The sequence below is a fragment of the Cherax quadricarinatus genome, chromosome 63 (genome assembly GCF_038502225.1).
Source record: "Cherax quadricarinatus isolate ZL_2023a chromosome 63, ASM3850222v1, whole genome shotgun sequence".
NCBI lineage: Eukaryota > Metazoa > Arthropoda > Malacostraca > Decapoda > Parastacidae > Cherax > Cherax quadricarinatus.
This window is the reverse complement of record NC_091354.1, coordinates 2,812,356-2,879,099: the sequence shown is the minus strand read 5'-3', so window position 1 is coordinate 2,879,099 and position 66,744 is coordinate 2,812,356. Positions and strand designations below refer to the sequence as shown.

Sequence of the window (66,744 nt, the reverse complement as noted above, 5' to 3'; positions counted from 1 at the left end):
ATTGCTGACCTAGAAAATGTACAGAGAACCTTCACGGCGCGCATAACTGAGATAAAACACCTCAATTACTGGGAACGCTTGAGGTACCTGAACCTGTATTCCCTGGAACGCAGGCGGGAGAGATACATGATTATATACACCTGGAAAATCCTAGAGGGACTAGTACCGAACTTGCACACGAAAATCACTCACAACGAAAGCAAAAGACTTGGCAGACGATGCAACATCCCCCCCAATGAAAAGCAGGGGTGTCACTAGCACGTTAAGAGACCATACAATAAGTGTCAGAGGCCCGAGACTGTTCAAGTATATAATCATGTATCTCTCCCTCCTGCGTTCCAGGGAATACAGGTTTAGAAACCTCAAGCGCTCCCAGTAATTGAGGTGTTTTATCTCCGTTATGCGCGCCGTGAAAGTTCTCTGTACATTTTCTAGGTCGGCAATTTCACCTGCCTTGAAAGGTGCTGTTAGAGTGCAGCAATATTCCAGCCTAGATAGAACAAGTGACCTGAAGAGTGTCATCATGGGCTTGGCCTCCCTAGTTTTGAAGGTTCTCATTATCCATCCTGTCATTTTTCTAGCAGATGCGATTGATACAATGTTATGGTCCTTGAAGGTGAGATCCTCCGACATAATCACTCCCAGGTCTTTGACGTTGGTGTTTCGCTCTATTTTGTGGCCAGAATTTGTTTTGTACTCTGATGAAGATTTAATTTCCTCATGTTTACCATATCTGAGTAATTGAAATTTCTCATCGTTGAACTTCATATTGTTTTCTGCAGCCCACTGAAAGATTTGGTTGATGTCCGCCTGGAGCCTTGCAGTGTCTGCAATGGAAGACACTGTCATGCAGATTCGGGTGTCATCTGCAAAGGAAGACACGGTGCTGTGGCTGACATCCTTGTCTATGTCGGATATGAGGATGAGGAACAAGATGGGAGCTAGTACTGTGCCTTGTGGAACAGAGCTTTTCACCGTAGCTGCCTCGGACTTTACTCTGTTGACGACTACTCTCTGTGTTCTGTTAGTGAGGAAATTATAGATCCATCGACCAACTTTTCCTGTTATTCCTTTAGCGCGCATTTTGTGCGCTATTACGCCATGGTCACACTTGTCGAAGGCTTTTGCAAAGTCTGTATATATTACATCTGCATTCTTTTTGTCTTCTAGTGCATTTAGGACCTTGTCGTAGTGATCCAGTAGTTGAGACAGACAGGAGCGACCTGTTCTAAACCCATGTTGCCCTGGGTTGTGTAACTGATGGGTTTCTAGATGGGTGGTGATCTTGCTTCTTAGGACCCTTTCAAAGATTTTTATGATATGGGATGTTAGTGCTATTGGTCTGTAGTTCTTTGCTGTTGCTTTACTGCCCCCTTTGTGGAGTGGGGCTATGTCTGTTGTTTTTAGTAACTGAGGGACGACCCCCGTGTCCATGCTCCCTCTCCATAGGATGGAAAAGGCTCGTGATAGGGGCTTCTTGCAGTTCTTGATGAACACAGAGTTCCATGAGTCTGGCCCTGGGGCAGAGTGCATGGGCATGTCATTTATCGCCTGTTCGAAGTCATTTGGCGTCAGGATAACATCGGATAGGCTTGTGTTAATCAAATTTTGTGGCTCTCTCATAAAAAATTCATTTTGATCTTCGACTCTCAGTCTGGTTAGCGGCTTGCTAAAAACTGAGTCATATTGGGACTTGAGTAGCTCACTCATTTCCTTGCTGTCATCTGTGTAGGACCCATCTTGTTTAAGTAGGGGCCCAATACTGGACGTTGTTCTCGATTTTGATTTGGCATAGGAGAAGAAATACTTTGGGTTTCTTTCGATTTCATTTATGGCTTTTAGTTCTTCCCGCGATTCCTGACTCCTAAAGGATTCTTTTAGCTTAAGTTCGATGCTTGCTATTTCTCTGACCAGTGTCTCCCTGCGCATTTCTGATATATTGACCTCTTTTAGCCGCTCTGTTATTCTTTTCCGTCGCCTGTAAAGGGAGCGCCTGTCTCTTTCTATTTTACATCTACTCCTCCTTTTTCTTAGAGGAATAAGCCTTGTGCATACATCGAGTGCCACCGAGTTAATCTGTTCTAGGCATAAGTTTGGGTCTGTGTTGCTTAGTATATCTTCCCAGCTTATATCGGTTAGGACTTGGTTTACTTGGTCCCACTTTATGTTTTTGTTATTGAAGTTGAATTTGGTGAATGCTCCCTCGTGACTAGTCTCATTTTGTCGGTCTGGGGCTCCACGCATACATGTCTGAACCTCAATTATGTTGTGATCTGAGTATATTGTTTTTGATATGGTGACATTTCTTATCAGATCATCATTGTTAGTGAAGATGAGGTCTAGTGTATTCTCCAGTCTAGTAGGCTCTATTATTTGCTGGTTTAAATTGAATTTTGTGCAGAGATTTAAAAGCTCGTGTGAGTGTGAGTTTTCATCAGAGCTGCCTCCTGGTGTTATTACTGCAACAATATTATTTGCTATATTCCTCCATTTTAGGTGCCTTAAGTTGAAATCCCCCAGGAGCAAGATGTTGGGTGCAGGAGCTGGAAGATTTTCCAGACAGTGGTCAATTTTTAACAGCTGTTCCTGGAATTGCTGGGATGTTGCATCCGGAGGCTTGTAGACTACCACAATGACTAGGTTTTGGTTCTCGACCTTTACTGCTAAAACTTCCACTACGTCATTTGAGGCATTAAGCAGTTCTGTGCAAACAAGTGACTCTGCAATGTACAGGCCAACCCCCCCCTTTTGCCTGTTCACTCTGTCACATCTGTATAGGTTGTAACCTGGGATCCATATTTCGTTGTCCAAGTGATCCTTTATGTGGGTCTCAGTGAAAGCCGCGAACATTGCCTTTGCCTCTGCAAGCAGTCCACGGATGAAAGGTATTTTGTTGTTTATTGCTGGCTTTAGACCCTGTATATTTGCAAAGAAGAATGTTATCGGACTGGTGGTATTGTTGGTACTGGGGGGGGATTTTTTTTCCGGCATTAGTATCTGTATCTGTTGGTTTGGAGTGGAGGCCATCGACTGTGGTTCCACTCCAGGAATGACTGGATTTGGTGTACGATTTCTGCCATTTCCTGCCAGTTTTTTTTCCTTCCTGGCACTAAAAAACCTCTCCCTCTTGAGTGGCTGTGGCTACCCAGGTTTTCCCATGGCCTGGATGTTTTGTATCTTTTTGTCCCCTTTAGATGGTATGCCTGGCAATTTAAGTTATAGCACAGTCTTTCCTGTACTGAAGAGGTACACATTTCAGGGTGAAAAAGCTTACAGGAAGGGAGTTTGCATTTTCCTGTTGTCATATGGGCATGACATTTTCTAGGGTGGTCATAGTTGCATGTCCCATCTGTTTTTCCAGATTTCCCATGCCAGCAGATACCAAGTGCATAGTATGTGCACAGGCTTGGTTTCCGTTTGCCTTGGGTTTCTGTGACTGTATTCCCTGTTGGTGCATGTTTCCCTGTCTTATTCCTATCCTCCTTAGCACCAACAATGGAGCTCCCACCAGTTGTTTTTGGTAATTTATCCTCACTATTGCTATTGGAGTCCTCTTGTTTGCTGTTTCCTGCGGTATTTCTGGTTTGCAATATTGGTTTTATCTTATCTTTGACTACACTTGTTTCCCTACTATGGCTCCTGTCCTCTATGAGGTCGTTTATATGTATTCCTTCCTGCGTATAATTCCCGACTACCTGGACAAAATCTCCAGCTTCACCATTACTGTCTCCCAGGACAATATCTCCAACTTCACCATTTCTGTCTCCCAGGACAGCACCTCCAGCTTCACCATTACTGTCTCCCAGGACAGCACTATCAGCCCCACATTTACTGACTACCAGGACATCACCTCCAGCCTTACAGTTTGTGACTACATGGCCAGTATCAAGGGCAGTACCATTCAGCCCGGACTTTTTATGTTCCCATCTGTTGTAGAAAGCTTCCAGGTTTTCTATGAAAGCAGCTTTGATGTTATCCTCTTTTAATACCCTTGTGATTTTAGTCCACAGATTTTCCTCATTTGGGCATACCCAAAAACACTTCTCTGTTTTAATACTGCTTGTAGCTAGTTCTGGGATATCTGCACAAGGAGCGTGACACCAATTTCCACAAAAATGACAATTTATCCATGTGGTAGCCCGTTTGTTTGACTGACCACAGACTACACACAGCTTCATAATGATTTGAATGGTTGATTTACTGCAAGTCTACTAGCAACCTCTTGAATATTATATTAATAACCTTAAATGAAGCTCTAGCTATTTGTATTTCTGTTTCTAACTCTTTTTGTATATTGGACAGCTTACCGTCACGTTCCTGATTTTTAATGTTTGTGTTTATAAGGGCGCCTACAAACCCATCCGTTTACAGTCTGCTTTATTGTCCAACGAAACTGTTTGAAACCAGTCAAGGGTTCGGACCAGTCAAGGGTTCGGACCAGTCGATCTGCTCTGATCAGTGGGTCACTTATTTAAAACATACTGGTCGGTGATTTGAGCTAACACATGAAGGATCTACTGGAAATTATCTACCCGAGTAATATGTGATTTGACTGATACAAAAGTATAACTTGCGTGTTGAAGAGCCGGTGATATCTGGCAGCTCCTACAATGACGTACAGTCGACCTCTTTGTTTATCAATCGCTGTATCTGGCTTTTCTATTTTTGTTTTTCCGTCTCCACCACAATAAATGCTATATTATCACTATAGTTGACTGGTGCAAATTTTGGAGGAAGGACGCTTTTTCTGTAGTAATAATTGCTTCTCGTTGTGTATATTGCGACCGCTGGTAACTACAGGTTATATGAAATTCACAGTAACGTCTCGTATTTCAAGAAAAAGAAACTAATGAAAGTCACTCCACTCCACTAAGTACCATTATAATACTGGTTAGTTGCTACTACAACACTGTATTCTGCTATTCACTGGTATCACTAGATTATATGCGAGTACACTAGCAGGCCAGGAAGATTATTAAAAACAGCTGACCTGTGGTAAGTTTCTGGCGACTTCTGGCACCTGCCTCTATAGGCTTATCATAAGGGGGATTACCAACATACCCCTGGCAGTCTTCAAGCTGGCACTGGACAAGCACCTAAAGTCGGTTCCTGACCAGCCGGGCTGTGGCTCGTACGTTGGTTTGCGTGCAGCCAACAGTAACAGCCTGGTTGATCAGGCTGATCCACCAGGCCTGGTCACAGACCGGGCCGCGGGGGCGTTGACCCCCGGAACTCTCTCCAGGTACCCCGCCGGGAATCGAACCCGGGCACTTCGTGTGTGAAGAGAGCTTTGCCAGCCAGGCCACGGGGTCACCCAACTTCAACTGATCCCAGTAATTTAGGTGCCTTTTTATACTTATACGTGCAGTGAAAGTTCTCTGTATATTCTCCAGGTCTGCAATTCGAATGCCTTGACAGGGACCATTAGTGTACAGCAATACTCCAGCCTAGTGAGAAAAAGCAATGAGTCATCATTAGCTTGGCATCCCTAAATTTGAAGGTTCTTATTATCCATCCTATCATTTTACTAGGTGTGGTAGGGGCATTGTTGTGATCTTTGAGATTCTTACATTACTACCAGGTACCTTGCATTAGCTTTTCGCTCTATTGTGTAGTTTGAATTTGTTCTATATTCCGATCCAGTTTTTATTTCCTCGAGTTTTCCATAGTGGAGTAATTGAAATTTGTCTTCATTGAACGTAACATTTTCCGAGGCCCATTTAAAGATTTGGTTAATGTCCACTTGGAAATTTGCAGTGTCCTTCAATGGATGACTTGTCAAATTCAGGCATCACCATAAAGGAGGACACGGTGCTATGGCTTACATCTCTTGTCAGATAAGTTTTATTATAGTGATAATAAAAAACTAAGCGCTAAACCCATAAGGGTCATACAGCTACGTCAGATACGAGATTGAGAAAAAGGATGGGAGAGAATACTGTACCCTGTGGAACAAAGCTTTTTCACTGTAGCCGCCTTTGACTATTCTGTTCTATTTGTTAGACAGTTTATATAGATCCATAGAAGCATTCACGCAATTGTAAATTAATGTTAAAGAACTGTATTATATACTTGAAATGTTAGATTAGGTAAGGTTAGTGCAAGACTCACAAACTTCATCTAAATTCGTGGAACTCCTTTAAACATCTTGCAAATTATGAATTGTAATTTATTAGATATTCATATCACATTCGTGACTTGCTAACTATTCGGCTCTGAATTATCTAATTATTTTTGCCAAGAGAGAGAATAATGTTGTAAAAGTTTCTGGCGATGAGAAAGTCAAGCCAGCTGGTGGGGAGAAGCTGGAAGAGAAGGAGCGATAGCCGTACCATCAGCGGTGCCGCAGAGTATGTGGCCCTGGGTCGAGTACTCATCATGGCACACCTGGGGGAGGATGAAAAATACTTTAAGGGCTTCGTACGGCGTAAACTGTCAGTGGTCCTATAAATGTCATGAAGAAAGACTAAGGGTTCATTATGGCGTAAGCTGTCAGTGGCCCTATAAACTCCAAGTAGTACATTAGGATTATTAACCATGGAGAGTTAGGTAAAAAAGAAAATTCATCATTGCATCTTTCGATTGGGGCTTTAGTCATCTTCTGCAAGATGATACTTCAACGTGTGATTAACTCCATGTACCTACTTACTGGTAGGTAAGCTAGGGTATTAGATGCAAGGAAATATACCCAATGCCTCCATTCGACCCAGGATCGAAGCTGGATCTTTCGGTTGAAAGCTACGGTATGTCACCTCACCGTGGCTGGAACAATTTTATATATTATGCTTATAACCAGACCTTATTCAGTAACAATCTTTTCGCCAGACAAGCCAACAAATAAATTTTTGCTTTAAATCTAAAAAAAAAAAAAAACAGCGAGCATTACAAAAATAAAAAATTATTAATAGTAAATAACTTTATTGCGACAATTTGCTCAGTGTATAGCTTTATCAAGTCGTTTATGAAATCATTTTCTCGAGAAAGCTCAACTTGAGACACTCATAACACAGGTCTACATCAATCAGTTTTGATGTGCCGATTTAAAAAATGATGCTCAAATTTACGTTCGCGGACAATTTTTGTCCCATCGCCTACAAAGTAGTTTTGCCACTGTTTTTCATATAACAGGACCTAGCATGAATGTGGGTAAAGGGACAGAGGTAGTGAGGGAGGCGTTACAAGATCCCAATGGAAATAAGTCACTGACTTTTGGGTTATCCTAGGTTCTCTACACATATGCTGCTATGTGTGATAATCTATGTAATTATTTGTGTATACCGAATAAACTTACTGGATTGAGTTGATGACAAAGCTCTCGCTTCACACACGGAGGGCCCGGGTTAGATTCCCGGTGGGGTAGAAACATTTCGACACGTTTCCTTACACCTCTTGTCCTGTTCACCTAGCAGCAAATAAGGTTCCTGGGTGTTAGTCGACAGGTATGGGTCGCATCCTGGGGGACAAGATTGAGGAGCTCAGTGGAAATAAGACAAGACGGTCCTCGATGACGCACTGACTTTCTTGGGTTATCCTGGGTGGCTAACCCTACGAGGTTAAAAATCCGAACGAAATCTGATCTTAAGACGTTCCTGACAGCTACCAGTTGACGTCATGTCTGCACTGAACGACGTGTATTACGTTTGTTTTGTGTTAACGTGGTGGTCGACCACAACTGGACGTTACAAAAAGACAGCGCAAAAATACAAGCGCAGTTTTTAAGGGAAAAGAAAGTCTGGAACTTATTAGTGGTACATTTTATAAATAGTTTAAATGGTATTGGATGTAACTTCAATACAGTTTTCTACACGTCTTAATTTGAAAGCACACCATTAAGTAAAGGTCTACATGGTGTTGTGAAGAAACCTTAGATGATAGACATAGTATATTTGGACTTTTAACGTGTAATATTGAATAGTCATGTGTCAGTCACAGATTGCTCTGTCTTTTCTTCAGTAAAACTAAAGTGGCAGTTTACTCTAATATCCCTAGAACAGAAAGTCTTCAATAAAATGTCAAACTGCACGTTTTATTCACATAGCGGTTTACTTGCCTGGTGAAAACCTGATAATTGTGGTTAAAGACAGGTAAGCAAACACCTAGGGCATTTTATTTTAGATATTTCTTTGTGTCTTTAAAGACTCATAAATAATCCGCACTTAGGAGAGGAAACTTACGAAGAGAGACTTCTTTCCCCGCTCTCCTTCCGACCTGTCCTATGGTCTTCACTCCTTTTTCTCGCTTAGTTGCGACTTTATAATGGTGGTCTGGATGGCACCGAAATCCTGCCATACCCCAATTTCCATAACTTTGCTTCTGCTAGGATACATTCTAAAATCCATTTGTCAGACCTATCCTTCAATATGCAAAGGTTCGCCTGTAGTTTTTTCTGGTCTTCTCCAGAGTGTATTCTCGTAATTAGTCTCAGGTCATCTCCAAGTTTCCGCTCCCAAGTGAAGTGTCGCAGCCACAGTATTGAGATTTATTCTTCACAGTTTACTTACCGGAAGCACTGAAGCAGATAGTCGTCGTGGAGGTCCTGCACCTCGGTTACACTCTCGAAAGCCTGTCTAAATGCTTCTTCTGTTTCCTTCATGGCCTTCCCGTATTCCTGTAGAGTTTGCTCTGTGGCCTCCTCTATCATCTCTCTCAGCTGTGCTGCGTTGTTACGTAAAATTCCTGTGCGGTTGGGAAGGTTACCTGTAAAAATTGTAAAATAGTAGAAACTCGGCAAAAATAGCACACTAAACGAGTAAAATTCTCAGTTATAAACAGGCTTATCACAGAACATTAATCCTACTATAATGCATTCATTTTAATGTTAGATTCAAATATTTTAGCGAAATGTGGTATAATTTTTGATAGTTTAATTAATGTGACTGATGAATATTGGTGGCTGCTGAGATAAAGCTGAAGTTAGCTAGTAAATAATTCTAGGTTACATGCCCTTAGAAGTAAAAGTAATTGTAACATGTCAACAGCAATTAGCATTAGTATTGTGCTTTCAGTGACATGGCATGTAGAAAGCGAGTAAATATGCTACTCACAGGGCCTGACCAGTACGACGGAGACTCCAGTGGGAGCTAATTCCCTGCGAAGTGCCTGGGTAAAGCCCTCCACACCCCACTTGGTGGCACAGTACACAGTCATGTTGGTGGTGGCTACCTGCCCTGCTGGTGATGATACCATCACCACACGACCTGCCAAACACATACACAGGAGCAGAGACTCGACCCTTAACCACATACGTGGTAACACACGGGGCCAGGACCTGTGATTACCCCTACAACCACATAGGTAAGCTTGCATACACTAACATTTTCTCTATCTTACGGCATTCTTAAGTGAAGTACAGTACCTAGCTAAGTGGTAACTGGTAGACTTAAGTAGATATATATCGGTCGCTGCACGATCTGAGAGGAGTATCCTCTTATTACATAACCCCAGTCCCCTGTACCTGAATGCATGCGAAAGCATAGTACGAAGTTTGGCACAAGTTAATGCAGGTAAATATTAGCACTGAAGGTTCCGAATGAAAGAAGACATTCACAAGTTATCCCAAGGAAACTAATATATCAGTTTCTTTAATAAAACCCGACAAATTAGGACATGCACAGCCCAAGAAAAGTCCACACCTTCCAGCAAGAAGGACCAGCTTTAAAAGTTAAAAACCAAACTGAAGAGGCATTCTGTAGTTATCTCCCACAGATCTATGTCCCATAATATTCTAACACTAAATTCGAAGCCGCCAGCAAGCTGCATTATCGAGTTGTATGTTTGAAGCAAATCTGACGAGGAACTCAAATTATCTTATTAAACCAGTATTTTAATTTCCCCAATTCCTTCAATAAAAATAGCAGTTTGGGACCTACACAGGCCAAAAATCAATCCAATGTTTTCTCTAAACAAAACTGGCCAACGATTAAGGTTTAGTAACCTATTTAGGCTTTGAATATATAAGCACGTTTTTTACATTATGTAGATTTAACCTAAGATAACCCAGTCAAGCCAAACTGACTTCTGATCCGGAGAGATTCTCCATTTACTTCATGGAACAATTTAATAAAATAATTGTGAAGCTTCCTTTGTGAAACATCACAAAGCTTCAAGCCAACAAGAAGCTGTGTTTTTAAGCTACTACACACAACCCAACAATTTCAAGTTTATTTATTAGGTTATAAAAATATGAAATTTGCACTCAAAGCCTAAACCCAGAAAAAAGTTTAATTCATTTCCTAAGACAAATTAACATTAAAGATTGAAGCCATTCAGAAGAATACTCCAGAGGAGTAATGTAAAATATTGCTGTATCATTTCGAAATTAAAACTAATGGCACCTATAAACTACAGGCTCTGATCCACCAGGAGGCCTGGTCACAGACCGGGCCGCGGGGGCGTTGACCCCCGGAACTCTCTCCAGGTAAACTCCAGGTAAACTGAAAAATGCCAACATTCTTTCAAGTTGGATACACAAGTATAACGTTTGAAGGCGACCAGTAGAGGCTTACTAAAGCAATGGCATGGAAACCAAAATCAGGAATGTCCCTAGTAAAATTGAGCAGAGGCGACATTCAGTGCCAACTGATTCATAAACTTTTCCATAATTATAGCTCACAGCGATTGAAAATATGAAGTATATAACTGGTTCAGAGAACCGACAAGTTGATGAATTAGACATGTACAACGCTTGGGTATCTTTAAGGAAACGTTTTGCCACACAGTGGCTTCATCAGTCCATACAAAGGAGAATGGTGAACAGAAGGAGTCTGAGGTAATCAGTCCCTCAGCCTAGAGTCGATGTGATCAGTCCATCAATCTTGAAAAGAACATCTAGGGACACCTGAGAGACTGATTACCTCAAACTCCTCCTGTTCTTCATCATTCTACTTTGCATGGACTGATGAAGCCACTGTGTGGCGAAACGTTTCCTCAATAAAGATACCAAAGTGTTAATCACTGAAGTTGATCGCCTAAGGCGTTCAGAAGTTAAAAAATGACAGCCTTGAAGATAGATAGTGTAAGACAAGAAAATTATGCTTACAGGAAATAAGTAATTAACACTAAACATGAAGAAAGGTTAAACTAAAGCATATAAGGAATGAAATTACTTGCGTAACATTCTCATCGCTGTACGATCCATACAGGTTTCGCACCTATCGGGAATTACCTTTGTTTGTTCTGAGGGCAGGCAGGAGGGCCCTGGTTACGACGATGGCGCCCATCAGGTTCACCTGTATCTGCCTGCAAACCATGGTGCTCGTCTGCCACTCACACGGGGCGTAGGTTAACAACCCTGCGTTGTTCACCACTCCCCACACCTCTGGTACCATAATAACCATTAGTTAACCATTCTCGACTTTCCCGGAAGTACATAGTAATGTGCTACCCTTAATTTGTTTCATAACATTGAGAGAATGATCTCTTACACAGTAAAAATTTCAAATTATTGTCCCCCCCATTCTCAACGAAATCTTGATTTCGTAAAATCTGAAATTTTGTGATTATAATATCTTAATTTCTACAAGTACATGTACAAGGTATACAGGCCTAGATGACATCTATAGAAAGCCGCTTGTTATGCAGAGCATTTCGGGCAAATTAGGTCAGTTTTGTCCCAGGATGCAACCCACACTAGTCCACTAACTCCTAGGTACCCATTTTGCTGATGGGGGGGAACAGACAACCGTGTTAAGAAACACGCTCAATATTTCTACCTTCGCTGGGAATCGAACCCAAACCCTCGCGGTGTGAAGCGAGAGCTTTAGCCACCAGGCCATGGTAGTTTCACAGATTTCCGGGGGGATGCTTTTTTTTTTATCAGCGTTAGACTTTTTGGGGTCGTGCGCAAGAGATATTAGGATATATGAAAACAAAGGCAATGTCAAACAACTGAACAGATATTTCAGGCGAACAGCTTAGGACTTTTTTTTTTTTGGGGGGGGGGTCACCCGGAAGCACTAGTCCCAGTTTAGATAGAGACTTACCTTGTTTATTATCCTTTAGTTGTTTCAGTAGATCCATGAGGTGTGCGAGTGTATCTGGACGAGTGAAGTCCAGAGCAACAGTGTGGATGCCAGCGTGGCGGAGAAGAGAGGCAGCATTCCCATCTGGTGTCACACAGGTAGCCACTACTGTCCAGCCCCAGGCGTGGGCACTCAGTGCTAGGTTATAGCCTATCCCACTGTCGCAGCCTGTTATCACCATTACTCGCCCCTTACTGTTCACTTCATTCTCTCCAACATAGGACTTCCAGAGGCGCCTCAACACCACCAGACCCACCAACACGCTGCCTGCTTCCCACCACATTATAACCTGTTAAGTAAGTTTTTATTTAACACTTTGTGTACTAGACATACAGTTCCTTTTTTACAATAGTCTTAAAGGTACACATGTTATGGGGACAAAAGGTACATTATGTAGTTTTGACCTACAGTCGAAAGTATAACAATCCTGCTGATTAGGAACTGTTGAGGAATTTAAGTTTTCCTTTGAAGATAGCTAGTAGTTTGTTGGTGATACCCCAATATGCATAAAGGGGTATGGGCATGGGTATGGTGTGCACAATAAAACAGTCAAACTTAACTAATTAAAAGGCTAATGAGAAAAACTGCACACAAAAAATGGCTCAAAAGTGCTTGGCTACTCAAATAAGTGACCATCCCGATTTTACTAAAATGGTCTGCAGATATAAGTTAGTTTACTATCTTTATTATGCACCCCATACGCCCAGTGGGCGACAGCCAAAAGATCACAGAAGCACTTAAGTCTAGGGACTTGGCCTCAAAGTTTTGGTAGCTTAGCCAGTTGCAGTGGTAAAGAACTATTTACATGTTTATCTTGTTACAGATAACCAGATAAACATATGCAGATATGAATTCAGTCACAAAAGTATTAATATGCCTTGTACTGAAGTAAGAGTTTGTTGAATTTAAGCAAATTTCGATCGCTAGCGCACTCTGCTCACACACAGAGGTCCGGGGTTCGAATCTCATCCGGTACGACCGGAAAACATTAGGGACGCGTTTCCATAAGACACCTGCTGTCCCTGTTCCCGTTCACCCATCAGTTTAAAATGGGTACAGGGGTGTTAGTCGACTGGTGTGGGCTTCATCCTGGGACAAAACAGACTTAATTTGCTCGAAATGCTCAGCATAACCAGCGGCTTTCCAAATAGTAGTAAGTCATTGACGTCAGCTAGACGTGTATACCTTGTACATGTAGTTGTAGTAAATAAAAATATTTGCAATAGACGAAGTTGGGTTTTTTTTCAGATTGGCTGGCGGTTTGTCGCTGTGGATAAAAATACTTTGGCATTTCTTGAACATTTGTAAGTCGTCTGTACATTTACTAATCTTATCGCATTCCATAATGACGCAGGGTCACTGACAGTAGTCCATCTGGCGAAGTTTACATTAAGTTTAATCTACATTAGTTGGTGAAGCAACCTTCTAACGCAGCCGGAGCCGGGCAGTAGTGACGTCCAAGAGTATGCTGATTTTGTTGGATGCATCATATACTTGTGGTTCCTACATCATAGAATGTTGATAGCTGGATTGACCGGTGCCACTTTCCCTCAGTCTCAAGTCAGTGAAGTTCATTTGAAGATACTTTTATTATCCTCAAACTGGTTGACTAGTTGAAAACATCTGCCTTTTCCAGTTCATAAACTCTTATCGTGAATTTGAGGACCAACGTGAGATGGAATTCATAGGTGTAGTCTGACTACTGTCTGCAATCCTAGAATTCTTTCTTCTGGCTATTGACACTCATGGAGACGAGAGTATTTATGGAAGAGAGAATCGGTTGCAATTAAGGTATTAAAATTAAGATACTTGAAGGTATTTGAGTGCAAAGAGCATAGCAAACAGTATAGTTTGGAAGGTGGAAACCCAATTGTTGGTGCGTGCCTTAATTTTTATATAATTGGCGAAGTCTGCATTGTAGGGGATCCCTTACGTATGAGGACAGACGAGTTGGTCTCCCTGTATACTTTAATCCAGTACTGCCTAGAGTTTTATACTCATTGATATTCCAGGCATAAACAGCGAAGTGAACGATACAGGCAGCATATAAAAAAACTTCAACCGATTATATACTTTTTTTCGACCCAAGAGCTACAAAACAAGCTTGTATGCTGGTTAAATAAAACAAAGATGGAAAATCGGGTTATTTCAGTCTAGCTCAATGTGATATAGTTTAATACTCCTGCCTCTTGGTAGCTCGGATAAGTACGTTCTATGTATTAGTCAAGACTAGATTCCCCACAACTTGTGTTGGTATGTATCGCAGTGGATGTTGGTATATACGGCGCCTGTGTATGTGGTAGACATTAGAGCTTACCTGTATAGCTGATGGTGATGATGTTACCATTCAGGTGTGTGTGTGTATGTGTAGCTTGTAGTGTGTCCACCACCACTGTCCATCCCACCGACACAGCTCTCGCCCATTGCCCCCCCCCCCTCTCGCCCACAACTATCCCTCCAATAGACCATCATCCTCTTGTCACCACTCCTCTACCCCTCCTCTCCTGTGATACACAAATCAAGACAAGCGTGACAGCGTCACATTGACCATCGTGAAGCCACAAACAATGGATGTTACACACCATAATATATCTTCACAGTTCTCTCTCCAGTGTGTTGCAAGCAGATGCTTACATTGTATTCATGCACACAAACACGCATTTATAATATAAATATATATATATATAATATATAATATATATATATATATATATATATATATATATATATATTTATATATATATATTTATATATATATATATATTTCAGCGCCTAGGAAAATGTTAATTTGAAGCATTTAAATTCGATCCAAGAAAGTGCAGAGTAGCTCAGTTTCTGTAAATCAAGAGCCTGTGAACGAAGTCATAGCACTGCTCTTGACAGGCAGGTCAACAGAGAACCCCTGCCTTGATAGGCAGGACAACAGAGAGAGAACCCATGAACGGAGTCAGCACCTGCCTTTATAGGCAGGGCAACACACACACACAGAGAGAGAGAGAGAGAGAGAGAGAGAGAGAGAGAGAGAGAGAGAGAGAGAGAGAGAGAGAGAGAGACAGAAAAACCCATGAACGGAGCCACCTCACTTGCATTGACAGGCAGGTCAACAGAGAACCCATTAACGGAGCCACCTCACTTGCATCGACAGGCAGGTCAACAGAACCCATGAACGGAGCCGCCTCACTTGCCTTGACAGGCAGGTCAACAGAGAATCCATTAACGGAGCCACCCCACCTGCCTTGACAGGCAGGACGAGAGAGAGAGAGAGAGAGAGAGAGAGAGAGAGAGAGAGAGAGAAACCCACCCCACCTGCCTTGATAGACATATCACCACGGAACCCATGAACGGAACCACAGCACATGCCTTGATAGACAATCACCACGGAACCCATGCACGGAGCCACAGCACCTGCCTTGATAGGCAGGACAACAGAGAACCCATGAGCGGAGTCAGCACCTGCCTTTATAGGCAGGGCAACAGAGAGATAGAAAGAGAACCCATGAACGGAGCCACCTCACTTACATTGACAGGCAGGTCAACAGAGAAAACCCATGAACGGAGCCACCTCACTTGCCTTGACAGGCAGGTCAACAGAGAACCCATTAACGGAGCCACCCCACCTGCCTTGACTGGCAGGTCAACAGAACCCATTAACGGAGCCACCCCACCTGCCTTGACAGGCAGGTCAACAGAGAACCCATGAACATAGCCACCCCACCTGCCTTGATAGATCACGGAACCCATGAACGGAGCCACAGCACCTGCCTTGACAGGCAGGACGAGAAAGAGAGAGAACCCATGAACGGAGCCAGAGCACCTGCCTTGACAGGCAGGACGAGAGAGAGAGAACCCATGAACGGAGCCAGAGCACCTGCCTTGACAGGCAGGACGAGAGAGAGAGAACCCATGAACGGAGCCACCCCACCTGCCTTGATAGACAATCACCACGGAACCCATGAACGGAGCCACAGCACTTGCCTTGACAGGCAGGACGAGAGAGAGAACCCATGAACGGAGCCACAGCACCTGCCTTGACAGGCAGGACGAGAGAGAGAACCCATGAACGGAGCCAGAGCACCTGCCTTGACAGGCAGGACGAGAGAACCCATGAACGGAGCCAGAGCACCTGCCTTGACAGGCAGGACGAGAGAACCCATGAACGGAGCCAGAGCACCTGCCTTGACAGGCAGGACGAGAGAGAGAACCCATGAACGGAGCCAGAGCACCTGCCTTGACAGGCAGGACGAGAGAGAGAACCCATGAACGGAGCCAGAGCACCTGCCTTGACAGGCAGGACGAGAGAGAGAGAGAGAGAGAGAGAGAGAGAGAGAGAGAGAGAGAGAGAGAGAGAACCCATGAACGGAGCCAGAGCACCTGCCTTGACAGGCAGGAGAGAGAGAGAACCCACGAACGGAGCCAGAGCACCTGCCTTGACAGGCAGGACGAGAGAGAGAGAGAACCCATGAACGGAGCCACCCCACCTGCCTTGATAGACAATCACCACGGAACCCATGAACGGAGCCACAGCACTTGCCTTGACAGGCAGGACGAGAGAGAGAACCCATGAACGGAGCCAGAGCACCTGCCTTGACAGGCAGGACGAGAGAGAGAGAGAGAGAACCCATGAACGGAGCCAGAGCACCTGCCTTGATAGACAGAACACCACAGAACCCATGAACGGAGCCACAGCAACTGCCTTGACAGGCAGGTCAACAGGGAGAAAGTAAAGTTGCTCAGGAAAAGTGCCGAAGCTTCAAACCTGAACTTGACAAAAAATTTACTTGATGAAACGTAACCAATCACATTTTACTCAAATGAAAAGCATTTGATACATATTATGAAGTGCTATTCTTATAGATTCATTTTTGTTTATACTTTATTATCAAGTTAAAAGTTTATAATTCATAAAAGCTTTATAAGTCAAATAAATATGTCGTGAAGGTGTGGACATTATTCTCACTCTTTTGTGGAAACGTACGAATTTAATCCAACACACAATTAAAAGCTAAATTTCAAGTTGTTTCTTTTATTGAGGCATGAAATAACACCAATAATTTCTACAAATTAATTCATGTTTTGTATAGCGCTATGAGGCTATACATTTTCTCAGCAGAAGAGATTGGTAAAATAAAACGTAATAAATCAAACTATTAACAAAAACTATAACTTAAATTGACATTGACTCTAAAATCCATTAATTCCTAAGTTGAACATCACTTAAATATAAACGATTTAAGGACCCCAGTGGAAATCATTCACTTTGACATTTTTGGGTTATCTTAGGTAATTTACAAATATGGTCCATGTATGATAATTTGTGTAACTGTATTTATGTATACCCGTACTTAAATAAACTTACTTACTTAATATACTTGTTAAATATAATATTAAAGGTGTATAGTGTTGTAGATGAAACATTATTGGAACTGGTCCCTGTCCGCCACCACGCGAGGTCTGCACCGAGATGGTCAAGAAAAATAAAATTAAATCGCTGGATAACGATGACGATGGGGGTGCTGAGGAGGAGGAGCCTGATTTTAGTGACCCCGAAGACTTCGTGGAGGATATTACTGAAGAAGGTGTGTATTGTGGAGGGTTTTGGGAGGTAATGGAAAGTTGTGGGTCACTACCGGTACAATAACAGCTGGACGTGGGGTTTTATTTTCTAATATATATATATTGTGGGTTGTGTGGAGATTTGTTGAAGCAGTCATCTATAGTAAGTGGTATTCACAACTATTAAATTGATGTGCACTGTTGTGGGCCTCGTCCTTGGCAAATCCACGATGGAAATGAGTTGAACTAGGCTGTAACAAATTAAGTCTAAGGTACAGTTCCATATTCACTAAGTTTACATTAGTTTTAGGTTATTACGTAAGCTTTAGGTGATTACAAATGTCTTGTAGAGTAACGTTTGTAATTTGCCAACGACAACCCCAAAGAATAAGTAACTTTATTCAGGTGCACACAAATACATAGCAAATGTGTAGAGAACCCAGGATAACCCAAAAAAGTCAGACAGTGACTTATTTCCATTATTTCTGACTTATTTTCATTAGGGTCCTTGTGTAGATTTAGCTGGTATAATATTGCATTATTAAAATTATTAACTTCTCGCAGGGATCCAGTGTTTTAGTGCTGCCCCAAAATATATCTAAAGTACTGATCTGTATTTTCCCAAGGTGTCAAACCAAACGTAACTAATTTTAAATAGATCTAAGTAAATTTAGTAAAAACTATCAGCAACCATTAACCAGACATTACACAAATAACCCGAACCAACCGAAACGTCATTGTAAGCTCCTCTTCTATGTGCGGGTTGTTTGTGTAGGGTTCCAATCACGGTATTGTGCCTTTTTTGTTATTTAACCAATCTAACCAAAAATTATTATTGAAAAGCTGGTGGCTTTGCCAAACATAGCTGTAGTGTGCCACCTAGAGGTAATCTGAATTAGGGGTGTGCAAAAGTATTTGCATCGGCTAATTTTAACGGTATCGTTATCAGAATGCCATAATTGATCCCACCCTTCATTTGTGGTTGATTGAGGCACTTCATCCCATGACACCTTTTTTTTTGAGGGGGGGGAGATAAATTCATCTGCAATGATAAATTTACTTTAGAACTCTGGCATGCCAATCTCAAAAAAGTCATCCATTATTGTGTTTTATCATTACCCTGTGTATGTAGTGGTACTTAAATTTCAGTGATATATTGAGAGGTAAAAAACACACGCCTCAGATTTGGTGTCAGACTGCAAGCGTGGAGGATAACTGTGGGAATAATCAAGAGTGAGGTAAAAACCTTGATTCATAAGGTTCTTTCTGGCCAAGTACATCTTCACTGCAAAAATAGTTGAAATATTCAACAAATAAAGTCTCGTGACCGCGTAAAACATAAGCATTCTCTGCATGATTCTTTAGCATGGGCTTACTCAAAATTGCCTGTTGCATTTGTGCAGGTAAGCAACTTAAAGTGATTCTTCACCAACATGAAACCAGGTGCAAATTTTTCTTGCTTTCTGATGTAAGTTCTTGAAGGTATGCCAACATACGAAGTACATGTACTCTATATACTGATTATATTTTAAGTAGGAATTACTTTATACTGTATGCAAACTTGTACATCTTATTTTTACATTTGCAATCAGAACTTCTGGGAGATTTGCTTCGCCAAAAGCCAAAGGAAACTGATGGTGTGGAGTCTGTCATCATTGTTGATGGTGTGCCATCAGTTGGAGCAGAGAGGCTAGAGAAGCTGAAGAATGTGGTTCGTAAGATTTTCAAGGAGTTCGGCACCATCATCAACGAATTCTATCCCACAAATGAAGATGGCAAGACAAAAGGGTAGGTGTTTCTTTTCTTTCGATTTGTCCTCATTTTTTCATGTACCACTAAAGAGATGCTTTGGTAGGTCTACTGTCCTATTAATCAAGTGAAAACTGTAATCTTGTTTAAATGTTTTGTACTGAGAGGTTTGCAATATCCAATGTGTATATCCACTAGGATTAGAGGTAGTACATGGGAGAGAAAATAGAGCAATGAAGCATCAAATATATGTAAAGGTTGAATGTATGTATGTATGTATATGTATGTATGTATGTATGTATGTATATATATATGTATATATGTATATATATGTGTATGTATGTAGTAGGTTGGTAGACAGCAACCACCCAGGGAGGTACTACCGTCCTGCCAAGTGAGTGTAAAACGAAGCCTGTGATTGTTTTACATGATGGTAGGATTGCTGATGTCTTTTGTCTGTCTCATAAATATGCAAGATTACAGGTACGTCTTGCTACTTCTACTTACACTTAGGTCACACTACACATACATGTACACATTTATTTATACACACTCATCTGAGTTTTCTTTGATTTTATCTTAATAGTTCTTGGTCTTATTAATTTTCCTTTTATATCCATGGGGAAGTGGAATAAGAATCTTTCCTCCGTAAGCCATGCGTGTTGTAAAAGTCAACTAAAATGCCGGGAACAATGGGCTAGTAACCCCTTTTCCTGTAAAGATTACTAAAAAGAATAAGAAGAAGAAATTTGTCAAAGTGGGAAGTCTGAATGTGCGTGGATGTTGTGCAGATGATAAGAAAGAGATGATTGTGGATGTTATGAATGAGAAGAAGCTGGATGTCCTGGCTTTAAGTGAAACAAAGCTGAAGGGGGTGGGAGAGTTTCAGTGGAGAGGAATAAATGGGATTAGGTCAGGGGTTTCAAATAGAGTTAGAGCTAAAGAAGGAGTAGCAATAATGTTGAAGGATAAGCTATGGCAGGAAAAGAGGGACTATAAATGTATTAATTCAAGGATTATGTGGAGTAAAATAAAGATTGGATGTGAAAAGTGGGTTATAATAAGCGTGTATGCACCTGGAGAAGAGAGAAGTGTAGAGGAGAGAGAGAGATTTTGGGAAATGTTGAGTGAATGCGTGGGGAGTTTTGAATCAAGTGTGAGAGTAATGGTGGTTGGGGATTTCAATGCTAAAGTGGGTAAAAATGTTATGGAAGGAGTAGTAGGTAAATTTGGGGTGCCAGGGGTAAATGTAAATGGGGAGCCTTTAATTGAGCTATGTGTAGAAAGAAATTTGGTAATAAGTAATACATATTTTATGAAAAAGAGGATAAATAAATATACAAGGTATGATGTAGCACGTAATGAAAGTAGTTTATTAGATTATGTATTGGTGGATAAAAGGTTGATGGGTAGGCTCCAGGATGTACATGTTTATAGAGGGGCAACTGATATATCGGATCATTATTTAGTTGTAGCTACAGTTAGAGTAAGAGGTAGATGGGAAAAGAGGAAGGTGGCAACAACAAGTAAGAGGGAGGTGAAAGTGTATAAACTAAGGGAGGAGGAAGTTCGGGTGAGATATAAGCGACTATTGGCAGAAAGGTGGGCTAGTGCAAAGATGAGTAGTGGGGGGGTTGAAGAGGGTTGGAATAGTTTTAAAAATGCAGTATTAGAATGTGGGGCAGAAGTTTGTGGTTATAGGAGGGTGGGGGCAGGAGGAAAGAGGAGTGATTGGTGGAATGATGAAGTAAAGGGTGTGATAAAAGAGAAAAAGGTAGCTTATGAGAGGTTTTTACAAAGCAGAAGTGTTATAAGAAGAGCAGAGTATATGGAGAGTAAAAGAAAGGTAAAGAGAGTGGTGAGAGAGTGCAAAAGGAGAGCAGATGATAGAGTGGGAGAGGCACTGTCAAGAAATTTTAATGAAAACAAGAAAAAAATTTGGAGTGAGTTAAACAAGTTAAGAAAGCCTAGGGAAAATATGGATTTGTCAGTTAAAAACAGAGTAGGGGAGTTAGTAGATGGGGAGATGGAGGTATTGGGTAGATGGCGAGAATATTTTGAGGAACTTTTAAATGTTAAGGAAGAAACAGAGGCAGTAATTTCATGCACTGGTCAGGGAGGTATACCATCTTTTAGGAGTGAAGAAGAGCAGAATGTAAGTGTGGGGGAGGTACGCGAGGCATTACGTAAAATGAAAGGGGGTAAAGCAGCTGGAACTGATGGGATCATGACAGAAATGTTAAAAGCAGGGGGGGATATAGTGTTGGAGTGGTTGGTACTTTTGTTTAATAAATGTATGAAAGAGGGGAAGGTACCTAGGGATTGGCAGAGAGCATGTATAGTCCCTTTATATAAAGGGAAAGGGGACAAAAGAGACTGTAAAAATTATAGAGGAATAAGCTTACTGAGTATACCAGGAAAAGTGTACGGTAGGGTTATAATTGAAAGAATTAGAGGTAAGACAGAATGTAGGATTGCGGATGAGCAAGGAGGTTTTAGAGTGGGTAGGGGATGTGTAGATCAGGTGTTTACATTGAAGCATATATGTGAACAGTATTTAGATAAAGATAGGGAAGTTTTTATTGCATTTATGGATTTAGAAAAGGCATATGATAGTGGATAGAGGAGCAATGTGGCAGATGTTGCAAGTATATGGAATAGGTGGTAAGTTATTAAATGCTGTAAAGAGTTTTTATGAGGATAGTGAGGCTCAGGTTAGGGTGTGTAGAAGAGAGGGAGACTACTTCCCGGTAAAAGTAGGTCTTAGACAGGGATGTGTAATGTCACCATGGTTGTTTAATATATTTATAGATGGGGTTGTAAAGGAAGTAAATGCTAGGGTGTTTGGGAGAGGGGTGGGATTAAATTATGGGGAATCAAATTCAAAATGGGAATTGACACAGTTACTTTTTGCTGATGATACTGTGCTTATGGGAGATTCTAAAGAAAAATTGCAAAGGTTAGTGGATGAGTTTGGGAATGTGTGTAAAGGTAGAAAGTTGAAAGTGAACATAGAAAAGAGTAAGGTGATGAGGGTGTCAAATGATTTAAATAAAGAAAAATTGGATATCAAATTGGGGAGGAGGAGTATGGAAGAAGTGAATGTTTTCAGATACTTGGGAGTTGACGTGTCGGCGGATGGATTTATGAAGGATGAGGTTAATAGAATTGATGAGGGAAAAAAGGTGAGTGGTGCGTTGAGGTATATGTGGAGTCAAAAAACGTTATCTATGGAGGCAAAGAAGGGAATGTATGAAAGTATAGTAGTACCAACACTCTTATATGGGTGTGAAGCTTGGGTGGTAAATGCAGCAGCGAGGAGACGGTTGGAGGCAGTGGAGATGTCCTGTTTAAGGGCAATGTGTGGTGTAAATATTATGCAGAAAATTCGGAGTGTGGAAATTAGGAGAAGGTGTGGAGTTAAAAAAAGTATTAGTCAGAGGGCAGAAGAGGGGTTGTTGAGGTGGTTTGGTCATTTAGAGAGAATGGATCAAAGTAGAATGACATGGAAAGCATATAAATCTATAGGGGAAGGAAGGCGGGGTAGGGGTCGTCCTCGAAAGGGTTGGAGAGAGGTGGTAAAGGAGGTTTTGTGGGTAAGGGGCTTGGACTTCCAGCAAGCGTGCGTGAGCGTGTTAGATAGGAGTGAATGGAGACGAATGGTACTTGGGACCTGACGATCTGTTGGAGTGTGAGCAGGGTAATATTTAGTGAAGGGATTCAGGGAAACCGGTTATTTTCATATAGTCGGACTTGAGTCCTGGAAATGGGAAGTACAATGCCTGCACTTTAAAGGAGGGGTTTGGGATATTGGCAGTTTGGAGGGATATGTTGTGTATCTTTATATGTGTATGCTTCTAGACTGTTGTATTCTGAGCACCTCTGCAAAAACAGTGATAATGTGCGAGTGTGGTGAAAGTGTTGAATGATGATGAAAGTATTTTCTTTTTGGGGATTTTCTTTCTTTTTTGGGTCACCCTGCCTCGGTGGGAGACGGCCGACTTGTTGAAAAAAAAAAAAAATATATATATATATATATATAATATATATACAGTGGACCCCCGGTTAACGATTTTAATCCGTGCAAGAGGGCTCATCGTTATGCGAAATAATCGTTATGCGAATGAATTTTCCCCATAAGAAATAATGGAAATCAAATTAATCCGTGCAAGACGCCCAAAAGTATGAAAAAAAATTTTTTTTACCACATGAAATGTTAATTTTAATACACACAAACTGAAAAAGGCATGCACAATTAAATGACACTTACTTTTATTGAAGATCTGGTGATGATTGATGGGATGGGAGGAGGGGAGAGCATTATCTTCTTACTGTTTAGAAGGGGAATCCCCTTCCATTACGACTTGAGGTAGCAAGTCCTTTTCCGGGGTTACTTCCCTTCTTCTTTTAATGCCACTAGGACCAGCTTGAGAGTCACTGGACCTCTGTCGCACAACAAATCTGTCCATAGAGCTCTGTACCTCCCGTTCCTTTACGATTTGTCTAAAATGGGCCACAACATTGTCATTGAAATAGTCACCAGCACGGCTTGCAACAGCTGTGTCAGGGTGATTTTCATCTATAAAGGTTTGCAGTTCAACCCACTGTGCACACATTTCCTTAATCTTTGAAGTAGGCACAATGGATTCCACAACTGGCATAGGCTTCTCAGGGTTAGCCCCAAACCCTTCAAAATCTTTCTTAATTTCCATACTAATTCTCACCCTTTTTACCACAGGGTTGGCACTAGAAGCTTTCTTGGGGCCCATGGTCACTTATTTTCCAGAAACAGCACCGAAAATACTGTAATAATACGAAATATTCCGAGTGTATGCTTGGATGTTACCGCGGAGGCTGGCTGGTAAACAATGGGACGGAGCGGCACATGTGAGGCTGGCTGAGGGCACATTGGACGCGTCTCGGACGAAAATCGGTATGCGGGTTTTTAATCGGTATGCGCGGCAAAAATTTTGCGATAAAAGTAATCGTTATGCGGAAAAATCGCTATGCGATGCCATCGTTATGCGGGGGTCCACTGTATATATATTTTTTTTTTTTTTTATAGTGGACCCCCGCATAACGATCACCTCCGAATGCGACCAATTATGTAAGTGTATTTATGTAAGTGCGTTTGTACGTGTATGTTTGGGGGTCTGAAATGGACTAATCTTCACAATATTCCTTATGGGAACAAATTCGGTCAGTACTGGCACCTGAACATACTTCTGGAGTGAAAAAATATCGTTAACCGGGGGTCCACTGTATATATATATATATATATATATATATATATATATATATATATATATATATATATATATAGTGCCAATCCTAGGGAAGTGGAGTAAAGTCTACAGAGAAAGGAAGTATGCAGAGTGGGAGGTGAATAGAACTTCATCCCCAGCAGTATACTGCCTTTGGTATTTATTACATATTTGATTTCAAACTATATTGCTGTTCTTAGAACTTTCATTTTATCTTGTAATAATTGATCACTGAAATCTTCCTATTTAGCTGTGTAATTTCACATGTAGGGTGTTTTAGTTGGTTTCCAAGTGTTGAATGACAAATTTATTATTGGGTACTTTTTCTGAAAATATTGTTGCTGCCTTTTACTTTTGTGTACCATATACAAAACTCTCATGGTTTTATTTTTCTGTGAACAGATACATCTTTCTTGAGTTTAAGGATAGAGCTGCTGCTGATGAGGCAGTCAGACAGCGCAACAACTACAAACTTGACAAGCAGCATACTTTTCTGTGCAATCTTTTCACTGATTTTGACAAGTACGAAGATATTCCTGAAGAATTTGTTGCGCCTGTACCCCAACCATACAAAGTATGTAGATGTTTTTATTATTCATACGATGGAAATTTGTATGAAGTAAACCTTCAGTTTAATAATCTAGTGAAGAGTGTGTGTGTGGCTGGTAACATTGATTGTGGTTAATTGAGTTGAGGTGGTTCAGCCATAATTTTAGCAATATCAGACAGCACTAAAACCAGTAGACTTTGCTATTTCTGACTCAGTTGACCCAATAGAGTTTGTCTTGTATTTCTGAAATCTGTTAAATGAGGGCTTACTATACTAGTACATTTAAGTTCAAAGATGTTATATGTTACTATTCATTAGTAACAGATAAATAGTTACAGCCTCTCCTCACTTAATGATGGAGTCCCATTCCTAAGACCACATTGGTAAACAAATTCGTCGCTAAGTGAGGAGCATTTAATGGTAGTGTGTTTGTGTCAACTATATTTGATATTGTTTTAATGTCACCTTTGCACCATTTATAACATTTGTGGTATACTACTTTTAAATGTTTATACAGTAGTGTACTGTATATTGTAATAAAGAATAGAGGAACTCGGCTCTAATATACATTATATAGCAATGCATACTGGTCAGAGAACCTGTCATAAGTCGGAGGCGTTGTCAAATGATTACGTCGCCAAGTGAGGAGAGGCTATATTTAAAAATTCAAGCATATTAATAAAGTTTAAAATTAATCACTTTAGAGTATGGTATATTTGGTCAAACTGTTATTTACCCTGCAGGCAGACAGTTTTGATATTTTGTGATCATTTAACAGGCTAGGCTGAATAAGATGTTGAATATTGGCATATGTCTTTAATGTGATTGTGATTTTCAGGATATGGGAAATATGAGTTACTATCTGCTTGATGAAAACTGCTTTGACCAGTTTTCAATTATCTATGATGGCGGTACTACTACTGCTATTTACCTAAATGCTGTTCCAGAAGCTATAGAGGTAGCAAAGAGAGAGGTGAGTCTGTGCTTGTATTTTATGGTACAGAGACGGTATAAATGTTATTTGCTTCATTTGTATTATAAATAAGCATTATGCTTAATTATGAAAGGATTTTTTTTTTTTATAGAGATGGACGGAGACTTATGTACGATGGTCACCAAGGGGAACTTACCTGGCTACATTTCATGGTAAAGGTATTGCTCTCTGGGGTGGAGAAGAATTTCGTCAAGTTCAGAAGTTCAGTCATCCAGGTGTTCAGTTCATTGATTTCTCTCCTTGTGAAAAGTAAGTATTGGAATAAGGTATGAATGAATATTTATTCATGCATAATTAAAAAATTGTGCTAGAAGAAAAATAATGGTCTTAAGGCTTGAGGTTTTCTGAAAAAAAATAAAAATTCATAGACAAGCTGTATGTGTTTGTATTAATGGTTACTTTAACCCACAGGTACATTGTGACTTTCTCACCACATGTAGACCAACGATCTGAAGAGCCTCAGTCTATCATTGTTTGGGATGTTCGCTCAGGCCTGAAGAAACGAGCCTTTAATGCTGAGAGACCACCAGTTTGGCCAGTATTCAAGTGGTCTAATGATGACAAGTATTTTGCAAGAATTGGTGAAGATGTTTTGAGTGTATATGAAACTCCAGTAAGTTAAAGTATAAATTATAGCTACTCCACATAATGTAAACTATTACTCTTGGAGTTATTCATCACTGTACTTGACCTAAGGTTTGCCGACTGAAGATTTGTTTAAAAAATCTTGAAACCCAGTAAAGATGGGTATGATGCCACTTTTCATTGTCAGTTATTTCCATAAACATGGCCAGAAAAAGTTAATTGTAAAATGCCTTTTTTTCCTGGGAGTGAGGACATTAAATTTACTGGGTTTAATTTTTTTACTTAGTATAGATATATGACTATTTTTACAGAATTATGTATTGGAGACTGAATTGTAAGAGTTTGTGCTTTTTTCCATGGCAAAGAAGGGAATGTATGAAAGTATAGTAGTACCAACACTCTTATATGGATGTGAAGCTTGGGTGGTAAATGCAGCAGCGAGGAGACGGTTGGAGGCAGTGGAGATGTCCTGTCTAAGGGCAATGTGTGGTGTAAATATTATGCAGAAAATTTGGAGTGTGGAAATTAGGAGAAGGTGTGGAGTTGATAAAAGCATTAGTCAGAGGGCAGAAGAGGGGTTGAGGTGGTTTGGTCATTTAGAGAGAATGGATCAAAGTAGAATGACATGGAAAGCATATAAATCTATAGAGGAAGGAAAGAGGGGTAGGGGTCGTCCTCGAAAGGGTTGGAAAGAAGGGGTAAAGGAGGTTTTGTGGGCGAGGGGCTTGGACTTCCAGCAAGCGTGCATGAGCATGTTAGATAGGAGTGAATGGAGACGAATGATACTTGGGACCTGACGATCTGTTGGAGTGTGAGCAGGGTAATATTTAGTGAAGGGATTCAGGGAAACCGGTTATTTTCATATAGTCGGACTTGAGTCCTGGAAATGGGAAGTACAATGCCTGCACTTTAAAGGAGGGGTTTGGGATATTGGCAGTTTGGAGGGATATGTTGTGTATCTTTATACGTATATGCTTCTAAACTGTTGTATTCTGAGCACCTCTGCAAAAGCAGTGATAATGTGTGAGTGTGGTGAAAGTGTTGAATGATGATGAAAGTATTTTCTTTTTGGGGATTCTTTCTTTTTTGGGTCACCCTGCCTCGGTGGGAGACGACCGACTTGTTGAAAAAAAAAAAAATGTAATGACTAGATGTATTTTATTTTATCCCACAGAGTGCAGCATAAATTAATAGTTAAATATCAGTGTTGAAGATTTAAAGGGATTCAGAAGAGGCATTCAATTGTCAAGGAAATGCATGCAAATTCCTATCATACGAGTTGTAAATTTGAGACGGTTGCCGTCCAAATTTAAATCAAACATTTCAGAGAAACCAATATCCTAAAATATTAAACTCCTTGGGAAATTAAAATCTAGCTTGTGAGAGATGACAGAGCACTTTAAACCATTTTCCATCTGTCTACAGTTCTACTTTACATTGTATATTCTAGCGATTCACATTAAGCATTTAAAAAATCTTGCAAATGTCTAGAATTTCACATTAGTGAATACAAAAGGAAAAAGTACTTGATCCCCACCCACTTCTGCTGTAACTACTTTTAATGCTGTTTTTTTTAACTAAATTGCTAGTAGTATTTAGAAATGGCTCTTCAAGATGTTTACCTTTATGGTGATGCAGGGCTCTTTAAGAAATTGGAGTTACTATCCCCTGCCTTAGATTAAACTTGACTGCTTACTATCCCTGAGATGCTATGATGTTTAGGTTTAGCATTTCTTATGAACATAATGGTATCTAGGAGTGATCTTCATTGTCTTCATGTTTATCAACTCATTTCTGCTAGTTTTCTAAACACGCTGGCCATCTCCCGAAAAAGAAACACTTTCACCATCATTCACACTATCACTGCCTTGCTAGAGGCATGCTAGATACACCAGTTTAGATATCACTATAAAGTTATTTAAACTAAATTTTAATGACAAATTAGGGAATTCTGGGAAGCTAGAATATTAAAAAAAAATGCATAGATGCTTTAAAGAAATTGTGGTTATGTTAGCTGTGTAGTATCTCATTTATATTAACAGTTGTTCTAGTCATGAGAAGTCACTCTGTTTCGCTCCATTCTCTCTACATGTCCGAACCACCTTAACAACCCTTCCTCAGCCCTCTGGACAACAGTTTTGGTAATCCCGCACCTCCTAACTTCCAAACTACGAATTCTCTGCATTATATTCACACCACACATTGCCCTCAGACATGACATCTCCACTGCCTCCAGCCTTCTCCTCGGGTGATGAATGTTGCAGCGAGGAGAAGGCTGGAGGCAGTGGAGATGTCATGCCTGAGGGCAATGTGTGGTGTGAATATAATGCAGAGAATTCGTAGTTTGGAAGTTAGGAGGTGCGGGATTACCAAAACTGTTGTCCAGATGGCTGAGGAAGGGTTGTTGAGGTGGTTCGGACATGTAGAGAGAATGGAGCGAAACAGAGTGACTTCAAGAGTGTATCAGTCTGTAGTGGAAGGAAGGCGGAGTAGGGGTCGGCCTAGGAAAGGTTGGAGGGAGGGGGTAAAGGAGGTTTTGTGTGCGAGGGGCTTGGACTTCCAGCAGGCATGCGTGAGCGTGTTTGATAGGAGTGAATGGAGACAAATGGTTTTTAATACTTGACGTGCTGTTGGAGTGTGAGCAAAGTAACATTTATGAAGGGGTTCAGGGAAACCGGCAGGCCGGACTTGAGTCCTGGAGATGGGAAGTACAGTGCCTGCACTCTGAAGGAGGGGTGTTAATGTTGCAGTTTAAAAACTGTAGTGTAAAGCACCCTTCTGGCAAGACAGTGATGGAGTGAATGATGGTGAAAGTTTTTCTTTTTTTGGGCCACCCTGCCTTGGTGGGAATCGCCCAGTGTGATAAAAAAAAAAAAATTAATTTGGTAGCAGTTGCTGTCTTATTTTGACGTTACCACTAATTTTTCTGCTCATGCTTACATAATGCAATTTACATAAATTCTCTGTATTACTAGCACAAAGAACAGTACTACTAGATTTAATTTGGATTCTTTTCTTCAGTCATTTGGTTTACTGGACAAGAAGAGTATCAAGGTTTTGGGAATCAAGGACTTCAGTTGGTCTCCAACAGACAATATTTTGGCTTACTGGATTGCTGAAGATAAAGATGTTCCTGCTAAAGTGTCGCTCGTCTCAATTCCAAGCCGAGAAGAAGTAAGTAACTTTGTCTCCCCTTCTCTAGAAGTATTGCTTGTAATGCAGATTTTGATACTTTAACTGAAAATCGTATGCTGTACTGCACCAAATGTTACGTTTGCCATTTATCCTTTGCTCACTCATGGCACTTGACCTCTTTTGACCATCCATCTCACTCTTGCTATAAAATGCTGAATAACCCACACACATTTACTATTTTGTTATTCATATTCTGTGGTAAGATTTGGTTCAAATTTGGCTTTGGTTGGTTGTTATGTCATTCTCAAATTGTCTGTTTCTCTCTCCACTCAAATGTATTTGTTTCTGATTGATAAATTTTTTCCTTTTTTTTTTTTTCTTTTTATCTCCAGCTGATTCCGGGCACACTAGCGACATAAATGCACTTGCAATGTTTAAAATTTATTGATACCAAGATTTTTTTGTTTATTTTATTTCCTTTAATGTTTAACAATATAGTGGAACCTCAGTTTTCATATGCCCTAGTTTGTATGTAAAACTATAGTTCTTCTCTATAAAATGTATTCTGGTTAATATTTCCTGTAAGATATAATGTAAATCCAATTAATCCATTCCAGACGCCCAAAAATATTAACAAAAAATACATTTTATAGAGAAGAACCATAGTTTTACGTACAAACTAGGACATACGAAAGCTGAGGTTTCACTGTATAATATGTTCAGTAGTTTCTTGTATTAAATGTGTTTAATGGTGTTTTAGCACTTCAGACTTGCAGAAATGCTTAGCCCAACACTGCTTCACTTGGAATATATGGTATAACTGTTTTTATCCTCTTGTTTTTTTTACTATTTTGAATCTTTAAAGGCCATGTACAGGGAATACTTAAAATATTACAATTGTTGCAGTGTAATAAACCTAAAAATATGGGAATATTTCATATTGACTGCAGGGTTATCCTGGGTTAAATATACTTAGTGGCTGAATTCTATTGTTATTATCATGAAATTGTAATAAATTTTGAATAAATAATCTTTATGCCTCTTCCGTGCCTTGCTTGCTCGAAGGAAAGCTGATGGAGGAACATCAGATCCTGATTAGATCCTCATTTTATTGTTTACTTATTCTAGGTAAATGTACTAGTACTTCAGATAGTCATCTGAGTAATTAGCCATGAAAGGAGGTAAAGTAGCTAGAACTGACAGGATCATGACAGAAATGTTAAAAGCAGGGGGGGGGGACATAGTGTTGGAATGGTTGGTATTTTTGTTTAATAAATGTATGAAAGAGGGGAAGGTACCTAGGGATTGGCAGAGAGCGTGCATAGTCCCTTTATATAAAGGGAAGGGGGACAAAAGAGATTGTAAAAATTATAGAGGAATAAGTTCACTGAGTATACCAGGAAAAGTGTACGGTAGGATTATTATTGAAAGAATTAGAGGTAAGACAGAATGTAGAATTGTGGATGAGCAAGGAGGTTTTAGAGTGGGTAGGGGATGTGTAGGTCAAGTGTTTACATTGAAGCATATATGTGAGCAGTATTTAGAGAAAGGTAGGGAAGTTTTTATTGCATTTATAGATTTAGAAAAGGCATATGATAGTGGATAGGGAAGCAATGTGGCAGATGTTGCAAGTATATGGAATAGGTGGTAAGTTACTAAATTCTGTAAAGAGTTTGTATGAGGATAGTGAGACTCAGGTTAGGGTGTGTAGAAGAGAGGGAGACTATTTCCCGATGAAAGTAGGTCTTAGACAGGGATGTGTAATGTCACCATGGTTGTTTAATATATTTATACATGGGGTTGTAAAAGAAGTAAATGCTAGGGTGTTTGGGAGAGGGGTGGGATTAAATTATGGGGAATTAAATACAAAATGGGAAATGACAGTTACTTTTTGCTGATGATACTATGCTTATAGGAGATTCTAAAGAAAAATTGCAAAGGTTAGTGGACAAATTTGGGAGTGTGTGTGTGTAAAGGTAGAAAGTTGAAAGTGAACATAGAAAAGAGTAAGGTGATGAGAGTATCAAATGATTTAAAGAAAAATTGGATATCAAATTGTGGAGGAGGAGCATGGAAGAAGTGAATGTTTTCAGATATTTGGGAGTTGACGTGTCAGTGGATGGATTTATGAAGGATGAGGTTAATCATAGAATTGATCAAGGAAAAAAGGTGAGTGGTGCATTGAGGCATATGTGGAGGCAAAAAATGTTATCTACGGAGGCAAAGAAGGGAATGTATGAAAGTATAGTAATACCAACACTCTTACATGGTTGTGAAGCTTGGGTTGTAAATGCTGCAGCGAGGCGGCGGTTGGAGGCAGTGGAGATGTCCTGTCTAAGGGCAGTGTGTGGTGTAGATATTATGCAGAAAATTCGGAGTGTGGAAATTAGAAGATGTGGAGTTGATAAAAGTATTAGTAAGAGGGCTGAAGAGGGTTTGTTAAGGTGGTTTGGTCATTTAGAGAGAAAGGATCAAAGTAGAATGACATGGAGAGTGTATAAATCTGAAGGGGAAGGAAGGCGGGGTAGGAGTCGTCCTCGAAAAGGTTGGAGGGAGGGGGTAAAGGTGGTGATGTGGGCGAGGGGTTTGGACTTCCAGCAAGCGTGTGCGAGTGTGTTAGATAGGAGTGAATGGAGACAAATGATATTTGGAACCTGACGAGCTGTTGGAGTGTGAGCAGGGTAATATTTAGTGAAGGGATTCAGGGAAACCGGTTATTTTATATAACTGGACTTGAGTCCTGGAAATTGGAAGTACAATGCCTGCACTCTAAAGGAGGGGTTTGAGATATTGGCAGTTTGGAGGGTTATATTGTGTATTTTTATACATGTATACTTCTAAACTGTTGTATTCTGGGCACCTCTGCAAAAACAGTGATTGTGTGAGTGAGGTGAAAGTGTTGAATGAAAGTATTTTCTTTTTGGGGATTTTCTTTCTTTTTGGCTCGCCCTGCCTCGGTGGGAGATGGCCAACTTGTTGAAAAAAAAAAAAAAGTGTGGACCCTCCTGGCCTTAGATTTTTTTAAATGTATGAATAGATTAAACCGTTCACTATCCAGACCCCTAATCTGAAACTTGACCACAATGTCCAAGACTTTAAGAAAAAATACAGAATTTCTTACGAAATGGTAGAGAAACTTTGCTGAAGGTAATAAAACAAAGTATGAAATTTGATAAAAAAAAAAAAATTGACAAAATTACGTTTTCATAAATTTTGCTGTCAGCAATATTTATGCATTGGCAGTTTTGCCCACTTTGAGTCCTGCTTTAGGCCAATTACATTGTTCCAGTTGACCAAATTCTTAGCTATTTCGCAAGTATGTCTCCCATTTTATCAACTGAGCACAAGGAAATCACCCAGTCAACTATTTCAATTTGGCCAGTTTCACACAAATTTCAAAATATTCCAATTTCAAAATAGGGCCCAGAATAAACAATACAGGCATTCCTGACACTAAAATAACATTTCCTCTGTTCATTAGTTACGTTTCCATGCTTGACACATGAATTCCATTTTGATTTTTTATTCACACGAAAATAGAAGATTTATTGTTAATGCAGTATTGTAATAATTGTATAAATAATATCAGTTCATTTGTGACTGTATAATAAACCTACCAGTTGATGTGTATTGGATGCGTGATGTGATTTGTTTACTCTTGAACATCTGCAAAAATCAAACATTTCTGCTACTTCAAGCTCAGTTTCAAGCTATTTTCCATCCTAAAACCAATCAAAATCATCTCTTATTTCTGTAATATATCTTCCATTCTATCAGACAAAACCAAGAAACTTGAGAATACAACCATAAAAACCATAAGAAAATACACCGCAAAATTGCTGTTTTATACCAAAAACACGGTCACGGTTTTTTTTCCCATGCACTGCGTGCTGCAGAATATTTTTTATATGGTGCACACTTATTGCATCAACCCATTCTCTCATAACTAGGCCCAGATTTACTGCTCACAGCTTATCTGAGTGAGCTGAGCTCCTCACGTACTACAGCACGGCCAGTGAACTCAAAGGTGTAGTACAATGGCACAGTCAGCAAAGGGGTTAAAAGAAGATACAAAAAGTTGTGCTGAGATCAAAAATATTGGCAGGTGGCAGATTTGAAGGAACAAAAAAATGTACATACGCACTAGTACACAGATATCATTTGCGTACTAGTATGTCTGACACAGTTGAAGGGTTAATTATGAAGCCTTTATTTGCCACCTAAGCAGTTTTGTTAGAGGATTATTATTGCCAGTTTTTATGCTTGTGTTCTTAAACTTTAACATGCTTAATCATCCCACAGCTTTTAATAAATAAAGTTGGAGGCAGTGGAGATGTCCTGTTTAAGGGCAATGTGTGGTGTAAATATTATGCAGAAAATTCAGAGTGTGGAAATTAGGAAAAGGTGTGGAGTTAATAAAAGTATTTGTCAGAGGGCAGAAGAGGGGTTGTTGAGGTGGTTTGGTCATTTAGAGAGAATGGATCAAAGTAGAATGACATGGAAAGCATATAAATCTATAGGGGAAGGAAGGCGGGGTAGGGGTCGTCCTCGAAAGAGTTGGAGAGAGGGGGTAAAGGAGGTTTTGTGGGCAAGGGGCTTGGACTTCCAGCAAGCGTGCGTGAGCGTGTTAGATAGGAGTGAATGGAGACGAATGGTACTTGGGACCTGACAATCTGTTGGAGTGTGAGCAGGGTAATATTTAGTGAAGGGATTCAGGGAAACCGGTTATTTTTATATAGTCGGACTTGAGTCCTGGAAATGGGAAGTACAATGCCTGCACTTTAAAGGAAGGGTTTGGGATATTGGCAGTTTGGAGGGATATGTTGTGTATCTTTATATGTATATGCTTCTAAACTGTTGTATTCTGAGCACCTCTGCAGAAACAGTGATAATGTGCGAGTGTGGTGAAAGTGTTGAATGATGATGAAAGTATTTTCTTTTTGGGGATCTTTTCTTTTTTTTTGGGTCACCCTGCCTCGGTGGGAGACGGCCGACTTGTTGAAAAAAAAAAAATTATATTTTAGTAGGCATGTATATTATTGTTATTTGCCCACTTGAATTTTTACAGACTCGTACCAAGAATTTGTTTAATGTGGCAGACTGCAAGATGCACTGGCAAAAGTGTGGTGATTACCTGTGTGTTAAGGTTGCCAGATATGCCAAGGCCAAACGTGAGAAGAATGAAATAAAGTACTCTGGTATCTACTACAACTTTGAAATTTTTCACATGAGAGAGAAAGGCATTCCGGTTGATAGTTTAGAAATAAAGGAAAATATACAGGTATTTAGTTCTTTGAAGGTTATTGATTTTATGTATAAAAAAAATTGATGAATATTAAAGGTACTTACATGTTGTAATCTCATAAATTCTTAACTTTAAAATTAGTTTAACTGGCTATTAGGTATTCATCAAATAACCTTAACAGTATACGTATTTGTTCTTTATGGTCTGTTAGGTTTGATTTTTTCAGAAACTGCAGATTGAATTGCAATAAAAATCTTTATCTTCCTGTGCTAACTTTGATGCTTTGTAGCACTAATGATAATATTTTGACTTAAAAGACCTTCATTTAAAAATACTTCTTGTTGAAAGATTTATATCTAAATTTCTGCAGGCCTTTGCTTGGGAGCCAGTGAACAACAAGTTTGGTATCATCAGTGGTGAGCCTCCAACTGTAAATGTAACATTCTTCCAAGTCAACAAAGGCCAGGCTCCTTCAGAACTTAAGAAGCTAGAAAAACGTCCATGCAACAACCTCTTCTGGTCACCTCAGGGTCAGTTTGTGGTGCTGGCTGGCCTGCGTAACATGAGTGGTGCTTTGGAATTTATTGATACCAAAGATTTCCAGGTAAGACGTATTCATCACATTTATCTTTTGTGATGGCTGTAATTCTAATTTTAGTTCATAATATTGGTGAGAGTTAGTGTAGTATGTTGTGTGATGTGAAGTTAGTGCTTATTAAATTGCTGTGATCACTATCACCTTTTAATGTATTACACCTACCTAAGATCTAGTCTTCTGTTCACTTCCATTTTTATTTTGACCTCCACAAACAAGGTTATGATTTAATTCCTGTCATCAGGTAATTAGTATGTAGTAGGAATAATATGAGACCTAACATTGATCCTTGCTTAGGAAATGTAGGTATGAATTTTGAAAACATTAGATAAAACTGAACTGGAAAGAATGACTGTTGTGTATAGTCTCATAGAAATGCTTTTCTTTATGGTATGTAGTAAACTTCTTATTGTGATAAAAATAACAATTCTTTCATTAAATATTTATATATGAAACCTTATTCCTCATTCCTAAATATATACACAAGTATACTAGGGGTATAGGGCCTTATCCAGTGGACATGAAAAGTAGCATTATTACTAATAATGCTTGTTTCAAGAAGCAGAAAAGCTTCAAGTTTCACTATTTTTAATATAACTGAAGTGGAAAAATAGCCCAGTGGTGAGTCACTCCTTTTGCCACTGAAGTCTGGGGATCAGATCACTGGACTGAAAAGGAAAGAAAATATTTTCTAAATGTTAAAAGAAGAAAAACTTTAGTTTCTTCTGTTTTGGGTCATCCTGCCTTGGTGGGAGATGGCTGCTGTGTTAAAAAAAAAAATTGTGCAGTTAACTTGCAGTAGTTAATATTAATATTTGAAGCTGTAAAACTAAGTACAGTGGTGTTATGTGCTGCTATAAAGTTTTACTCCTTGAGGGAGGTTGCTTGATTCTGGTGAGTGGCTCTTGATCCAAGGAATTGGACTTGTCCTGTTCCTTGAATGGAACCTGATTGCCTCCTATTCCTTAGGCACTGTATGACCCCCTACTGGTTCAGCACTTCCACTTTAATATAATAATAATAAAGTATTGTATTTTTAATACAAATGAAACCTTACTTCTTAACAAGGTTATGATGAGCACAGAGCACTTCATGGCCACTGACATTGAATGGGACCCAACAGGTCGCTATGTTGCATCTTGTGTCTCTTGGTGGGGACATAAAGTAAGTACTTATGAGATTTGTATTATACTTTACTCATTTTAAAATTTAAGTGGATATTAATTTGTAGCCTAATAGTCTTCAAAAAGGACATATTTAGATGAAAGTTTTTATTTACACTGTGTGGTGAATATTTTAATTTTCTACAGTACAACCTCTCCTCACTTAACAATGGAGTTCCATTCCTAAGACCACATTGGTAAACGAATTCATCGCTAAAAAAGGAGCATACTATAATGGTAGTGGGTTTGTCAACCATCTTTGATATTGTTTTAATGTCACCTTTGCACCATTTATAACATTTAGTATATTTTTAAAAGTATATACAGTAGTGTACTGTATATTGTAATAAACAGAATAGAGGAAATATACATTATTTAGGTATGCATACTGGTCAGAGAGCCCATCGTAAGTCCAAGTCGTCGGTAAACGAGTACATTGCTAAGTGAGGAGAGGCTGTATATATTTTGGATATTATAATTTACTATATTTATTATGTAAATCAGGTAGACAATGCATACTGGTTGTGGTCTTTCCAAGGAAAAATATTGAAGCGCCAAACTGTGGACAAGTTTTGCCAGTTACTGTGGAGACCACGACCTCCATCCCTTCTTACAGCACAGGATATAAAGGCAAGTTGAAAATATTGCAAGTCGAATGTGAATACGATATTCTATGTAAGTAAATAAATAACTACTGTCACTGAATAAGTAAATAAACAAATAATTACTGTGACTAACTAAATTCCAATATTGGTAGACAGCAACCACCCAGGGACGTACTACCGTCCTGCCAAGTGAGTGTAAAATGAAAACCTGTAATTGTTTTACATGATGGTAGGATTGCTGGTGTCTTTTGTCTCTCATAAATTTGCAAGATTACAGGCATGTCTTGCTACTTCTACTTACACTTAGGTCACACTACACATACATGTACACATTTATTTATACACACTCATCTGAGTTTTCTTTGATTTTATCTTAATAGTTCTTGGTCTTATTACTTTTCCTTTTATATCCATGGGGAAGTGGAATAAGAATCTTTCCTCCGTAAGCCATGCGTGTTGTAAAAGTCAACTAAAATGCCGGGAACAATGGGCTAGTAACCCCTTTTTCTGTAAAGATTACTAAAAAGAATAAGAAGAAGAAAATTGTCAAAGTGGGAAGTCTGTGCATGGATGTTGTGCAAATGATAAGAAAGAGATGATTGTGGATGTTATGAATGAGAAGAAACTGGATGTCCTGGCTTTAAGTGAAACAAAGCTGAAGGGGGTGGGAGAGTTTCAATGGAGAGAAATAAATGGGATTAGGTCAGGGGTTTCAAATAATGTTAGAGCTAGAGGAGGAGTAGCAATAATGTTGAAAGATAAGTTACGGCAGGAAAAGAGGGACTACAAATGTATAAATTCAAGGATTATGTGGAGTAAAATAAAGATTGGAAGTGAAAAGTGGATTATAGTAAGTGTGTATGCACCTGGAGAAGAGAGAAGTGTAGAGGAGAGAGAGAGATTATGGGAAATGTTGAGTGAATGCGTGGGGAGTTTTGAATCAAGTGTGAGAGTAATGGTGGTTGGGGATTTCAATGCTAAAGTGGGTAAAAATGTTATGGAGGGAGTAGTAGGTAAATTTGGGGTGCCAGGGGTAAATGTAAATGGGGAGCCTTTAATTGAGCTATGTGTAGAAAGAAATTTGGTAATAAGTAATACATATTTTATGAAAAAGAGGATAAATAAATATACAAGGTATGATGTAGCACGTAATGAAAGTAGTTTATTAGATTATGTATTGGTGGATAAAAGGTTGATGGGTAGGCTCCAGGATGTACATGTTTATAGAGGGGCAACTGATATATCGGATCATTATTTAGTTGTAGCTACAGTTAGAGTAAGAGGTAGATGGGAAAAGAGGAAGGTGGCAACAACAAGTAAGAGGGAGGTGAAAGCGTATATACTAAGGGAGGAGGAAGTTTGGGCGAGATATAAGCGACTATTGGCAGAAAGGTGGGCTAATGCAAAGATGAGTAGTGGGGGGGTTGAAGAGGGTTGGAATAGTTTTAAAAATGCAGTATTAGAATGTGGGGCAGAAGTTTGTGGTTATAGGAGGGTGGGGGCAGGAGGGAAGAGGAGTGATTGGTGGAATGATGAAGTAAAGGGTGTGATAAAAGAGAAAAAGGTAGCTTATGAGAGGTTTTTACAAAGCAGAAGTGTTATAAGAAGAGCAGAGTATATGGAGAGTAAAAGAAAGGTGAAGAGAGTGGTGAGAGAGTGCAAAAGGAGAGCAGATGATAGTGGGAGAGGCACTGTCAAGAAATTTTAATGAAAATAAGAAAAAAATTTGGAGTGAGTTAAACAAGTTAAGAAAGCCTAGGGAAAGTATGGATTTGTCAGTTAAAAACAGAGTAGGGGAGTTAGTAGATGGGGAGAGGGAGGTATTAGGTAGATGGCGAGAATATTTTGAGGAACTTTTAAATGTTTAAGAAGAAAGAGAGGCAGTAATTTCATGCACTGGCCAGGGAGGTATACCATCTTATAGGAGTGAAGAAGAGCAGAATGTAAGTGTGGTGGAGATACGTGAGGCATTACGTAGAATGAAAGGGGGTAAAGCAGCTGGAACTCATGGGATCATGACAGAAATGTTAAAAGCAGGGGGGGATATAGTGTTGGAGTGGTTGGTCCTTTTGTTTAATAAATGTATGAGATTCTGTGGGAGATTCTGAAGAGAAGTTGCAGAGATTGGTGGATGAATTTGGTAGGGTGTGCAAAAGAAGAAAATTAAAGGTGAATACAGGAAAGAGTAAGGTTATGAGGATAACAAAAAGATTAGGTGATGAAAGATTGAATATCAGATTGGAGGGAGAGAGTATGGAGGAGGTGAATGTATTCAGATATTTGGGAGTGGACGTGTCAGCGGATGGGTCTATGAAAGATGAGGTGAATCATAGAATTGATGAGGGAAAAAGAGCGAGTGCTGCACTTAGGAGTCTGTGGAGACAAAGAACTTTGTCCTTGGAGGCAAAGAGGGGCATGTATGAGAGTATAGTTTTACCAACGCTCTTATATGGGTGTGAAGCGTGGGTGATGAATGTTGCAGCGAGGAGAAGGCTGGAGGCAGTGGAGATGTCATGTCTGAGGGCAATGTGTGGTGTGAATATAATGCAGAGAATTCGTAGTTTGGAAGTTAGGAGGAGGTGCGGGATTACCAAAACTGTTGTCCAGAGGGCTGAGGAAGGGTTGTTGAGGTGGTTCGGACATGTAGAGAGAATGGAGCGAAACAGAATGACTTCAAGAGTGTATCAGTCTGTAGTGGAAGGAAGGCGGGGTAGGGGTCAGCCTAGGAAAGGTTGGAGGGAGGGGGTAAAGGAGGTTTTGTGTGCGAGGGGCTTGGACTTCTAGCAGGCATGCGTGAGTGTGTTTGATAGGAGTGAATGGAGACAAATGGTTTTTAATACTTGACGTGCTGTTGGAGTGTGAGCAAAGTAACATTTATGAAGGGATTCAGGGAAACCGGCAGGCCGGACTTGAGTCCTGGAGATGGGAAGTACAGTGCCTGCACTCTGAAGGAGGGGTGTTAATGTTGCAGTTTAAAAACTAGTGTAAAGCACCCTTCTGGCAAGACAGTGATGGAGTGAATGATGGTGAAAGTTTTTCTTTTTCGGGCCACCCTGCCTTGGTGGGAATCGGCCAGTGTGATAATAAAAAAAAAAAAAAAAAAGGAAAGAGGGGAATGTACCTAGGGATTGGCAGAGAGCATGTATAGTCCCTTTATATAAAGGGAAAGGGGACAAAAGAGATTGTAAAAATTATAGAGGAATAAGTTTACTGAGTATACCAGGAAAAGTATACGGTAGGGTTATAATTGAAAGAATTAGAGGTAAGACAGAATGTAGGATTGCGGATGAGCCGGGAGGCTTCAGAGTGGATAGGAGATGTGTAGATCAAGTGTTTACATTTAAGCATATATGTGAATAGTATTTAGATAAAGGTAGGGAAGTTTTTATTGCATTTATGGATTTAGAAAAGGCATATGATAGTGGATAGAGGAGCAATGTGGCAGATGTTAAAAGTATATAGAATAGGTGGTAAGTTACTAAATGCTGTAAAGAGCTTTTATGAGGATAGTGAGGCTCAGGTTAGGGTGTGTAGAAGAAAGGGAGATTACTTCCCGGTAAAAGTAGGTCTTAGACAGGGATGTGTAATGTCACCATGGTTGTTTAATATATTTATAGATGGGGTTGTAAAAGAAGTAAATGCTAGGGTGTTCAGGAGAGGGGTGGGATTAAATTATGGGGAATCAAATTCAAAATGGGAATTGACAGTTACTTTTTGCTGATGATACTGTGCTTATCGGAGATTCTAAAGAAAAATTGCAAAGGTTAGTGGATGAGTTTGGGAATGTGTGTAAAGGTAGAAAGTTGAAAGTGAACATAGAAAAGAGTAAGGTGATGAGGGTATCAAATGATTTAGATAAAGAAAAATTGGATATCAAATTGGGGAGGAGGAGTATGGAAGAAGTGAATGTTTTCAGATACTTGGGAGTTGACATGTCGGCGGATGGATTTATGAAGGATGAGGTTAATCATAGAATTGATGAGGGAAAAAAGTTGAGTGGTGCGTTGAGGTATATGTGGAGTCAAAAAACGTTATCTATGGAGGCAAAGAAGGGAATATATGAAAGTATAATAGTACCAACACTCTTATATGGATTTGAAGCTTGGGTGGTAAATGCAGCAGCGAGGAGACGGTTGGAGGCAGTGGAGATGTCCTGTCTAAGAGCAATGTGTGGTGTAAATATTATGCAGAAAATTCGGAGTGTGGAAATTAGGAGAAGGTGTGGAGTTAATAAAAGTATTAGTCAGAGGGCAGAAGAGGGGTTGTTGAGGTGGTTTGGTCATTTAGAGAGAATGGATCAAAGTAGAATGACATGGAAAGCATATAAATCTATAGGGGAAGGAAGGAGGGGTAGGGGTCGTCCTCGAAAGGGATGGAAAGAGGGGGTAAAGGAGGTTTTGTGGGCAAAGGGCTTGGATTTCCAGCAAGCGTGCATGAGCGTGTTAGATAGGAGTGAATGGAGACGAATGATACTTGGGACCTGACGATCTGTTGGAGTGTGAGCAGGGTAATATTTAGTGAAGGGATTCAGGGAAACCGGTTATTTTCATATAGTCGGACTTGAGTCCTGAAAATGGGAAGTACAATGCCTGCACTTTAAAGGAGGGGTTTGGGATATTGGCAGTTTGGAGGGATATGTTGTGTACAGGAGGGCCCCACTTATACGGCGGGTTAGGTTCCAGGCTACCGCCGTAAAGTGGAACGCCCTTTTTTTCCACTTACAAATGCATACAAACACTAGATAACAAGTTTACACTAACATATATTATGTTAGCAATAGAACCAGGCATCAAAAAAACAATAAAAAAGTACAATACACACATAGTGCACTCATTACTTACCTTAAAATATTTATAGTCTTAATCTAGGGTGAGACAAGTAGTATTTATTGTAAGAAATCAAGTGTGGTATGTATGGTAGTCAGCCAGGCTACCATACCAGGCCACCCCACCCACACATACTATTCTATGATATTTAAGCATCCCAGAGCGATAAAATGTATATACAGTTCACTCATTACTTACCTTAAAATATAGGGTGAGATGAGTAGTATTTATTGTAAAAAATCAAGTGTGGTATGTATGGTAGTCAGCCAGGCTACTATACCAGAGAGAAAGAATGAGTGCATGAGAGGACAGGCGCAGAGTTATGTAAACAAACCAGGCGAAGGTAAGTTTTGTAAACAGTGTACAAGTTACATTGTGTACAGGTTGTCTCTACATTGATACGGTAGAATAAATAAAGAAGAACACTCCCATTCTCATGTAACGTCATTTTGAGAAGAAATGATGCTCTGAGTGAAGGCAATGGAAGTAAGTCACTCTGACTTTTTTGGGTTATCCTAGGTTCTCTACAAATATGTTATGTATTTATTATGTATCGTGTTTATTATATAATTTTGAAAAAAATATCACGGATGGATTAATGAAAATGTGTATATTAACGTAATATACAACATTTAATGATACACCGAGCTCAGACAGCGTAAACAAACAAACTGAACAGGTTGTGGACGATCACTCGGTCAGGCAAAATAGACGGTATTAATACGTGTCCAGTTTTAGTTCATTCATGTACATTTGTAAGAGTTTGTGAAACTTTTACCCTTCTGGCAAGACAGTGATGGAGTGAATGATGGTGAAAGTTTTTCTTTTTCGGACCACCCTGCCTTGGTGGGAATCGGCCGGTGTGATAATAAAAAAAAAAAAAAATTAAATCACGAAACAAATACTCCTACACTGTGTACAAGTTAGTACAGAATTATAGCTATAAAGTGAAGGCATACGAAAGGAATATTTTTCTACAGTTATCCCTAGTAACAGGTGACGGGCTAGAGAAAACGTAATTCTCCCGAAACTTCTACAAACCGTTTGGTAAACATCTCATATATATTTGTATAAATTTTTATACTGTGGGTGCATGTATCATGTTTGTGTGTTACGTAATGTGTTTCTTATATAATTTTGAAAAAAATATCCTAGATTAAGGGAAATGTCTATATTAACGTAATATGCGACATTAATGCGCCCAAGAGATTATTATTATTATTATTATTATTATTATTATTATTGCATCAAGAGCAGAGAGACTTAGTGATTTTAATGTGTACCTACATGCCAGCACAGTGTGTAAGTTTATTTAGATACAGGTGTACACAAGTTTAATTATCAAGTACAATGCATATAAAATATACAATAACTTTAAAACACTTGAAATTTTGGAAAGTTTCCAGACATAATAATGAGATGTGCTCAGGGAGAATGTAAACAAACTCGGTGGGCAGCTGTGACTGTATTAGAAAGACAGGTGGGGGGAGCCGTATAGCGAGTTTTGGTCATAATTTGAAATGTCCGTATTAGCGGAACGCCGTAAAGCGGGGCCCTGCTGTATCTTTATACGTATATGCTTCTAAACTGTTGTATTCTGAGCACCTCTGCAAAAACAGTGATTATGTGTGAGTGTGGTGAAAGTGTTGAATGATGATGAAAGCATTTTCTTTATGGGGATTTTCTTTTTTTGGGTCACCCTGCCTCGGTGGGAGACGGCCGACTTGTTGAAAAAAAAAAAAAAGTTACGGACTTTCCGCCTTCATTCTGGGCATATATCTTATGTTTCAGTCGCACCATTGTAAGTCAAGGAGCGGCTGTATGTGTATGTGTGGCGTGTAAATTTTTTTTTTTTTTTTTTACCATGTTGGCTGTCTCCCACTGAGGCAGGGTGACCAAAAAAGAAAATACTTTCATCATCATTCAACACTTTCACCTTACTCATACATAATTACTGTTTTTGCATAGGTTCCCAGAACACAACAGTTTAGAAGCATGTACGTATAAAGATACACAACACATCCCTCCAAACTGTCAATATCCCAAACCCCTCCTTTAAAGTGCAGGCATTGTACTTCCCATAAAATTATTTGCGACCACTGTCAGCCTCGGAGTTATCTCCGAGTTATCAGACCTTGCCACGTGGAGGCCAGTGGTTCATCTTTAAGGTCCTTCTTTTTAGTAATCTTTACAGGAAAAGGAGTTACTAGCCCATTGTTCCCGGCATTTTAGTTAACTCTTACAACACGCTTGGCTTACAGAGGAAAGATTCTTATTCCACTTCCCCATGGATATAAAAGGAAAAGTAATAAGAACAAGAACTATTAAGATAAAATCAAAGGAAACTCAGATGTGTGTGTAAATAAATGTGTACATGTATGTGTAATGTGACCTAAGTGTAAGTAGAAGTAGCAAGACATACCTGTAATCTTGCATATTTATGAGACAGACAAGACACCAGCAATCCTACCATGTAAAACAATTACAGGCTCTCGTTTTACACTCACTTGGCAGGACAGTAATATCTTAGTATCTTAACTTGTATTAATATATCGTGCCCTTTCAGGATATTAAGAAGAACATGAAGAAATATACAGCCAGCTTTGAAGTGCAAGACAAAATGCGATACAGCAAAGCCAGTCGGGAAATCATTGAAAAACGTCAAAAGCAGATGCTTACTTTCACTGAATACCGACAGAAGATGATAGAGAAGTTTGAAGATGATAAAGAGCAAAGACTTTGTCTGCGTGGTGGTGAGTTTTTGTCATTTAAGAATTAATAACGGTAAACTTGTTGGAAAAAAAAAAAACGGTAAATTTATTGCTGAATATGAAAGTAAATATTCAATGCATTATTCATAATTTTGTATAATTTTGTGAACCATAGAATACATGGAGGAGGAAAAATGGTAGTGTGTTATCTATGAAAAGTCTTCCCCCCCCCCCCCCCCCAAGACCAGCCATCTCTCATTCAGGTAGGGTGACCTGAAAAAGAAGAAACACTTTCACCACTCACCAGATGCACTGATACTACTGTTCAGATGCCCCTCCAAACTGTATTATCTCCATACCTTCAGAGTGTAGGCACTGTATTTCCCACCTCCAGAACTCTTAAATCCAGCTAACTAGTTTCTCTGAATCCATTCATAAACGTTACCTTGCTGCAACATTCACAGCCCATGCCTCACACCTATATAAAAGTGTGTATCAGTATACTCTCATACATTTCTCTTTTTGCCTCCATGGATAGTGTTTTGATTTACCACCCACCATTTTTTTCCCCTTCAATTCTATGGTTCACCTCATCTGTCATAGACCCGTCTGCCGACAAGTCCACTTGGAAGTATCTGAACGTATTCACTTCTTCCAATCTAGTATCATGTTATCAGTGTCTGCCTAAAATTGAGTGTAGGTATTGGTGCTGGTGGGTATCTGCTAATTTTGGTGGTATCATTATTGGTGGGTATTGGATAATTTTAACAGTATCAATATCTGTATCTGCTTAAAACAGAGTACAATATTGGTATTGGCAAAAACTCCACCATCATCCTATCCCTAGTGTTGACATCGCAGTTCAGATGACCCAAAATGCAACATCCTCGCCCCGTTTAAAGTATAGGCACTATTTCCCACTCTCAGCCCTCAAGTCAGGCTAACCAGTTTCCTTGAATATTCATCCTTCATGAATGTTATTCTGTTCACGCCAACTGCACTGTCGTAAAAACCACTTGTCTTTCCTCATTCCACTCTAATGCGCTCGCAAAAGCCCCACTGACCCATCCTAAACTCTGAATTATAAAGGGTAACCCTTCTGCATCTATTTCTGTGCTCTGAATTCTTTTAAAAAGACTCTCAACATGCATTTCCATAAAAAGTGATGTCTGGAAGGGAGTGTATATACAAAGTTATTGGATATTGTATGAGTTATTTTCATTTTTTGATATTCTTTATACATATACTATATTATCTCTTCACAGGACAAGACACTGATACACTTACTTCAAACGAAAATGACTTTGAGGAAGAAACTGTAGAGTTCTTAGTCAAGAAGGAAACGGTTATAGTGGACGAGTAATCGCCTGGAAGTCTTCAATCCCTTGGCTATCTCCGGTGCAGCCTCTGCAATTGGTGGTGGTGGTGACGGAACCTTTCAAAGATCAAAAGGCCGTTGTCACGAACTTTGTTGATTAACTTTCTGCACATTGGTGCATGGCTGAAGGGAAAAGATTTACTTAGGAATATACAAGTGATTTACAAGGAATTACTCTGGTGAGGACCCTTTAACTTGCCCTGTTTGATACTGTGGTACTAGTGAAAGTGCTGCTGTTCATGAGGTTCATACATCCGTGATATTGCTAGAACTAAAAATTTGGATTTTTATAAAAAATAATAAAACCATGTCATTTTGGGCTTACTGGTGTGTCTTGTTGACTACGTTATTGTATTACAGTGGCTTATTTCATATTCCATTCAGGAAAAGTGTTGGCTTGGTTATTAAATTATGTATGAAAACTCTTGGTCTCCTTTACCTTCATGCTTTCAAACTTTTTTAAATTTGCAATATTACAGAAGGTGTATTATTATGAACTAGGCTAAAGATGCAATCAAGGTAGTTCTGATGCCACATAGACATACAGATTGAAAAGATAGCATAGATAAGAATATATAGTGAATGAATGCAAAGTTGCACTTGAAATAAAATATACAGGTGGATTTTGATGGGGTAAGGATTGAGTGGGGTAAATGTTATGCAAATTATTTAGATTGGAGATGACTATCTTGCAGATTTATTGAATTTGTAAATCCGTACATAGTCAGCACTGTATGACCCTTATGGGTTTGGTGCTTGCATTGACTGTAATACTAATGATGTAAAAGCAATAATAAATCAGAGATACAAACAAAATAGTAAGTTGCTAGTTACATTTTTCTTTTTTGTGAGTTTGTGGTTATAATTATTCCATGGGATGGAGGATTGTTTGTGCCCTTTCACACCTCTTGAAGGAGGTTCCTTGATGCTGGTGGGGGGTTCTTGATCTAGGGAAGTGGATCTGTGCTCCAGTTTCCTGAATTGAGCCTGACTACCTTCTATCCTCCCCATGTGCTGTATAATCCTATGGGTTTAGTGCTTCCCTGTGATTGTAATAATAATGATGTGCCCTTTCACTGGCAATACAAAACCACCCATCTGAATTAATCTGCTATTCCTTAGACCTTTACAAGTAGTGATGTGATTGATTAACTTTAAGCCTCCGTACTGTAGGAACTACACTGCATTTTTTTTTTCAAGGAGGGCCCTTTGTTATGGGGAAGGGGCTCTTGATCTGAGGGATCTGACTTCTTCCCTTCTTCCCCAGTTATTTCCTCTTCTTTTGGCCTCCTTAATGATGATATTTTCCTTTTTTGTGAAATCCAGCTACTAGACAAAGGAAGGAATCAGCTATGTTCTAATGTACAGTAGCTTTTGTTTGTAATGCTATGGTGGTTCTCATATTAGATCATGTTAGGTGGTCTAGTGAGACATTGGGTGACCACCTGCCAGGACCTTGGATGTACTACTGGAGCTGCCAGTAGATTCAAGAATGGCAACTGAATGTGTATGACTACTGGCATTCTTACTGATTTGTTAACTTGCTCAATAGATTCTGGAGGTGACCTGTTCCACTTTGTGAGAATTGTTTAGCTCCTGGTTTCAATTTCCCATATTCTGTTGGACTGTCCTGTATATCAACAAGCATGCAGAATTTTCCTCCGATGTCACTGCTCTAACACCTTTATTTTCCCTCCTTGCTGACAGACCCACCTTTGACACAGATTCCCTCTGACTTTTTGACAGTACCCAATTTATTACACAAACTTTGATAATCCTTCCTTTAGCACTCCTCACAGCCCCTCCTAACTTTATTGTCATCTCCACCCTTATTTATGCTTAGATCTTGCATCAGCTCCTACCCTGCAGTGCAGTATGACCCTGGTAGGTTTAGTGCTTCCTTTTGATTACACTGTAATAATAATCCAAGGAACAGGAGCACTTTCACAGCAGAAGAGGATCACGATTTGAGGAGAATACATGGTTGCTTTTCACATATTTTCGGGAATGACCCCCAAATTTTTCCGTATGATGAATGAAATGCTGCTTTATTATTTTGGATCTTCAGTGATTGTGCCACTCGCCATCAATCTGACTAGACTACCAGGACCAAAGGTATTCCTCTTACTCCCTAGCTACTCTTTAGAAACTACTATTTTGGGTATAGAGCTTAATTTGATTTTATTTAGAAGCTTCATGCCATTTATCATTAGGGATTATTCTTATGCTCCTTACTCTCATATAAGCATTGTTTAATTTACTGCAAACACTTGATCCACACGTCCCTACCCAAATCAAATACTACAGCCATATAGCTATCTGCCTTTTCCAGCACTTTTTCCATAATACATGAACTTCACAGTTTTCCCCGGTATACTTAACAGCAGGCATGTGTATGCGCATGTTAGACAGGAGTGAATGGAAATGTACGGTTTTTGGGATCTGACAAGCTGTTCGAGTGTGAGCAGGGTAATATTTTGCCAAGGGATTCAGGGATGCAGGTTAGTGTAAGGTACAATGCCTGCACTATAAAGGAGGGGATTGGGATATTGGCTGTTTCGAGTGACATCCAAACTGTTGTATCTGGGTGCCTCTGCAAAGACAGCAATTATGTGTGAATGATAGTGAAAGTGTTTCTATTTTGGGTCACCTTCCCTCAGTGGGAGACGACTGATGTGTTAAGAAAAAAAATTTCCTTGAATTGTCTTGAGCTGTGTATTTGACTATACTGTGTGTATCACAAAACTTGTTCTCAAGCTACACTCAACATGCTTAATATATTATAATTCTTTTGCTTTCTCTGGTCATCTTAACCTATCTCTCTACAAACATTATTTTTGCTGTTCCCTTTCCTTAATGCTCATACAACCTCCCACTTCCTCCATACTCACCAATAACTGAAGCTTCACTTAACCCTATACTCTTACAACCTTCCAACTGCTTACCCACTTCCTCTACACCCACCTCTATTAACTTTACCTTATACTCTTACAACCTCCCAATGCTTACCCCCTCCACACAACTCTTAATTCTTTCATCAACAACTAACTGTAATAAGTTCTTTTTGACTCAAGTTATACTCAACAAACTTATATAAATCTTTTGCTTTGTCTGGTCATCCTAACCTATCTCTCGACAAACATTATCTTTGCTGTTCCCTTTCCTTTATACTCAAACAACCTACCACTTCCTCCACTCTCACCTCTAACTGAAGCTTCACCTCACCTTATACTCTTACAACTTCACCACTGCTTACTCGCTCCACGCTCACCTCTTAATTCTTTCCTCTGACAACTGACTGCAATAAGCTGTTTTTGACTCAGTGTCTGGTTGTTGGTTTTAAGAAGAGCCGGCGTCCATTAACGGTCATGAAACCAGCGGACATGGCTTTATTCGCAGATTCTTCTGAGGAAAAAGTGACAAACATAAAAGTGGACTGGTCTCGTCGCTGACGTTTGATGACAGTGCCAAACTGACTGAGAGCATCGCACAGTTTTACATCATCCACACACTTGTTTAAGCCTCCCACAAAGATTGTAGAGGACTCTGCTATTTCAGTAGATTCAGGCAACTCTACTATAATTTCTTTACTGTCAACGATATGTGGTCCATGAGTGACTGCTGTGCGGGCAGACTTTTCTTCATTAAATATAATAAACCCAAAGGTGGCTCCTGGTTTAGTCCACACCATGTTGATTTTCCCAAACTTCTTAAAAACTTCTATAATACTCTGCCGTTGAAAATTTTCTGGTAAATTTTTGATGAAAATTTTTGTTCCGGTCTGTATTTGAGGGGAAGGAGAGGTTGGATTTAATTTATCAGCTTCTAATCGAGGTAGTTTTGTGGCGTTACGAAGATCGGGATTGCTAAGAAGTGAATCTTCATTATCAGTAGAAGCTTTACGTTTTTTTGAGGATGGTGTCACGCTGTTCAACAGAGCAACATCTGTTGGCTTGTAGACGGGGGCTGGATCTTCTGTTGGCTTGAAGATAGTGGCAGGATCTTCTGTTGTCTGTAAAATACAGGCGGAATGCTAACTTTGTTTGTCAGGTTTGCTTGTGTTTTGCAAATGAACGGTCACTACTATATTGTTGATCAAAAGTTCACCCTTCTCCAATACCTGAGCTGTCATGTCATCATTCTCATACTTGATGTAACATTCACCACTAAGTGATCCATCAGGCATCAAGGGTCGAGTGTAGGTTACCACTGACCCATACTTACCGAGGGCCTCAAACACCTTCACTGCCTTAGTGTATTTAGATAACCCACGAAGCACTAAGCACTGTTTTGGTTCCATAGTTTCCTCCAAATACAACAGCAATATAAGAAAAAATCAACACAAATATATACTGCGGTGAGAGTATGATATTAGGTTATATATACAAATAACTATAAATATAGTGAATACTATCTTATACCTTATCAAAGGCAATATATACACTTTATCAATTAAATAAGTGAAGTCAAGATAAATTAGTCAGGGAACTAAATATCACTGAACTTCACTAGTTAGCTTTATGATTATAATACTAATAGTCACTAGTCAGATAATATAGTCAAGAAGACTAGTAAGATATTATACTGAAGTTCACTAGAGTCAGATATTGTAGTGAATATCACTAGTCAGTTTAGCGCTTCATGATTATAATAATAATCACTAGTCAGATATTATAGTGAAGATAGCTACAGTTAGATATTGTAGTGAATATGACTAGGGTCAGTTATCGTAGTGAAGATCAATAAATAGTGTTAGATATTACCCGATATTGTAGTGAAGATCACTAGTCAGATATTGTAGTGAAGATCACTAGTCAGATATTGTAGTGAAGATCACTAGTCAGATATTGTAGTGAAGATCACTAGTCAGATATTGTAGTGAAGATCACTAGTCAGATATTGTAGTGAAGATCACTAGTCAGATATTGTAGTGAAGATCACTAGTCAGATATTGTAGTGAAGATCACTAGTCAGATATTGTAGTGAAGATCACTAGTCAGATATTGTAGTGAAGATCACTAGTCAGATATTGTAGTGAAGATCACTAGTCAGATATTGTAGTGAAGATCACTAGTCAGATATTGTAGTGAAGATCACTAGTCAGATATTGTAGTGAAGATCACTAGTCAGATATTGTAGTGAATATCACTAGAGTCAGTTAAGTAAGTTTATTCAGGTATACACAAATACAGTTACAGAGATTATCATACATAGCAGCATATGTGTAGAGAACCTGGGATAACCCAAAAAAGTCAGAGTGACTTATTTCCATTGTAGTGAAGATCAATAAAGTGTTAGATATTACCTGATATTGTAGTGAAGATCATGGAATAGCGTTAGTTCAGTGTAATGTGATAGTTTTAGTAGTATAACTGTAGTGGTGTAACAGTTTTAGTAGTGTGGCAGTGTAGTGGTGTGACAGTTTTAGTAGTGTGGCAGTGTAGTGGTGTGACAGTTTTAGTAGTATAACAGTGTAGTGGTGTGACAGTTTAGTAGTGTGGTAGTGTAGTGGTGTGACAGTTTTAGTAGTATAACAGTGTAGTGGTGTGACAGTTTAGTAGTGTGGTAGTGTAGTGGTGTGACAGTTTTAGTAGTATAACAGTGTAGTGGTGTGACAGTTTAGTAGTGTGGTAGTGTAGTGGTGTGACAGTTTTAGTAGTATAACAGTGTAGTGGTGTGACAGTTTAGTAGTGTGGTAGTGTAGTGGTGTGACAGTTTTAGTAGTATAACAGTGTAGTGGTGTGACAGTTTAGTAGTGTGGTAGTGTAGTGGTGTGACAGTTTTAGTGTGGCAGTGTAGGGGTGTGACAGTTTTAGTAGTACAACAGTGTATTGGTGTGACAATTTAGTAGTGTTGCAGTGTAGTGGTGTGAGTTTTAGTAGTGGCAGTGTAGTGGTGTGACAGTTTAGTAGTGTGGCAGTGTAGTAGTGTAGCAGATATTATCTGATATTTTTGTAAATGTAACAAAATATTCAACAATATTACAGTGAAGATGAGAAAAGTTAACGGGAAATAGTAAACATATTAAAGTGTGTGTGTCAGTTAAGTGCTGATTTAGTAGTCAAAATGAACCAAGTGTAAGATGAGATGAGATATTTAACCGGGAGGATTACCTACCCAGGATAACACATTGGTCAGTGCATCATCGAGGACTTTCTCATTCTAGTGTGGTTCTTTAACCTTCCCCAGGATGCTACCCATACCAGTCTAACACCCAGGTACCTACTGGTGAACAAGGGCAGAAGTACGAGTGTACGGAATCTTGTCCAACGTCCCCACCCATGCCAGAAATAAATCTTGGGTCCCTCAGTGTGAGTTAATGACACTGGAAGTCGACCCACCTGATATTATAGCGAACATAATGTAAGGTAGATTGATATTATCTCATTTCGTAATATTTCTTGCAGTTTGACATGTTAACCCAAGCAGTGAATAACATCTCAGTTCCACGTTGTGGGTAGTGGCGGTCTTAGCCCAAATTTGTAACGAATTGTTTATTGCTATCATCACTATTGGTATCATCATTATTAGTAGTTTAATTACTAACCTCTAAACCACGTCTGCGCTGTATGACCCATACTGGCATAACGCTTACTTTTGAATATTAACGTATGACCGCTGGGGGTTTAGCGCTTTCCCATGAGTATAAAAATATGATAGTGTTAAGACCAGGATGACATGATGAGAATCACAAAAAATGTATATAAAATTGAGAAGCTCTTTAGCACCAAGGAAAAAGTGAAGTCTTGATATTTTTAAGAATTCCGAAGAGCAATTAATTTTTCAATTTGTAATTAACACAAGTTTGATGTACTTGATGAGACTCTTAATCCAAGGAATTGGAGCTATTTCAAATCTCCTCGGATCAACCCTCCCCTCAAGGAAGGTTCCTTGATGTTGGTGAGGGGCTCTTGATTTAGGGAATTGGATCTGTGCTCCAGTTCCCCGAATTAAGCCTGAATGCCTTCCACATCCCCCCCCCCCCCCCAGGCGCTGTATAATCCTCCGGGTTTAGCGCTTCCCCCTTGATTATAATAATAATAATCCTCGGATCAACCCCTCAAGGGAGGTTCATTGACGCTGGTGAGGGGCTCTTGATCTAGGGAATTGGATCTGTGCTCCGGTTCCCTGAATTTAGCCTGAATATCTTCCATCCCTCCTACAGGTGCTGTATAATACTTCGGGTTTAGTGCTCCCCGTAGTTATAATAATGATCCTCGGATCAAACCTGATTGCCTTCCATTCTCTTAAACACTTGATAGTTAACCAGCGTTGTACAAGCCATTCATGGTGGTGGCTACAGGGGGAGGCGGGAGCCGTTCAGTGCCGTTCAACCGATTTATTTTATTTTTGGTGTACTTTTAGAGGTGACAGAGTTTCAGTATGATTGGCCAACAAACAACAGAGACAAAAATATTAACATAATTTTGATATATGGCAGCATGAAATGACAAATTGGCACTACGAGTGGCACTTCCGACATTCCCAACTGTTAGAATACAACTAGCACGACGTTTTTACTTTGCCATTTCATCTAATATATCTTATTATCATGGTAAAAAAAATACATTTGACAGAATTTTTGGCATTCACCAAAATATCTGCCTTTTACCCCCCACAAAATAAAAAATATTTGAGATATTCCAAAAAATCTAACGTTAAAATTTCAAACACACTTTGTTTTATATTGTCTGTGAAAATCATTCCCCTCAAGGAAGGTTCCTTGATGTTGGTGAGGGGCTCTTGATTTAGGGAATTGGATCTGTGCTCCAGTTCCCCAAATTAAGCCTGAATGCCTTCCACATCCCCCCCCAGGCGCTGTATAATCCTCCGGGTTTAGCGCTTCCCCCTTGATTGTAATAATAATAATAATAATGTGAAAATCATTTCAATACAATCATTAATAATAGAGTTGTAAAGCGAAATAAGTTAATAAGTTACTTCCGAGATATAGGCCTAGAACGCCGGCCGGCCCGCCGTCTCAAAAAAAATGTTTTTTTTTCGCGAAAATCGCGTTTGTTTTGGTGTATTTCTTAGTAAACTGATGTTCTAGTGCAGTTATCCTCTTCAAAACACCGTTTTCTATCACTCACAGACCAAACAATGCAACAAGGAGACGAGGAGTAACTCGTTTATATCGAAATATTGCTGGTGGGCTCTCGCTATATTATGGCCTATTTTATTCAGTCTAGAGTATATAACATGTTTGTTTGTTATTTATAGTGATTATTATATCATATTAGATCAATTCTGATAGATAAATAAGCCGTATAGTTAATATATAAGCTGATATAAGCGTAATAATGAAGTGATTTCACCTGGCACAGTCTGGAGAGGGAGCACTGCCGAGTGTACCCAGGTGCTTCCTGATAGGCTAGACGTCTATTGATAAGCTCCACCTACTCTTATATGATGCCAAATAATCAATTATTATATTAGAAAGAATAATGAAAAGAAAAAGCGATAAAAATACAAGGAAAAAATTCCAAAAAATATATGGGTTGAGAACAGACGCACTACCTACATCGCCGTCACCATACCTGATAGAAATGACTATAATTTCTTGTAGATGTGAAAATTTGTCTGGGCTGCCTCCAAGTGAGTCGCCTACCCTGGCAAACTCTGTTGACACCGAGCTCTGAGATGGGTACCTCAGCCTCACAAGTGGCTTATAGGACAGATTTTTTTCACAAATGATTGGTATTGCAAGAAACCTCGCCTGCATGCACGTATAAAGGACTAACTTACTTGGTGTTGCAGCATATATCCTGATCTTCAACTTCCTAAGCCTAGCTTTAGCCCCCTTGGACTTCCCCTTGGGAACCACGTGCAACCGGGAGCATTAATTCCTGCAATATTCAATCGTTATTAGTGTCCTGCCTGCACCTCAGAAATTCCTATATCCAAGAGGGTATGTATCCCCTAGTATAACTATGCAGACTCAGACGCTAGCTTCAGACGACTCTGAGACGCTGGTACTTACTGGGCATACTCTCTCTGTAGCACGCCGAGCCCTCAGTTAACTCAACTCACGATCTCCTAAGTCACTGGCCAGATCCTACGGGAAAGGGTGAATATCTCGTCTTACTGTATGGGCTGATGGAGGAGATCATCTACGGTACATCGAGGTGTCTCTACCAGATTTCCCCAGGTCTCAGATGTGAAGACACGTGGGGGCGCCGCCTGATGTTCACGGCACGTCTTGTCCAGTCGAAGTCTATCGTAAGAAGGACGCTATTCTGTCTTTGTGACCTGCGCCCCGCCATTCAAGCTAGGGCTGCCAGTTCTCCCTAGCTAACTTATCCTAATGTTTGCCTACATTATCGGCCTATTACTACCTATGTTAAGGTCTTAGGTCTACTCTATCATTATCTACAGATGCCTTAGTAAACCTAATATTAGTGTATTACCAGTAAACCTACCTACTCCTTCCCTGAAGAGTAAATCTATAAATTAAATAAGCTTACCAACCGCCAACCAGAGAATGCCTTGCTTGTTTGGGAGGGTTTAAGGGTCGCTCGGCTCAGACGACCAGACGCTCATGCTGGATCTGAGCTGTGGAACTATTTGGACCAAATAAATTTCCACATCCTCCCGCCGGCGAAGGTAGGCGCTAAGTCTAGATCAAGTCTGCCTCCCGCAGGCCCCCCCAGTGGGCCCTGGACTCGAGCGCCGTTCGACGGGTCGTCCGGCCGCTCAGCTCACTCAACCTCTGGTCTGATTTCTCATGTCCCGGTCCCACCGTGTGGACCTCGAGAGGCAAAAGCCTGTTGATGGGTCTTATAGTCTCGACACCGTTCATTCTCACTTTCACCATTCTCAACCGCCCAGCCTTGTCTGGGTGGGTTGACACTACCAGGCCAAGAGGCCAGTATGCCCTCGGCGCCTCGGATTCTACCAGCACCAGGTCCCCTTCACTTAGCATCATCTTATTCGCCTCGGGGTCGGCACCATAGAAATGTTCCCGCAAGGTTGTCAAGTAATCCCTGCGCCACACCTGGTTCCATTTGTCCAGGATGTTCACCAGTCTGTTGTGACTCCTGTGCAGTTCTTCATTGATGGGGGGACCATCTGGCCCATAATAATCCAGCTCCTTGGAAGACTGACTCAAAATTGCGGGGAAGGGCTCAATCCTTCTTCCAAACAGCATGTGATTGGGGGTGAGAGCTTCTTGCTCGTCAATCCCATTTTGTACGTAGGTCAGAGGCCTGTTATTAACTCTTGCCTCTATCTCAACTAACACTGTCCTCAGTTCATCACAGCTCACCCTCCTGCCGTGCAAGACCTTCCGAATGCACCTTTTGACTGTGCCCACCATGCGTTCATAGAATCCCCCTTGCCAGGGTGCCCTGGGAGCTATGAACCTCCACTCGCACTCTATTCTCTTCAGGTGTTCTCGTACTTCTCCGTTGTCCCTAAGATTCCTGAAAACTTTATCGGCCGCCCTAAAGCTTGTGCCATTGTCCGAGATAATCAATCGCGGGCACGAGAATCTGGCAGTAAACCTCCTGAACAACTTCACGAAAGTCTCTGTCGTCATATCTTCTGCCAACTCCAAATGCACCGCTCGAGTAGTGGCACAGGTAAACAGGCAGACATATACTTTCTGAGGGCCCTCCTTAACGTCTCCTGGGTTCTTCAATGTGATAGCCCCCGTATAGTCTATTCCTACAGTCTCAAAGGGCCTGTCACTATGTACCCGCTCCTGAGGCAGCGGTGGTGGACCTGGGTAGGGTAGGGTCCTCCCATCGTACCGCCGGCAGACCGTGCAACTCTTTAGCACCCTTTTGACGGCAGCTCGACCCTTCAGTACCCAGTAATTCTGACGTAGGCAGGTGAGGGTATCTCCAAACCCCCCATGTAAGGTCCTCTGATGGGCATCTTGTATCAATAGCTCTGTCGCCCATCCCTCCTTTCCCAGCAGCACGGGATGTTTGGCCCCATAGCTGAGCTCAGAGTTTTGTATTCTTCCCCTGCATCTTATTAGCCCCGCATGATCTAGGAACAATCCCAATGAGTGAACCAATTTGCTGTTCCCTGAGTCGTCATCGTTGGACACGCGTCCTGACGCCATAACCTGCTGCCGGGTCGCAAGTACTTCCAGCACTCCTGGAAACCTCCCCCTTTGGTACTGCCTTATCCAATATTCTCTGGGACCCACTAGAGACAACTGTCGACCCTGGCTTACCTTGTCATGCAGCTTCCTCACGAATCGAAATACCATTTCCGTGACTCCTATAAGTTTTCTCCACGAGGAGTAGCGCCTGGGGTCAAATAATTCAGTGTCGTGTTCCCCCGCGAAATGTACTATGCTGCTGATTGTCTCCACGAATTTCTGCTCCGGCCAGCAATCCCTTGCCGGTAACCAGTCTGGGCCTTTGAACCAAAGCTCGCTTTTACTCAACTTTCTGTGTGTCACCCCTCGGCTTATCAGGTCGGCTGGGTTTTGATCTGTAGGCACATACAGAATTGTTGATGTTGACTGTAGTTCCCGTATCTCCTTTACCCGATTCCTGACATAGGGGAGCTTAGACCTGTCATTCTGGACCCACTGTAAGGCCACCTCCGAGTCTGTCCATACATAGGTGTGTGTCACCCTCAGATTACTTAACACCTCCTCTACGTACTTACCCAGTCTTGCTCCCAGCAACATCGCCGTGAGCTCTAGCTTTGGGATCGAGCAATCCTTCAGGGGTGTCACCCGCGCACGACTGGTGACCAGATTGACTTGGTCCCCGGCCACCAAATACGCTACTGCCCCATAGGCCCTGGAGGAGGCATCACAAAAGACGTGCAAGTCATAATCCCGCCCGGTGCACCCGATGGACCTGGGGAATGTGAACTCGTGCAATTCCGCTAGGTCTTTGTTAACCAGATCCCACTCCTGGCAGACTGTTTCTGGCAGTGGGTCGTCCCAACCTAGGTTCAGCTCCCAGGTCTGTTGTACTAGCATCCTCCCTCGAATGGTGATGGGTGTCAACAAACCCAAAGGATCGAAGGCAGTCTGCACTTTGCTCAGCAAAGACCTCCTGGTCAGCTTCCCTTCCCCATCAGGCTTCCTCTTTAGCCTAAGTCTGTCTTCCTTGACTTCCCACTCTAGTCCCAACACCGATGTTACCTCAGGCACTGAGTAGCCAGTATAGTCATGTTCCACCATGCCCCGCAACGTTGGATTGTTTGTCACCCATTCTCTCAATGGCATGTTAGCTGAGAGCATCTCCTGATTAGACTCTCGGTAAATATCCATCAACAGCCTTTCATCTGAGGTGGTACCCTGCATGTTGTCTACATAAAATAGGGTCTTCAGTAATTCTTTAAGCGGGCTGTTACAGTTCACAAGGTGGTAGTCTATGGTAGCCTGTAATAGGAATGGTGAACTAGTGGCACCAAACAACACTGCCCTGAATCTATAGGTATCATACCCTTGCTTGGGCATCTCCCTGTTAGCCAGCCACAAGAACCTTGTGTAGTCCCTATCCTGTGGCTGCAACCCAATACGTAGGAAGGCTTTGCTAATGTCTGCCGCATAGGCGTACTGTTCCGTCCTGAATCTCAACAACACATCTGCTAATTTCTGCGTCAGGGAGGGCCCTGTGAGCAGACAGTCGTTCAACGATGGCTCTCGGGGACTCGCCTGCGAGCTGCAGTTGAAGACTACTCTGATGGGAGTGGTTACCGACTCCTTGGTGACTGCCATGTGTGGAAGATAATGGGTGTTTTCCCCAGGGCTGGCATTGGGCACTTTCTCGATGAACCCAAGGGCCAGCTGTTCCTTAATAATATCATCATATTTCCCCACCAGACCCTTCCTGGTCAGGCTGTTCACCAATGAATTCAACTGACCACGTGCCCTCTTGAAATTAGTGGGCAGCGTTGGGTGGCCCGGTTTCCATGGGAGTCGCACCCAATACTGCCCGTCCCTGAACTGCACATGGTTCAAGTAATCTCGATACGTCTCTTCGTGTTCGGGGGGCGGCTGGTCACCTTTAATCCCTACTACATCCAGGTCCCATAGTTTATGGACCGGCTCACTGTCGGATATGCCAACTTGCGCCTCTGACAGGCCTTCGTGCACACCAATCTGCATCACCAGTACAGCCTCAGTCGCTGTAATACCAGAGCCCTCCTTTCCCGGGGTCGCAGGGAAGTGAGCTGGTATTCTGCCTCCTACGATGTACCCCGCTGGAGTCCTGTACAGGCCCACACCTTCCTTGATAACCCTTCTCGTAGACACGAACTCGTCTAGGTAATCCCCTCCTACCAATATGCCTACATTACTAACATTGTCTGTAGCAATGTCTGGTTCTGCTAGCTTCACACCCAACTCCCTCAAACGTTTGACTGCTTCAGCCAGTCCCCTAGTGGTAATGATATTGGGCAGCCTCTTCACCATCAAGGCTGAAATTTCCCGTCGATGCCCGGCTAACCTGACCGTCACATTGACTACTGGATAAGACCTGCGTGGGACTTCCCCACCAAACCCTTCCACCTTCATGTCAACTTTACCAACTGTCTCCAGCTTCAACCTAGTGGCTAGACTCTCCGCTATGAAGGATCTCTGTGCCCCACTGTCGAAGAACAAACGGGTTGTTTCAGACTTCTTCCCGTTCGCGACCACCGCCATTATGGTGGGCAAGGCCACCGAGCCTTGAAATTGCTCACCAGAACAAATTCTCGGTGCCGTACTCACCACACTCATCGTTACTTCTGACTTGTTCTTGCTCTCCGCCCTTTCTTGCGGTTTGCTCTCCTTAACTTGTGCTAATCCGGCATCATTAGGACACAGTGCACTGTGGTGCTTTCCCTTCCGGCAGCCCCGACACTCCCTGAGCATGGTGTTACAGTCCCTGGCAAAATGTTCTCCACAACACTTGAAACAAAGTCTCAACTCTCTTAGCCGTTGAACCCTTTGGTTATAGGTGGTGAAGCTTGAACACCCTGAACTAGCGTGTTCTTCATCACAAAACACGCACCGTCTCATACTGGCCGCTTTAGTGGCTTCTCCCTTGGCCCTGTGGGTGGAGGGTTCGCCCTGGGCATAATACGTGCCTACTTTAGTGGGAGGTGGTTTAGGTCTATCTCTCGAATGTCTGGGGAAGTCGACCGACTTCTCCTTGGTAGGTAATTTCTCCCCCTGACCTATGCTCAGGTGAGATATGAGATCCCCTAACCCTTCAACAATTTGGTCTATCGTGAACCTATTCGTCCGATGTTTTAAGTGTAACTCATGCACTGTCGTGCTAGCCAGTTTCCTCTGAATCACCTGGCTAAGGATCCATTTTGAATCATTCTCATCATGCAAATCTCTGAAACTATTGGACAAGCTCATAACCTCAATACGGAACTTCTCTAGACTTTGACGGTCATGTCGGCAAGCCTCTAGATCCAACAACCGATAAAGTATAGCTACCTTTATCTCCTCAGTGTTGCCAAACATGTCTTCTAATTGGTCTTTGGCATGTTGGTAATTAGCGTCAGTAATCGGGTAGTGCCGGACCAGATCTAAGGCTTTACCCTTGAGCTGCGACCGCAAATACTGCAACTTGACGGCATCTGACAAATCATTTCTGTCATCTATCTGGGCTCTAAACTGATCCCAGAAACCAATGTACTCTGTTAAGGTTCCGTCAAACGTTGGTAAATTCAGCTGGGGCAACTTGGGCAACATATTGACAGGTGTGTGGTTGTTTGGGGTACCTGCGGTGTTCAACACCATCCTTGGAATACTAGCCTTTAATGTACTTAACTTATCTTTGTACATATTCATCTCCTGATGACAATCTACATCATCCTTAGTGAATTCGTCCATAGCCTGCTGAAGACTTCCCTGGGATTCCTCATCCTCAATAGCCTGTAGCTCATATGCTGAGAATGCTTGTTCATAGGCTTCCCACTTTTCCCCCAAACTCTTCAAGCAGTTCTGCAAATCATCGCAGTCTACATTACTGCGTTGGCAAGTAGCCTTGCACCTGTTACGCGTTCTGTTCAGATGCCCTTTGTATGCTGCTACTGATCGTTTTAATTTTGTTAGCACTGAACCAGACTCTCCTGAACCCCCATCTGCCATTGTCGAAGTTTAATGAGGAGTGTGACACTAATTGTACTTTACCCAGTCCACCCCACAGCACGTCACGGTGTTAGGTAAGAATGAACGAGTCTTAAGGCTTCTCAACAAGCTTAACAATTCCCTTTGTTATATTGACTCTACTATGAATCAAAAATGTACACTGTTAGCTCTCAAATCCCAATCAAAATGTGTATCGATGTGAAAGCTTAACCTAGCACTTAACTGTACAATGCCAGCAAATAATTACAGGACTTAACCTAGTCTCAGGTATAATTCACAAATCCCACATTAACATGAATCAAAGACAATGAAAATCACACACTAATAGGGCAGTATACAAATTAAAATCACTTGGTTAACACAAGCAAATTCAACAATTCAACTTGTGAAACAGTAAATAAATAATGTATGTAAACAGCTTGGCCTAACTGTGCCCAGCTTACTCTGTTTAGCGTGGATGGTTGGATAAGGTAAATCCTAACCTAGCTAGTGTGCTATAACTTAAACCTGGCTTTATAACTCCCTGTAAATAATAACTAGGTTAAACCTAACTGTGGCTACCTTGCAAATCCACTGTAAGTAATTAACACACAAGTCTCCTACTCTGGATTACTTGTAATCACTGTAAATAATTAAATTCACAAGCTTCTCTAGCCTACCTGGCCTGCCTGTAAATTACTGCAAATAACAACTTCTGTGTATAGTCAGCTTGGCCTAGCCTCTGAGTAACTTTGACCTAGGTGTGCTAACTTAAACCTAACTTTTTTAAACTGGTTCCTAACTGTGGCCTAGCTATGATAGCTTAACCTAACTGTGGCCTAGCTATGATAGCTTAACCTAACATGATTGGTATTGCAAGAAACCTCGCCTGCATGCACGTATAAAGGACTAACTTACTTGGTGTTGCAGCATATATCCTGATCTTCAACTTCCTAAGCCTAGCTTTAGCCCCCTTGGACTTCCCCTTGGGAACCACGTGCAACCGGGAGCATTAATTCCTGCAATATTCAATCGTTATTAGTGTCCTGTCTGCACCTCAGAAATTCCTATATCCAAGAGGGTATGTATCCCCTAGTATAACTATGCAGACTCAGACGCTAGCTTCAGACGACTCTGAGACGCTGGTACTTACTGGGCATACTCTCTCTGTAGCACGCCGAGCCCTCAGTTAACTCAACTCACGATCTCCTAAGTCACTGGCCAGATCCTACGGGAAAGGGTGAATATCTCGTCTTACTGTATGGGCTGATGGAGGAGATCATCTACGGTACATCGAGGTGTCTCTACCAGATTTCCCCAGGTCTCAGATGTGAAGACACGTGGGGGCGCCGCCTGATGTTCACGGCACGTCTTGTCCAGTCGAAGTCTATCGTAAGAAGGACGCTATTCTGTCTTTGTGACCTGCGCCCCCCCATTCAAGCTAGGGCTGCCAGTTCTCCCTAGCTAACTTATCCTAATGTTTGCCTACATTATCGGCCTATTACTACCTATGTTAAGGTCTTAGGTCTACTCTATCATTATCTACAGATGCCTTAGTAAACCTAATATTAGTGTATTACCAGTAAACCTACCTACTCCTTCCCTGAAGAGTAAATCTATAAATTAAATAAGCTTACCAACCGCCAACCAGAGAATGCCTTGCTTGTTTGGGAGGGTTTAAGGGTCGCTCGGCTCAGACGACCAGACGCTCATGCTGGATCTGAGCTGTGGAACTATTTGGACCAAATAAATTTCCACACTAACCCTCCGGGGTTAAAAATCTGAACGAAATCTTATCTTATCCTGTAGCGCTTGAATAAACGTCTATCGTAACAGGTCAAGGAAATGGTTAGTGTAGGAGACCAGTGTAGTGGTAGCCAGGAGACCAATGTAGTGGTAGCCAAGAGACCAGTATAGCGGTAGCCAAGAGACCAGTGTAGTGGTCGCCAGGAGACCAGTGTAGTGGTAGCCAGGAGACCAGTGTAGTGGTAGCCAAGAGACCAGTACTCACCTATTTGTGGTTGCAGGGGTCGAGTCTTAGCTCCTGGCCCCGCCTCTTCACCGGTTGCTACTGGGCCCTCTCTCTCCCCGCTCCATGAGCTTTATCAAACCTCGTCTTAAAACTGTGTATGGTTCCTGCCTCCACTACGTCATTTTCTAGGCTATTCCACTGCCTTACAACTCTATGACTGAAGAAATACTTCCTAATATCTCTCTGACTCATTTGTGTCTTCAACTTCCAATTGTGGCCTCTTGTTTCTGTGTCCCCAGTGTAGTGATAGCCAGGAGACCAGTGTAGTGGTAGCCAGGAGACCAATGTAGTGGTAGCCAAGAGACCAGTGTAGTGGTAGCCAAGAGACCAGTGTAGTAGTAGCCAGGAGACCAGTGTAGTAGTAGCCAGGAGACCAGTGTAGTAGTAGCCAGGAGACCAGTGTAGTAGTAGCCAGGAGACCAGTGTAGTGGTAGCCAGGAGACCAGTGCAGTAGTAGCCAGGAGACCAATGTAGTAGTAGCCAGGAGACCAGTGTAGTAGTAGCCAGGAGACCAGTGTAGTAGTAGCCAGGAGACCAGTGTAGTAGTAGCCAGGAGACCAGGGTAGTGGTAGCCAGGAGACTAGTGCAGTCGTAGCCAGACCATTTTTTAATTAATTTAGGACAATAAATCTGCTTTACTGTGGTAACTCAAAGTTTATTATTATATTTAACAAGTCTACCAGTGATCTGACATTCTCTCTAATTGCTTCATGAAATAAACATAGTGATATATGAGTTAAACGTAGTGAGAAATGGCACAGCAGTGCGTTACAATGCGCATGACACTTCTGTCAGCTAGACGCTGCTAAGTTGTGATATCTGAAGCCATAATGAGAGGGTCAGGTGTTACCAGAGATGCTGGTCATGGTAAGTCAACAGCTTTAAAGCTCGCCCTCACCGTCATATTTACAAATGTACGTTCAGTTTTTGGCTCATTTTATTAATTTTGACTATTTCATATACTGCAGCCTAAAATAATGTGCCGAAGTTGGTAATCAAGACTTCAGCAGAGTCAGGAAGCTATGTTAACAAAGTTGATTTTGGTCAGGATTTTCCATGCTGCACTGATCTTTGTTGCTGAAGCAGATAAAATGGCTCCAGACGCTTGATTATACTAAACATTGACTGTAACCTGAAGATGATTCAGAACATATAGACAAACATGAGGTCTTCCACCACATCCTCATTACCTGTATTTTAGCCGCCCATTCTCTCAACAGTTGCTTGTACCTCCCGCTAATATTGTTATCTATACAGGTAAAACCACACCTGAATAACAATGCGAGTTTATCACTTCATTTGGATTAAATAAATTCAGTATCTCTCATTCTCTTTCATAAAATACTAAATGAACCACACATCCCTAATACTGCCCAATAATCATAGATAGGATGTCAAATAGTGTGGTACACTAAATACATTCACTACATCCTTCCACTCTGTAACTGACGTTGTCTTTCACTCCCTTGACTTCACATTCTCATCATCTTGTTCTCTTTCGTTCACTCAACTTTCTTTTGAAGCCAAACTTGTTTTCAGAATCTATTATTATTTTCCTTTTAACTGATATATGATGTGCTAAACCTCTCTGGGGTATTTAACCCAAGAAATGGTGGAGGCTTGATCCTCCACTTACTAATCAAGAGGCAGACTCAGCACTCTCGCAGCCTGCCAAGAGCACTGCATCACCAACAAACAGAAAATGTGAATATCCTCACTTCATATTTTTACCATATTTTAAGCCAACACCTCTCCCTGTCAATAGCATTCACTTACATTACAATCTCATTAATTTACTGGAAACGCTTGATCCACACATCCCTTCCCTACCTAAAATAAAAAAAAAAAGCATACTTTCCATATTAACTGAACTTAAAAGTTTTCCTCGGTTTAATTAACAAAATCTCCTTGAAATCCCTTGAGCTGTGTATATGCCTAACTATACTGTTTGCGTCACCATACCTGTTTTCAAGCTATGCTCAACAAACATATAAATCTTTTGCTTTGTCTGGTCATCCTAACCTATTTCTCGACAAACATTATCTTTGTTGTTCCCTTTCCTTTATACTCAACCTCCCACTTCCTCCACACTCACCTCTAACTGAAGCTTTACTTCACCTTATACTCTTACAATCTCACCTCTTAATTCTTTCCTTCGACAACAGACCGCAATAAGTTAGTTTATTTTTGATTCAGTGTCTGGCTGTTGGTTTTAAGAAGAGGCGGCGTCCATTAACGGTCATGAAACCAGCGGAGATGGCTTTATTCGCAGCTTCTTCTGAGGAAAAAGTGACAAACATAAAAGTGGACTGGTCTCGTCGCTGACGTTTGACGACAGTGCCAAACTGAGTGAGAGCATCGCACAGTTTTACATCATCCACACACTTGTTTAAGCCTCCCACAAAGATTGTAGAGGACTCTTCTACTTTAGTAGATTCAGGCAACTCTACTATAATTTCTTTACTGTCAACGATATGTGGTCCATGAGCGACTGCTGTGCGGGCAGACTTTTCTTCATTAAATATAATAAACCCAAATGTGGCTCCTGGTTTAGTCCACACCATGTTGATTTTCCCAAACTTCTTAAAAACTTCTATAATACTCTGCCGTTGAAAATTTTCTGGTAAATTTTTGATGAAAATTTTTGTTCCGGTCTGCATTTGAGGGGAAGGAGAGGTTGGATTTAATTTATAGGTTTCTAATCGAGGTAGTTTTGTGGCCTTACGAAGATCGGGATTGCTAAGAAGTGAATCTTCATTATCAGTAGAAGCTTTACGTTTTTTTGAGGATGGTGTCACGCTGTTCAACAGAGCAACATCTGTTGGCTTGTAGACGGGGGCTGGATCTTCTGTTGGCTTGAAGATAGTGGCAGGATCTTCTGTTGTCTGTAAAATACAGGCGGAATGCTAACTTTGTTTGTCAGGTTTCTTTGTGTTTTGCAAATGAACGGTCACTACTATATTGTTGATCAAAAGTTCGCCCTTCTCCAATAGGTGAGCTGTCATGTCATCATTCTCATACTTGACGTAACATTCACCACTAAGTGATCCATCAGGCATCAAGGGTCGAGTGTAGGTTACCACTGACCCGTACTTACCGAGGGCCTCAAACACCTTCACTGCCTTAGTGTATTTAGATAACCCACGAAGCACTAAGCACTGTTTTGGTTCCATAGTTTCCTCCAAGTACAACAGCAATATAAGAACAAATCAACACAAATATATACTGCGGTGAGCGTATGATATTAGGTTATATATACAAATAACTATAAATATAGTGAATACTATCTTATA

At 40.8% G+C, this 66,744-nt stretch overlaps 3 protein-coding genes across 7 annotated transcripts; 1 reads left to right on the top strand and 2 right to left on the bottom strand.

Annotated features, from left to right (window-relative positions):
* Positions 1–6,153: 6,153 nt before the first annotated feature.
* LOC128698242 (retinol dehydrogenase 7) lies at positions 6,154–16,778 on the bottom strand. 5 transcript variants are annotated; one of them, XM_053790410.2, is made up of 6 exons: positions 16,664–16,778; positions 11,982–12,309; positions 11,165–11,317; positions 9,045–9,197; positions 8,502–8,697; positions 6,154–6,387 (listed from the first exon to the last, which is right to left on the bottom strand). In XM_053790410.2, the coding sequence occupies exons 2-6, from the start codon at positions 12,301–12,303 to the stop codon at positions 6,225–6,227; spliced, it is 987 nt and encodes a 328-aa protein (XP_053646385.2). In that variant the 5' UTR covers positions 12,304–12,309; positions 16,664–16,778; the 3' UTR covers positions 6,154–6,224. The 5 variants fall into 5 exon arrangements, with proteins under 5 accessions (XP_053646385.2, XP_069954666.1, XP_069954668.1 ...); XM_070098565.1 differs by lacking the exon at positions 16,664–16,778 and adding an exon at positions 15,996–16,241; XM_070098567.1 differs by lacking the exon at positions 16,664–16,778 and adding an exon at positions 15,839–15,886.
* Positions 16,779–17,428: 650 nt separating this feature from the next.
* Positions 17,429–46,795, top strand: eIF3b (eukaryotic translation initiation factor 3 subunit b). The gene is made up of 13 exons (XM_053790407.2): positions 17,429–17,596; positions 19,166–19,361; positions 24,989–25,160; positions 25,975–26,109; positions 26,222–26,379; positions 26,542–26,743; positions 29,737–29,889; positions 34,919–35,131; positions 35,466–35,699; positions 36,759–36,854; positions 37,358–37,483; positions 44,851–45,037; positions 46,261–46,795. Exons 1-13 carry the CDS (start codon positions 17,482–17,484, stop codon positions 46,356–46,358), a joined length of 2,085 nt encoding a protein of 694 aa, XP_053646382.1. The 5' UTR covers positions 17,429–17,481; the 3' UTR covers positions 46,359–46,795.
* Positions 46,796–54,953: 8,158 nt separating this feature from the next.
* Positions 54,954–56,900, bottom strand: LOC138854569 (uncharacterized). Its single transcript, XM_070098530.1, has 2 exons — positions 55,357–56,900; positions 54,954–55,222 (listed from the first exon to the last, which is right to left on the bottom strand). The coding sequence occupies exon 1, from the start codon at positions 56,689–56,691 to the stop codon at positions 55,993–55,995; it is 699 nt and encodes a 232-aa protein (XP_069954631.1). The 5' UTR covers positions 56,692–56,900; the 3' UTR covers positions 54,954–55,222; positions 55,357–55,992.
* Between the last annotated feature and the right edge of the window lie 9,844 nt (positions 56,901–66,744).

Excerpts from the sequence above, each read along its gene's own strand:
- eIF3b (XM_053790407.2), top strand. The coding sequence starts at position 17,482 with ATGGTCAAGAAAAATAAAATTAAATCGCTGGATAACGATGACGATGGG. Across the intron at positions 19,362-24,988 it reads GAAGATGGCAAGACAAAAGG|ATACATCTTTCTTGAGTTTA; the intron begins GTAGGTGTTTCT and ends TTCTGTGAACAG. Across the intron at positions 26,110-26,221 it reads TAGAGGTAGCAAAGAGAGAG|AGATGGACGGAGACTTATGT; the intron begins GTGAGTCTGTGC and ends TTTTTTTTATAG.
- LOC128698242 (XM_070098565.1), bottom strand. The coding sequence starts at position 16,226 with ATGGGTTCTCTCTCTCGTCCTGCCTGTCAAGGCAGGTGCTCTGGCTCC. Across the intron at positions 11,318-11,981 it reads ACTAAAGGATAATAAACAAG|AGGTGTGGGGAGTGGTGAAC; the intron begins GTAAGTCTCTAT and ends TTATGGTACCAG. Across the intron at positions 8,698-9,044 it reads CGTCGTACTGGTCAGGCCCT|GTAACCTTCCCAACCGCACA; the intron begins GTGAGTAGCATA and ends CAATTTTTACAG.
- LOC138854569 (XM_070098530.1), bottom strand. The coding sequence starts at position 56,691 with ATGGTGGGCACAGTCAAAAGGTGCATTCGGAAGGTCTTGCACGGCAGG.